Source organism: Cryptomeria japonica, chromosome 11, assembly GCF_030272615.1.
Source record: "Cryptomeria japonica chromosome 11, Sugi_1.0, whole genome shotgun sequence".
Taxonomy (NCBI): domain Eukaryota; kingdom Viridiplantae; phylum Streptophyta; class Pinopsida; order Cupressales; family Cupressaceae; genus Cryptomeria; species Cryptomeria japonica.
Window position 1 is genome coordinate 532248418 of NC_081415.1, and position 72089 is coordinate 532320506.

General features: G+C 33.9%; 2 protein-coding genes and 1 pseudogene across 2 annotated transcripts; 2 read left to right on the forward strand and 1 right to left on the reverse strand.

Annotated features, from left to right (window-relative positions):
- The first annotated feature begins 29189 nt into the window (after positions 1-29189).
- Positions 29190-38748, forward strand: LOC131860295 (L-type lectin-domain containing receptor kinase V.9-like). Its single transcript, XM_059214688.1, has 2 exons — positions 29190-29418; positions 38222-38748. The coding sequence occupies exons 1-2, from the start codon at positions 29190-29192 to the stop codon at positions 38746-38748; spliced, it is 756 nt and encodes a 251-aa protein (XP_059070671.1).
- A 138-nt stretch (positions 38749-38886) lies between these two features.
- Positions 38887-39796, forward strand: LOC131860296 (L-type lectin-domain containing receptor kinase IX.1-like; annotated as a pseudogene).
- An 8138-nt stretch (positions 39797-47934) lies between these two features.
- On the reverse strand, positions 47935-48837 carry LOC131066435 (dirigent protein 16-like). Its single transcript, XM_058001190.2, has one exon. It carries the CDS (start codon positions 48835-48837, stop codon positions 47935-47937), a length of 903 nt encoding a protein of 300 aa, XP_057857173.2.
- Between the last annotated feature and the right edge of the window lie 23252 nt (positions 48838-72089).

Below are 72089 nucleotides of genomic sequence, written 5' to 3' on the forward strand. Positions count from 1 at the left end.
GACAACTGCAATAATAATAATAAATACCAAATGCCTTCACAAGGCTAACATGTCATTCAAACTTGGTCTCTCACATGACCACAAAACTCCCTTATGAACCCCTAAGGATTTCAAGCCAAATACACCCCTTATGACCCCTAAATATAAAAAATAAATACAACAAGGATCCCAGATCCTTGTTTCTCCCTCTCTTCCCAGAAGACAAACTCTACACCCTAAGACTATCACAAACCCTTCACCCCAAGACTAATCTTCCCTTGCAAGTGTTGGCATTGTGTTGTCATTGATGTCAACCGGTATGGAATGACCACTGGTAGATGAGATGTATGTGCAACACTACTATGAAGGAGTATAGGATGTGATACCTTGGATATCACCTTGTGTTGCAGAACACCGGTAAGGTAAGGAAGATGACCTTAGGAGTCACCTGCACACAAGTTAATGCCTGGCTTGTGTGATGAGATAGAGAGGTGTTTGAGCGGTTGTTTATGATGAAGAGGCATAATGTTATCTGAATCACATCCACACCAAAAGAGAAGATTGAACAGGTCATTGGTATGTTGTGAGGTTGTAGAATAGTAGGTTTCCCACCGGATGAATATGTAGTCATCATGAGAAGCAATGACTGACAGTGTATGTGCTCACACCGGTTCACATATGCCTATTTGAAGATATGCTTCACAAATAGGGAACTCACATGAGCAGATGACAAGGTGTTCATCCACCAAGTAAGTGGAGCTTATCCCCTATATGCATTAAGTGAATTCTAGTTTGGTGGGATAAGAGTAAATAGGTAAAGGCAAGAACTTGAAGGATCACTCTAGATCCACCGATAAATTGAGGGAATGCCTTAAGTGCATGAGATCAGGGTTATGCACTAGATCAATAGAGAAGGCATGCTAAGATGCTGATACAACAAAAGAGTGATGTGTTTGTCATTTAGACAAACTAGCTGAGCAGATGTAGTCAGAGGAGAATGGTCTGACTGATAAAGGAGACTAGTGAAGGATGACGACAAGCATCATCAAGAGTGATAACCGATATGTAAATCTCACTAGTAATATGAGCAAGGTGCAGAATGTAGATATGATAAGGTTACCCATATAGTGTGTGATACCAGTGAGGTTAACAAATCAGCAAGAAAGAGGAACCGGTTGAGTGGCTGGTCAGTGATCTCATTTGAACCAACATGAAGTGTCAAGCTGGCAGTTAGTCGATATGGATGCCACATGGAGTCAACGTGGTGAACATGCATGTGGATAAAGATGGAATGTACATCGATAGGGTTGTTGCAAGGTTGGTCGACTTTAATGAGAAGTCACTCAAATCATGGGACATGTTGCAGAACTATTACAGGGGTTTGAGGCTCGAGGTCTAGAAGACAACTACGAGTCAGCTAAGAGTGATTGAGAAGATCGAGGTGATGGAGGAAACAATACGACAATTCTTTCGTAATTGACCAAGGGATCAACTATTAGGGTAAAAAGCAATTTTCCATAGATGAAAGGCGTGATCTAGGAGATGCGAAAATGACAAAGTTGTGCAATTGGATTTTAGAAAGATCAGATCATGCAAGATCTGATTGGATTTGTTTTGCCTTGAGGATGGTGAGGAAACCCTAACCGCCTGGATTTTGAATTGGTTTTCGGAGGGAAAACCTGGCTATAAGTGTGGGGACCAAAGAGAATGTTTGATGCTATTGAATAGAAGAATATTGTGTAATTGTGAAGTTGAAGACTTCTGCAAGTAAGAGAAAATCAGTTAAGTGCTCAATGAGCATCTGTGAAGAGAGTGGGAGTGAGAGAGAACCTAGTTGAAGCATTCAACTAGTTGGAGAGAAGAACCAGCAGTATTCATACCAGCAGAACAGTGCTGAAGGAGACTATAGAGAAGATAGACAGAGAACCAGTAGAGAGTTGAATCTATGAAGAGAAGAGCAGTGAGGAGGAGATACAGTGAGAGAAATTCAGAAGAGATATAAATTGGTAGGGCTTACTAGCAGAGTAGGGGCAAGTGAAGAGTAGCAGAGAAGTGAGTCAATGAAGCAGAGAAGGTATCTCACCGACATAGTAAGATATGTATAATGCTTGCAAGAATAACTTGTAACAAGATAACTACTTATATATTTGATTTTTATATTGTGAACATTGAGTTGTAGCTTCGTGCAAGGGTTGTAGCTTCTTGGGTTGGTGCCCTAAAGTTAGGGGTTGGTGCTCCTTTGGGTTATAGCCCATAAATCAGGTAGGGATTGGTGCTCCTTGGGTTGGTGCCCTAAACTTTGTAACTATGTTTTATTGTGAGGTTGGATTGGAGCAATAGACTCCAACAACATTTCTCATCAAGGTTTTTCCTATCTTGGGTTTTCCTCGTATATGCTGGTGTTAAGTGATGTCCCTTTGTGAGTGTGTTTGCATTTAAGATAGTTTCCTCCATAACCGGTAAGTCTACATTGAGTTAAATCTATCAACTGGTATGCTCACATAGGATTGCAAAAGGGAAAGAGAATTGAGAACCACCAATTCACCTCCTGCCCCTCTCAGTGGTCCATTGTGTCTAACAGCAAGGGTGATTTTGGTCTTGACTCCCATACACAATATCAAAGAAAGCCAAATAAAACAACTAACAATTCAACAAAGTTCATAAAATCAAAGGTTCAAAAGAATACACTCATTCACATATATTTTCAACTAGATTTTTACATAAAGAAAAACATGCAAGTGCAACTAAATTCTAAGGGTGACAATGCACCAACCTTCAAGTCTTGCTATGGATTATGTGTTGAAGAAGAGCTTCCAATTCCCCAAACCAAGCCCAAAAGAATGCAGCAACAAGTCTCCTCACTTAGACGAATTTCCTTCTCTCAATGCAAAATTCCTACAAAATTCTTAGTCTCCAAGATTGGAGAGTGGGTGATAAAAATTCTAAGTCTGAATTCTTCTCCTAAGTAGACTCTCTCCTCACACTTTCCAATTTCCTTGGAAGGGGATGGTGAGAGCTCATAGGTTGGTCTTCCCAACCTTCTTACAAGGTTTCTAAAAGAGGAAACTAAAAAGGTAAGTGTAAGGTGGGGAAGTGCATCCAACACAAGAATGGAAGGTTGTCTAACCAAGACACTATTGGCAAATGCACACTCCAATGAGATATTGTAGGTAATTGAAGGTATTGTCATTAATGGAAACCTTACAATCATATGACACCGACACTGATAGACTCTACACTGGCATACAGATCACCGGCACCGAAAAGGAAGATTACCGACACCGAAAAGGAAGATTACCGGCACCTTGGCTGACAGGAATTTTGTGTAACTATATTTTGTATTTAATTGTAAAATATTTTGTAAGCCAACTTGATGGATTGTAATATAAATCATATAAGTATGAGATCATTGTTGAACACTTAAATAATTATTATTAAGGAAGGATTTATGCAGACCTAATATGCGAATTGTAAGGCAGATATTGGATAAGGGTTTGTGAATATTGCAGAGCTTAAACCGGTACTGAATCTGGCATTGGAGATGCCGATATAAAGCAGTACAAGATATTGGATTTGTATAATCCATTTTTGCAAGTTAGTGTGACTTCTTTTGTAACTGAGCAGTGAGCTCTAGGCACTTGGCCTTCCTACATGTGCAGGCCCCTATTGTAAACAGTAATATTCCCTTATTGGCCAGTAAGTGAATATTGTGGGTCACAAATCCCACCGAGATTTTTCCCACATCGAGTTTCCTCGTTAAAATTACTGTGTTACGATGTGTCTCTTATTTTTTGGTTATTGTTCTTATTTACTGCATTATTTTTGGTTTACCAGTACATAGTTTTGATATGCTTTTCATGTTATAATTCAAGTAAATGCTTATACCGGTCAGATACTAATTCAGCCTCCCCTCTCAGTATCTTTGTGAATCCTAACAATTGGTATCAGAGCCTGGTCCTCTATTTTCAAAAGCCTAACAGCTTGAGGAAAATCTTGACATCGGTAGAGATGGAAAACTTAATAAAGCAATTGGAAACAACTCTTTCAGACTATGATGCAAAAAAAGTGAAAAATATCAAACTTGAAGATGATCTGAAGGCTACACAGGAGATCATTCAAGGACTTCAAGAAAATCTCACTATTGGAAGGAATAAGAGAAGAGAACTTTGTGAAAAGATGTAGAATGATGATGATGAAAAGGAAACTCTTAATGATCTGGTGAACAAACTGAGACAAGAAAACAATACAATGAAGAATGAGATGCAAGATATAACTATGAGATTTCGTAAAGAGATTGAAGATAGAAAGAAGAATGAAGATGACTTGGTTAAAAGACTAAATGATGCTAGAAATGAAAACACAAGACTCAATCATGAAAATTATATGTTGAAGACAGATTTGATGCATACACAAAATGACACAAATGAACTCATGAGACAAAAAGGAATCTTGGAAAGTAAACTAGCTACTGCAAATCAACACAAGGAGAAATTCAAGAAAAGTTCAGAAGAACTTAATGACATGCTGAAGAACTAGAAACCTAATGGAGATACAAATGGCCTTGGCTTTGAAATTGGTGAAAGCTCCAGTACTACAAACAATCATGATCATAGTAAACCAGTAAGACAACCTAATGCTTACAAATTTAATGGGAAATTCTTTAACTGTAACAAGTATGGTCATAGAGAAAATTAGTGTAGATCTAGAAACTATCAAAACACCAACACACCCACCAATCAATGTTCTAAATGCAACAAAGTTGGTCATAATTCAGAAAATTGTAGAATGAATGTAAGATGTTATGTTTGTGGAAGATTTGGACACTTATCTAATCAATGCAGAACATAAACCGGCATTGGATATGGAAAAGCTATTCAGAAAAACAATGTGACTTTTTATTCTTGTAACAAGATTGGACATATTGCAAAATTTTGTAGAAGTAAGGCATCACCGGCAAACAACAAAAGTCCTAGCTTGAATGGTAATGAAAAGGTTGAAGAGGTAAAGCAAGAATTCTCAAAGCAATGGATTAGAAAATCAGATCAGAATGTTGATAGGAATACTCCTCCATCAGTAGAACAAAGTATCACTCCATCGATAGGAGACTCTTCATCTAACTGAAGGAAAATACTTTGAGGGTTTGGCAACAAATTGAAAAACATGCTATTATACCCTCGGTTGATGGACAAAAGTTGAATTACTTTCTTACTGGCAGATGAGTTAAGTTGTGACTTAACCAGCAAACATTAAATGTGGTAGTTGGAGGAAATAACATTATAAAGCAAGTGTAGCATTCAAATCTTCGAGAGCGCGAAAATTCCGGAGCGAAGGCATCCTTAGCAAAAAAGTGAAGCAGTTCATCCAAACACTCATCCTTAAGGAAGATTGAAGTATTTATAACTATGGCTTCCTCATCCACACCTGAATTTATTGAAAACCCTACTGTGATTGAAGTTATCAAGTGCCTTAGACCCGTATTCAAACTTGTTCCTGAAATAGCGAAGAAGGATGATACCATAGGTGCATTCTCAAAAATACCTAAGGAAGTAGTTTTTGCAGAGGATCCTAGAATATACATACATTATCATATAGAGGAATTAGGAGATGATGAAATCAAGAACATGTATAGGACTGTTATCTATGATGTAAATGGTAATGTCAAACCGAAACACAAGGTAATAGAAACCCTAGGTTTTATGGATATTCTTAGCATTCCTAATTTTCCTAAAGATGTGATAAGAATAGTCCTAAGAAGATTCCATGGCGAATTCTTTTGGTTGGATTCCATCCATAAGATCACCAAGGAAGCAGTTAGGGCAGTAACAGGGTTACCTTCCACCGGTAGCAGGCCTGACAGAACTAAAAGAGTCTCAAATGATATTGTGATGGACCTAACTAGCGCAACATTTGGAAAAAGGTCTTTAAGGGTAAATGATGTTAAGGACATCAATGTCAGATTTGTCAATATGATTCTAGGCTATAAGGCTACACATGCAAATAGGTTAAACTCAATATCTAGCCTATGTATAAAAAGTGCATATGACATGGTTAATGATAATGCTAGAATAGATGTGTGTGAATGGCTCAAAGATGAATTAATAAACAATCTAAAGAAGATCAAAGGAGATAAGAAAGGAACCTTTAGATTCAGAAATGTGCTTGTATGCTTGATGTTGTACATTAATAAGCAAGTACCCGACATTGGTAGGAAAGACTTTGGCTTTGATATACTGGTAGGAAAGCAACTATTGTATTTATTAAATAACATGGGAGAAGATAGAGAGAGAAATATAAATGAACATTTTCAAGCACTAAAGGCTCAAATGAAGGCTAGAATAAGGTTGTCACGGGCAATAGTAGACAAGTATCAAAAGAAAATATGTTTTGTAATTAAGAAAGATGAAATATGGATGGAGGCAGTTATCCCTAGGACTATCTGGGTAACTGAAATGGGATATGAAACAGATAACATCATTGAAACTTATGCAAAAACCCTCCTTAAAGCACCAAAGGAACCCTCTGAGGAAATCTTTGGCAATACAGAAACAATTGAGAGTGGAATCCAGTCTAAGAAAAGACTTAAGAAAGTTGAACAAACGGTGAGAAAAGGCACTAAACAAACTAAAGCAATTAAGGAAGATGTATTGAAGCAAACTGGTATCAAGGAAAGTGAGTTGGAAGGACCTCAACCAGAAACTCATCTTTCACCGGTTGCAACTTCTTCTGATAGTGAGATACCAGTGGTATTCAAAAGGGTAGAAAGGAAAAGAAAACCCTCACCAGCACCCTCCCCTACACCCAAGAAAACAAGACAAAAGCAATAGGCAGTTAGGCCTCCAGCTAAGAAGCTGACTCCAAAGAAGAAGAAGGTAAAACAAGATATTACTCCACTGGAAAAACTCCTAAATGAAATAACAAAGGATGGAAAGCTGAAAAACATTAGCAAGCTATATAACACACTTTCCACTGATGACAAAGAAAGCGTAGAAAATAGTGTAATTCTACACTTGGATATATACAAGAAATTTTTGTTGGAGATTTTTGATGAGATACCCAATGATTTATATAGGAGACTAGAAGCTAGAAGGGTAGCTATTGTTGAGTTGGACAAGAAGATAAAAATTGAAAAATTACTTGCAGTGCATCCAGTAAACTCACCTGATGAGATAGACCAATTAATCAGTGAGGCTAACTGGATAGTATTTTCAACCACTCACCAGCATGTAGCACTGATGGTAGGCAGAGTGAATGAAGTTTCTAAAGAAACAACAGATTCATGGGATATATTCTTTGTTGAAAAAGAGAAACAAGAAGAACTCAAAATACCCAAGACCATCAGGGTATACTAAAAAGACAAGGATAAGGGGAAAGGAAAGATAGGTGGACCTCCAAGCCTAAAAATAAATGATAACTTGTCCCCACCTCCTTCTGATACTCCACCAACACATACTACTGACAAACAACCGACAACTGAGAGTATGGAGACTCCTCAAGAGGATACAAATCCTGGGTCAAAAATATTGTATTCATGAATATAGAAACCCAAGAGGTGAATATTATGGTAGATAAAGAAACCACTGAGGATAAGAAGAAAAATATGGCTACTAAGCCACCAGTTGTAGATGTTGAGATTAATGTTAGTACAAAAACTGAGAAACCGGCAATGCGTACTGAAACCTCATCAAAAAAATCGACAGTTGAGAGCACAGGGAAACCCACTCAAGCACAGACCAAGAAACAGGTTGATACACAGGTTCAAATAGAAACAGCGCCATCGGCAACAACTGAAAAGCCAAAAACTTTGCTAGCATAAATGCAAACACAAACTGACCTACCAGAGGTCAAAACAAGCAAAGTTATTACTACAACTGGCAGCAGGGAGATTGTGAAATCAATTGGGCAGACATCTGGTACTTCAATGGCAGAATTTTGGCCTACAAACATGACAAAGGTCTTACTGGACTCAATACAGAAAATCATAGAGTGCAATGCACAAGCCTATAAGGCTATTGATGACACAGTTCCTATTCTTAAATTGATAGCACCCAAGTGCATTGTGGATAATAAAGATTCTTTATGTCAACTACACACATTGTCTAAATACATCACCGACAATATTTTGATAGTTGATCAAATAAATGAGGAGACATTTAAGGAGAAAATGAATAAAGAGAAAGAGAAATTATTTGATGAAACAATAAAGAAGTGCATGAGACACATTGGTACCCTTTTACCGGCACTAAACAAAACAATAAAGGAGTTTAAGGAACTCTATAGAGATACATGCAAGACAAACATTTTGATAACAGATATAGACACGGAAATCAGTAAGGTACAAAAGGAGATTGACAATATAGCTGACAACCTCATTGGTTCATCTGAACCACTATCAGCTATAGAGCAAGAGATATACAGTTTTGAGGAAAAACTTGAGAAATTGGAAAAAGAGAAAGAAAAAATAAAAGGAAAGGCAAAAGATCCTAAATGCAAACTCAGTCCCAAATTGGACTACCTCATCTCTTTGAGAAAAGATATCTCAGAGGCACTTGTTCAAGGACTGAAGACACTGGAGGAACAAATGCATCACCTCACGGGTGTTATTCAAAGGACAGAGGCCGCATTGAAAGACAGTGAAAAGTTCACTGAGAGCCTAAATTTTGTACTAGCAGACTTATTCCAGATTGTAACCCACCAGTTACAAGGATCTAGGCAGGAACCACACTCCACTGACAGTGAAAGACAAGGTTTTTCATTGATGTCAAAGGGGGAGTAGTTGAGATGAGAAAAATGACTAGAAGAAGGACATCATCTTCTCAGGGGGAGCACTCAATTTTGAAGCAGCATTTTGAGCACACAGTTTTGGTAAGGCAATTTTGGCAAATCATTTTTGGATATACAGTTTTGATTTTTCTCATGAGTGTTTCCATCAATGCCAAAGGGGGAGATTGTTGGCAAATGAACACTCCAATGAGATATTGTAGGTGATTGAAGGTATTGTCATTGATGGCAACCTTACAATCATATGACACTGGCACCAACAAACTCTACACCGACATACAGATCACCGGCACCGAAAAGGAAGATTACCGACACCCTGGTCGACAGGAATTTTGTGTAATTATATTTTTAATTTAATTGTAAAATATTTTGAAAGCCGACTTGGCGGGTTGTAATATGACTCATATAAGTATGAGATCATTGTAGAACACTTAAATAATAATTATTAAGGAAGGATTTATGCAGACCTGATATGCGAATTGTACTTGGCAGATATTGGATAAGGGTTTATGAATATTGCAGAGCTTAAATCGGTACTGAATCTGGCATAGGAGATGCTGATCTAAAGCAGTACAAGATATTGGATTTGTATAATCCATTTTTGTAAGTCAGTCTGACTTCTTTCATAACTGAGCAGTGAGCTCTAGGCACTTGGCCTTCCTCCATGTGCAGGCTCCTATTGTAAACAGTAATATTCCCTTATTGGCCAGTAAGCGAATATTGTGGGTCACAAATCCCACCGAGGTTTTTCCCACACTAGGTTTCCTTGTTAAAATTACTAGGTTATGGTGTCTCTTATGTTATGGTTATTGTTCTTATTTACTGCATTATTTTTGGTTTATCGGTACACAATTTTGATATACTTTTCATGTTATAATTCAAGTAAATTCTTATACCGGTCAGATACTGATTCACGCCCCCCCCCCCCTCTCAGTATCTTTGGGAATCCTAATAGACACAATCTTCTAGAAGTTGATTTTCGTCCATCAAGAAAAGATCACTTTTGAAGTGACTTGACAATCACATGTGAGTGGTTATAAGCTCTAAAAGGTCCCTTAACCATAGGTATATCAAGTAGGCCTCCAAAGATGACTTAACTACAACTATAAGAGTTAGTTTGACCCCCAAAAAAATCCACCTAAAGTTTACCTATGGGTCAAACTTGATTTGACCATTCCAAGGGCTCCCTAACCAAGTTGTCTTTTGGGAACACTAAATGGGATTCAATGAAAATACATTGGTTTTCACATTTTCCTCTCAAAGAAATGTCACATGATAACTCACAACACATTACAAGTGTCAAGTGACACCATAAAATACAACATATCAACATACACTTGGACATGTCCTTTTCAAGGTAAAATTAAATTAAATTAAATAAATTGAACACACACACACACATGCATTCACTTATACAAAATAAACACTTTACAAATGAGGTATTGTCTCTCCAAATAGAAAAACCTTGGCTTCACAATTGTACATAGTTTTGGCTCTAGTTCTCCCATATATTTCCATGGTCGCATGGATTAATATCCTGCACATCTCAATCCACACATCAGTAGGTCCAAAACAATATGCATACATATATGAAAGAAAACACTTTAAAACATATAGCGTCCAATTTCACATCATATCATGGTTTGATCTCTTAATCAAGAACAACAAGGATAGAATCAAATTTCCTTTCCTAACAATCCATGTGTAACCATTTACTAAAGTTCAACATCATTGAATTCATATAGAGAAATCATCAACTAGGCATGCATACATGATTCATCATAACATCAAAATAAGTACTGAAATTAAACATAATATGGGATATATCATATCCAATGTTATCAAATCATCTATCAAATAGTCTCAAAACCAATAGTGCATCAAAGTAATGTATCGAATGATTTGTCCATAGTGAAAATTAAAGAAGTGCTATAAAGGGCTCGGGGTAGGGCCTCACAGTGAGGTATTTCATTTGCATTTAAATCTTTTGAAGACAATATGTAAGTGTTTTGCATTTATTTATTTAATTCTTAACACTAGCTTTTATATTTTATAGTTGCTTTAACTACAATAGATTTTTCCATAGTTGCACCAAAATGAGATGAGATAAATTCATTTGCATTCAAATCTTTAGAAGATTTACGTTTTTTATTTTATTCTTAACACTAGCTTTAATGAAGTGTATGAATTCTTTTTCTAGGTAAGCACTACTAGTTTTAACACAAAATCTAATTAAAAGTTATAAAAACTAAAGTAGTTTTCAAGGTCTATAATTAAGTCTCCATTTTGACATAGTTAGGTAGAATGATGGAAAAATGTATGGAATTTGTCTTTTCACCTCTAATTTACATATTTTTCCTACATGCATAATATGCGGATCAAAAAATTAGTAGGTCTAAAACACCAATATTTTGAGATTTCATTTTTGATTATTGTTTTAGATCTACTTTTTTCTAATTGTGAATAGATTGATGTAGCTGATGTACAAATGACTCTATTCATTTTTCTTCATCACACATTTTGATTTTATGAGAAAATTTGTGAAAAATCTTCAAGTAATTTTCTTGCCATGGTTCATGTGATCTTAATGCAGAGTGTAATAACCCACTTAACTTAACCCAAAATTTTGAATGAATTTTTTTTATATATAAATATTGATTTCTTATTCTTACTTATTCTTAATTGTGTTTGATTCAATCACATACTGAGGTACATCTATCCAAATGGGATAGGTATCCATCCAACTGGGATGGGCATCTAACCCTTCGTGTTACGCATCTAACCATACAGGTTAGGCATCCATCCATATAGAACTAGGCATCTAACCATATAGGTTAGGCATCTATCCATACGGGACAAGAGGTTTCATCTATCCAATTTGGGATAGGCATCTACCCAAATGGGGTGAGCATCTATTCATAAGAATAGGATATGCTTTAGCCAAAGACTTTAGACTCACCGGGACCATCCGGGTCCTGAGCCACTCTCTAAAGACTACACTCTCCTACTAGGAATACACCGAGGTTTCCGTATTTAGGAGTATATAAAAATTATTATATAACAATCTTGAGTTCCGCCTCATAATTTGGCCTAAAGCCTCGAGAAGTCAAGCAAATCCATACAAGATTCCTTATGAGTATGCATTGAATTAGTTTTAACCTTTCAATTAGTATTTGTACCATTGATTAAAATACCAAGGAGATTCGAGAACCAACTACTCACCTAAAATTAAATCCTAATCCCCATCCCCAAATTCCTATATACAAGGGACAACTCCATCCCTAGACTACCTACATGCCCATTTCGACACGAGATCAAAGCATAAAGTATGTAGTTCTGGTTTCTAACTATGGTTTAATGTAAACTATTTTGGTTGATATGCAACCCTTTCTAGGGTCAATGTCCAAGATAGTTTCTTTGTAGTTGCTACCCACGATGGTAGCTTTATAGAAAAAAGGCTCAAGGTGGCCCTCTTCTTGTGGCCTAAAACATCTAAGTTCTATTTCCTATCAAATACGCCACCCTTGACCCATTATCATTCATTGAAAATAATCAAGATAAATAAATTCCAAATATCATACTCAACCAAACACTAATGGGGTTTTCTAAGGTTTAACTGAGCGAATGTAAATTCATTTTAAAAATTAATCTTTTTTAGATTATTGATCCATGGGGGATTACCCGCCCCTTGGATTTTAACTTCCAAATAATCCTTATTTCTCTCTGGTGATTTATAGGGATGATGCCACAGACGTCGTTGTTGCAGCTTTATTAGGCATTAAGTGCAGTAGTTCAACACGAGGACATTACTTGTAAGCGTGACCCAGAGGCACCAAAGATACCAAATGCTGCTAGTTTTTTGGTTTCAACTGCTTTTGTTTAGTTTTCTAACTAGGAATTTAACTTTGAATTCATGAATCTTAAATGAAGCAATATACCGATGAAAAAGAAACTATTATATACAAGGAATTATGCTTGAAAATTAAAATCTAAGGTATAAATTTTACGTAATTGAAAAGAACATAAAAAAATAAACTACTTGGGAAAAGTATTTTCTTTGAAGGAAAAATTATGATAATAATTAAAAATCTGAAAACTTAAACTAAATAGATGAAGTACTAATTGTTTGGGAATTATGATACTTGTAAATTATAACTTATGAAAAGATTTGAATTACTCGTAAGATATATTTCTTTTGAATCAAACCATTACTCTCGAAAAAAGAAATCCTAATTCTTGAAAGGGTACTAAATTGCTTAAGGAAAATTAAATGATTAAGTAGAAAGACTTTGAAAATGGATTTAACACTTATTTGTTTCAAGGGAAAAACTATTTAATAATAAGCCTAGAAATAACCACGTTATTGATAAACCAACTAATCATTCCACTTGAAGTAACATAGTTCTATCTTTAATTATTCTCTACAAATGATAACCTTACTTTAAATAAGAGTCCTAATACTTGAGAGGTACTAAATTTCTTGAAAGAAAATTAAATGATTAAATAGCAAGATTTTGGAAAAGTATTTCAAAATAACCACATTACTTTTAACTACCAAAATTTGGAAAAAGGTTAGAAGAGAGTCTAATTGCTTGCCAATTAACCAATATAAATAAAGCTCCTAAATAATTCTAATCAATATATTTCTAATTGCTTTTGAACGAATGCTAAATTATCTTTTGCAAGACTATAAGGAGACAACTATCTATTCCTTTCACGTGAAGTAACATTAACTTTATCTCATCAATTTCAAAATCTTAGAAGTGAGCTAAGGCTTTACTCCAATCTAATTCTCTAAGTGATAATAAGATAGTTTCCTTGAAACCCATTTTAAGGTATGAATTCAATAACAAATTATGACTCGTTCCATCTTCAAAGCTAATTTTCCTTAGACATTCACTAAATTTTAAGATTCATATCTTGTAAAAAGATTACAATTTTTGTTCTATTTGCATTTGCTAAAAACTATTTTGATTTCAATAAAATTTCTTTACATCCTAATTAATATTAATATTCTTCTAATATAGATAACACCATTTAGATTGTATGAAGATTTAACTATGAAATTTACCTCTAAGTTTAAATGTTAATTAAATTTATCTATACTAATTACTTGCAATGTGAATGAAACTTCTTCTGTTAGAAGGTAAATGTTTTTAACTATTAATAGTTTTGACTATTCAAATGTCTTGTATAGTCTAAATCTTAAAATCTAACTTTACATAAAGAACAATCTAATATTCAACTTTTGAATTAGTTCATATTACTTGAAGTGAATAAAAAGGTAATTACGTATCTAAACACATTTACTTGGGAGGTAAATATCTTCATCCTTAATACTTTACACTAATTGAAATTTATTGAATATCCTGAGGGGATCTATTCACTACTAGAATTATTTGAGGTTAACATAGTAATACTTGGTGAAAGATCCCATGTATTGAAATAATTTCATTTATTTTAGCTTGTACAAAAGCTTTTCCAAGGTGCTTTATGAATGCAATATCATTTTCCCATTCATTTGTTTTCATAATTTAAACCATTTTATCTAATAAGGAGATTTAACTATTATCCTAAAAAAAAAACATTTCAAGGTTGTGGATCTCTTAATGTTTGTTTATCCATCTCAATTTCATATGTTATTTGTCCACTAGCTTCTTACAATTTTTTAACCATTTAAAAACCAATTTTAAATGGATCTCTTGATGTTTGGTTATCCATCCCAATTTCATCTGTTATTTGTCCACTAGCTTCTTACAATTTTTTAACCATTTGAAAATTAATTATAAACTATATTGTAAATAAAACAATTTTTAATTAATAACTCCAAAATACAAATGAATTATTTTTAAAATATAATTAATTTTAATTATTCTTAAATAAAAAAAAACTATTTATTTTAATAATCACAATTTAGTAACATAAATAAATTATATTTAATTAAATGAAAAGGACTTTTTAAAGGACTTGCATTAAAAATTTGTTTGGTTGGGGGAGGACTCAAACCCCAAACCACCAATCAACTATTTTGCATTTCCACCAATAAGCCATGTAAGCTATTTGCTATGCATGCACGCTAGTTTCTATTTAAAGAGCAAATCAATGCGGCTATGTTTGTTGCTAAACCTTTACCACCCATTTTGAAATTTAAACTACTTTATTTAATATATTTTTTTTAATTTTTTAATTTTTTAAATTGAATTTAAATTTAATTAAGTAATTATTTTTTTTTTAATATAATAATTCATTTCATATTAATATTATTATTTTTAAGTAAATTTATTTAATTTAATTTGCATTAGTTTTTCTGAAATTTTCTTTATTTTCAAGTGGCATTTGTAAAATAGTCCATGTACATTGTCTGAATCTAAACATTATTTCGTTTACATGTCTGTATCCACATAAGGATAGATGGCTTTAGAAATTTCCATTACCATTTGAAATTTGCAAGGTTGATTTGCCAACTATTTTGAGCACCTATTGCCAATCTATTTTTGCTATTGTCCAATATTGATACATTAGTTTTGAAATTTGTAATAATAATATCTCTCAAATAGTAATATTTTCATTGTTTTGAAAAAGTATCTCGAATCACTATACTTCTCTATTCAATGTTCCACATTGTTTTTTCTCTTATTCATTTACAAAAATAATTTATTAGATATCTTTGTTTTAATTCATAGTTTTTATTCTACACATATCCTTTTGTTTTGCAGACAACAACAACCCCACTATGCAATATTTTATGTGCCTATATGGATCCTAAACATGGCCACAATTGAACAGACTCACACATTGTTAGAGGCACTCTTTGTAATGGTTTTCAACAAAACCTACTAAAACATCTTTAGTCTAATTGCATATAAACCTATTGAGCTATATAGATTATTCAAGTCTTCATAAATCAATGGGTTCCTTTTCCTTATCCATGTACCTTTGTCATGCTTCCACATTTTGTACTCTTTTGGACATGGTAAATGTTGATCCAATAGTTTTAACATTTATTTAGAGAAAATAGTTATAACCTTTTCTCGCAAAGTGTATGAGGATGTTCATGCATCATTTCTTGAAACAATACCATTCAAGACCAAGAGTGCTTGAGTATTTTACCTATAGGCCATTTCAAACTTTGTTCCAATACTTCCATTTTGAGATCTTCTATTTGTTATTTGTTGTTGTAGGTTTTGTTTTTGCAGGAATGAGCAAGGACATATACATTTATAAGTAGCTAGTGATAATGGTGCACATGTCTATATCTTTCTAATGGTCTTTTATACTTTTTAAAAAAGGCCTGAGGGTCCAATCTTTGAATCTCTATTTTACAAAATGTGATGTTATTATTCTTGTTTCACTTAAACTATAATTATTTCTTAGTTTCATTTTTTATATCTAAACATACTACCCTACACTATTAGGCACTAAATTGAAGATCTTAAAATGTAAAGCCTATTCTGAGTAGTTGAGATGTTTGTTTGGTTGTAATATATTCTTAAGGATGAAATAAATCTATGGCCCAATAATTTATACCAAACTTATATATATATATATATATATATATATATATATATATATATATATATATATATATATATATATATATATATATATATATATATATATATATATATATATATATATATATATATATATATTATTTAAAAAAAAATTAGAGTTAGGCCTAAAGCCCAAAAGTACCCCATGCTTATTAGGGAAATATTGTTAATATCATAGATATTAAATACGATTTTATATAAACAATTAGGACTTGATCATTTTATGATTTTTTAGAAATAGTTAGTTTTGATGTGTAAATCATTGCAATTTATGTGCTTAAATACATCACCTTCCATTGGACAAGCTAATTTCTTATAAATGTTGTTTGCAGATTAGCAGAAAAACAATTCAAGTATACTTAGCCTTGGAACTCATTGATAATTGATATTGAGTATGGAGAGTTGATGCAATACCACACTAGGTATCAACAACATGCTTTCTATTACCTTTTTTGAGATTTAAAACCTGGCTACAATTTACTGTCTAAGTATGAAGATAAAAATTAATGTATTTTATTATTACTATATTCATTTATGTTAAATATTATGACTTCTTTTTTCTATTTCTCTTTTTTTTTATGGTTGCAAATAATACCATCTAAAGTTGATAGAAACATGCTTAACATGGATAGGGGTTTCTATTGAGTTATTTGATTCAATCATGATATATGTCAGTTCTTATTCTTTTGTTCAGTTATGTTCTTTTAACTACAACTAAATATTATGGATCTTTCCAAAGTGTTTCTAAATAGTCCAATCACTACATATAACCATATAATTTACACCTTCTTTGATATTATCGTGTGATAATTGTACTCTTATTTCCTAATGCCATGAAGTATATATATATGTTTCATTCATCAATGTTCTACCATTATGTGTTGGTAGAACATTGATGAAATATAATTAATGTTCTACCAACATTAATTAGGATTAATGTTGGTAGAACATTAATTATAATGTTCTACCAACACATAATGGTAGAACATTGATGAATGAAACATATATATGACTCTAAATATTTAAACCAAAGGTGGATTATTATAGTTAATCCACCTGCGCTAAATATTTAACTTCTCATATTAACTATATGAGACTATATGCGCTAACTCTCCTAATTTAGTATCATCTTATACAATTTGATTTTATGCACCTAAAACATATATATCCACTATCAATTTAAATCAATTTAAATAAATCACATATACATTAAATAGTTCATTTAATGTATAGTCAATCTTGTATAAATTATTATACTCTGTAAACCCATAATGTATATGTTTTAGGTGCATAAAATCAAATTGTATAAGATGATACTAAATTAGGAGAGTTAGCGCATATAGTCTCATATAGTTAATAATTGTGTTGGTGATTGTAATCTAAATAGTAAATAATTCACAACTTTGTTACTAGTAGACCTCATGGAGCATTCCATCATTATTTGATCATTATGTTTCTAGCATTCAATTCAAATGAAAAGGATGATGAGCATGCCATCACTATCTGATCATTCAATTTCTAGCATTCAAATCAAATGAAAAGGAAACAATCTCATCCATGATTATATCATAGTTGAAACAAGATGGTGGAATGTCTAGATGAATTGTCTTCATAACTGAGATTACATTCCAATTATCTAAATACAACCTCCAACATTGCAATCTTTAACAATAGACAGGGACTTTCACTGTATCACAGCTCTTGTATCTTATTCATTTAGACACACATTTTAACACAATTATTTTATATATGTATTAAATTTATTTATCCAACTATTATATTTATATATCTACCAACTTCTATTTAATTTTTTGTCAAAGTGGCTTTAATTATTAAGCTGAAAGGCATTTCTATAACTACAACATACCTGTTTACATATAAACTTGGCAAATTTTAATTGAATAACATCTTCATGGTATTCAAAACTCCTAATAGCGTTACATAAATGAGGAGAGAAAAACTATTTTCTTTCATCCACTGTTGATGCATTATACGTTACATACTTTTCTTGGTTGCAATTGGCTAGCATTACATAAGGAGAGAGACCATAGCATTCCTCACCTCACATCTTCAGCTCTGACCAATGTTGAATTGTTTCCAAAAAAGAATCAATTCACAACTCTAATTTTTGGATTGGATTTTAAAAAAAAAAATGATATTCGATCCATGCTATGCTCATCAATAGGAAGGAATCAAGTGGATTAACAACTCTACAAAAGTCAATTTTAAAGATGTAACTATAATTCATACTCTTGTTTTAAGTTTTGTTGTTCTATACTTACTAAAGTTAGTTGAAATCATGGTAAAACAAGTTCTGTGAATAAGATGTTATTGTTTTATAGTTGAAGTTCTTTGCAGATCGTATGTAATTAATAAAGAACTTATATATGATAGTAAATATTTCATGGCTTCTCCTTCTTTTCTTGGTTACATTTTTATTTTGTATCATGAATTTCTTTTGCTAGATTTTTGGGTTTTGCATGTGGCTTACATGCTCCATCTCTACCGAGGAGGTTATTGTAGTAAACAGGTGAAGGTGGGCAAAGGAATGCAAAGAAAAACAAACACCAATGTGCTACGACAAAAAAAAAAAAAAAATTATTGGCAAAACGGATTCTTGTTTTACTTTACTCAAAAATGATTTACATTAACCTCTTATATAGAGGACAATAGAAGTAACTAGAAAATTTTGGAGATAACTAACTTAGCCGACATAATAATAAAAAAAATTATACATCACAATGAGGATTCTAGAAACATCTACAATATAGTAAAAATTACGTTAATATTTCTGAACCCCCCTTAATTTCTACTATCAACAACTATTTACATCAATATTTACAATGCCCAAAATTTCTTTCAAATACTCAAATTATTCTTTTGTTAATGCCTTTATGAATATATCTGTGAGTTGCTCCTTTGATCTACAATGATGTAGGATGATCTTGAGAAAATAAAACAAAGTTTGATTGCATATCTTTTTTATCTTCTTGAAGCAAGAAGACTAGAACTTTTCAAGAAATTTATGATCAAGAAGATAGAATAGATATGCAATCAAACTTTGCTTGTTTTTCTCAAGATCCTTTGATCTGCAATGATGTAGGATCTTGAGAAAATAAAGCAAAGTTTGATTTCATATCTATTATATCTTCTTGATCATAAATTTCTTGCAAAGTTCTAGTCTTCTTGCTTCTAAGCTTTGGTCTTAATAATGCAAGTGTAGGATTTGATTCATTACTTACTTGAGGACTTGATGATCCTCCTTGCTCAACTTGCCTATGTGAGCCTTCTCCTCAAGTGGAATTCTTGATGGACTTCCTCCTTGTTCATTTGATTTTTCTCCTTGTTCTCCTTGGTTTTTTCCTTGTTCATCATATGGCATTGGTGTTGCACCTGTAATTGTTTTTTCTATATTGCCATCCCAAAATTCTTCTTCTTTGAATACATGTCTATTTACAATGACTTTCTTGGTTATAGGATTAAACAACTTATATGTCTTAGAATTTTCATTATATCTAATAAAAATGCATTTTTCACTCTTATCATCCAACATACTTCTTGTTTCTTTAGGCACATGTGCATATGCAATATAAAAAAAATACTCTAAAATGAGAAACACTATGATGCATACCACTCCATGCCTATTGTGGAATCAAGTCCTTCACAATCTTTGTTAGACTTTTGTTTAAAATATAAACTGCACAAGCAACTACTTTAGCCCAATAATCATTAGGAAGATTCTTTCCTTTCATCATGCTCCTTGCAATCTCCATTATTGTTCGATTATTCCTTTCTACAACACCATTTTGTTGAGGTGTGTAACTTGTAGTAAACTGCTTCTTTATTCCATGATACCTACAATAATCAAAACACTCATTTGACTTGTATTCACCTCCTCTATATGATCTTAATACCTTGATGGATAGGCCACTTTAATTTTCAACCAATGCTTTGAACTCCTTAAACTAACCAAATTTCTCAAATTTATATTTGAGAAAGTAAACCAATGTTTTCCTCCTAAAATCATCAATGTGTTAGAAAAAAATGCTCCCTCCTAATGATGGTGTTTGCATTGGGACATATAAATTTGTATGCATAATTTCTAAAGGTTCCCTTTCTATATATGACATTCCTTTAGGAAAACTTTCTCTATGTTGCTTAGCCAAAATACAACTTTCACATGAATTCATTGGTGCTTCAATGGGGGGTAAACTTGTTACCATTATTTTCCTTTTCAATAAAGAAAATCCTTTAAAATTTAAATGACCATACATCAAATGCCATACCTATGTTTGATCTTGAGTTGTTGCCTTCAAACTTGCTCCAATCTCCTCCATTATTTTACTTTTCATGCGAAGTGGGAACATTCTATTATTTTTCATTTCAACCTTTGCAATCACCATGTTACTTGGTGAAATATTAAATATAGCGAAAACATTAGTCTCAAAAGAAACTCTATAACCCTTTTGAATAAGGTGTCCCACACTCGTGATATTATGCTTCAAAACAGGTACAAAATAAACATCAGAATAGTTTTCTTACCAAGATTTGTTATCACATTAATTGCTCATTTGCCCATGACTTCAACAATGCTATCATTAGCCAATTTCATTTTTGATTTGACTATAGCATCCAAATTATCAAACAAATCTTTATTTTCAGTCATGTGATTATTACACCCACTATCTAGAAACCAAATATTACTTGAAGTTTCTTGAGCTATATCGCATGTAATGAAAAAAGACCCTGAATTACTCTCAAAGAAATTTGCATTTTTCTTTCCCATATGTGCTTGTTTCTTTCGACATTCATTTGCAAAGTGACCATTCTTCTTACAATAATAACATTGCATATTTGATTTCTTATACCTTTGTGATACTTGATTTATCTTGAGCTGAAATTTTGGTTTCTCCTTCCTCCTGGAGTCGGACTCTTTTCTTCTCTTTGAAAATTATTTCTTCCCCTTCCTCAACCTCTTACTCTAAATCTTGGATTTCCTCTTCCTTTGCCTCTACCAAATGTCATTTGTGTTTTAAATGCATGCTCCAATAATGTATTATCATTTTTGTCCAACCTGTCTTCATAATTTTTCAAAGAACCAACTGACCATCCATAGAATATGTATTCAAATCCTTAGGTTCACCAATTACCACAACAATAGCATCAAATTTTCTAGGAAAAAAATTTAATTTTTTTTATACAACCTTTTAATCTATTAGCTCATCACTATTATGAATTATTTGATTAACCAAATCCATAGCATGATATGTGAATTGATCTATTGATTCAAAATATTTCATTTAAACATTTTCAAATTCTCTTCTAAGTGCTTGTAGTTTGGCAATCTTTACCTTACTAGTACCTTGATATGCCATCTCTAGGATGTTTCATGCTTTATTAGTTGTAGTGGCTAGCTTGATCCTTCCACCAAATGAGTCATCCAAAGCTTGTCCAATCATCTACAAAGCCCTTCTATTCTTTTGCCTATTTTCATCAAGCTTTTTCTTATCATATGAACTTAAGAAAGAATCATCTTGTGGTTCAATATAACCATTTATAACTATATCTTTTCACGGGGATCATCCAAAAGTGGAGGATGGTGGAATTTATGGGAGGAGGTGAGCGGTGAGTAGGAAATTCAACTTTCAAATAGGGTGATGGCGGACTTTCTGTGCCTAGTGCTGGTGATCATGCAAGTTCCCAAGCCTCCTAGGGTCCTGTGGGGGAAAAGGCGACAAAAAAATTAGTTGAAGATAAAGATTCCAAAGTAGGGGACCCACATGATATAGGTAAAGTAAAGAAATAGATGGCTCTATTTGGAGTCAAACCTTCGGTGCATTCTGGACTTTGAGAAGTTAAAAATATTTCTTGATCCCGCGACAGGGGTTTTTGCTATATTTGTGCCGGATAAGCTGGTTGATTTCTCTATCTCTGGTCTGGCTATGACTTTGGTTGGGCAATTTGTTGGTGTTAGACCTAACATTGATGTTGTTAGGAACTTTATAAGGAGAAAATGGTTTCTCAAAGGCCAAGTGGATGTGGTGGCTTTGCCTAAGGGTTTTTTTTCCTTTACTTTTAATAATGAAGAAGATTTGAATAAAGTGCTTTGTGAAGGTCCGTGGATGTTCGACAAGTCGAATTTGGCTTTAAAGAAATGGGCTCCTAACTTACCGTTGGATGATTCCTTCTTCGTGTTGGCTCCTATGTGGATGCATCTTCCTGGCCTTCCATTGGAGTTTTGGAATGAGGAGGTTTTTAAAGGGATTGTGGGATCCTTAGGGGAACTCCTGTCGATCGACTCGATGACTGCAACCAAATCTAGGTTGGTTTTTGCTTGTATTTGTGTTAATGTTAATCAAATGACTGATATGCCTCAATCCATTGATATTTTATCTAAACTCAAGAAATGGACCCAAGTGATTGAATATGAATCTCTCCCATTTGTGTTTTTTCATTGTAAAAAGTCAGGTCATTGGGAAAAATCATGTCCTTCCAAGAAGGGTAAGAATAGTAAAACTAATAGTAATCTGAAGCAGAAATGGAAAATGAAAGGGAATAATGATGCTCCACCTTTAGAGTTAATCCCTGAGAAGGAAGTGACTGAGTTGGAAAATGAGAAAAATAAAGTTATGAATAACTACAAGGAAAACTCTGATTGCGCCTGTTCTAATAGTAAAAAAGAAACTAATAAGGATGGAGAGGATGGTACTGAAGACTTGGTTCAAAATATTGAATCTATGGATTTGAAGGTTGATCTTATCATTCAGGGTAATGCTGTTGATTTATCAAGTAATGATGTTTTAACTTCATCTAATAACAAGGAAAACAAGGAAGACTTTAATGAAGCTTAGGACTGTAATATCATGGAAATGGTTCCTTTGTTGTTATTAACCAATGGAAGTCCTAAGAAGACTAGAAATATGAACCTGAACCCCCAATGTAAAACTCCTCTCAGAAGCATGGAGATGGTGGATCTTGAGGGAATTCCTTGGATTTCCGATAATAAAGAAGGCAAGTCAAATAAGGGAGGACCCAATGGAGGCATTTCAACCAGAAGCAAGAATAAGAAGGTTGCATATGGTGGAAATCAAAAAAAAAAATAGGGGAGACCCTCTCTAAAGAATCAGAGGGAACAAGAAAGTTGGAAGAACCGTGCTAATGGAACACTGATTTTCATCGAGTCAGCCTCATCTCTGATTAAATTATGAAGATAATTTTATGGAATATCAAAGGTTTGAACACCCCCCACAAGAAGGATGTTTTGTGTAATATTGTTAGAGATCATAAAGCGGATGTTATTCTTATTTAGGAAACTAAGATGTGTAAGGATAAGTGGAAAAAATTAAAACTTTCAAAAATAATGGTGTGATTGGTACTAGCTCGGAGCATGCCTTAGGAGGCACAACTATCTTTTGGAATTAAAATTCCATGAAAGGTAAGGAAATTGCTTCAGGGGTTAACATGACCTCAGTTTTTCTTGAGTATATTAGGGAAAACTTGGTCTGGGTTATCTCTAATATCTATGCACCTAATACTAAAGCTGGAAGAGATAAATTTTGTAGGAGTTTGGCAGAAGAGAGACAAAGGTTTTCAGATAAAAGATGGATGATTATGGGAGATTTCAATACTCCCTTAAAAGAGGATGAAAATATGGGAGGCCTTCCTTTGTAGTTAGATGGAAGACAAGATCTCATGGACTTTATGAATGATCAAGCTTTGATGGATGTGGATCTCAGAGGGATTAATTATACCTGGACCAATAGAAGAACTAGCCCTGATCTCATTTAAGTTAGGTTAGATAGATCCCTGATCTCCCCTGATTGGCTCTCTAAGTATAATTGTTCTCTAGCGTCTATCATTAAGATTGGTTCTGATCATTATCCTATCTCTTTCACTGCCAATCCTACTTCCTGAAAATGTAATTTTCCGTTTAGATTTTTAAAAGCTTGGTTATCCCACCCCTCTCTGGAAAACTTTGTTTCTGAGTGGTGGAATTAGGAGGTTGAGGGTACTGCTTTATTCAGAGTGGCCAAAAAGCTTATTATTATCAAAACCAAAGTCAAAATCAAGAATAAAAAGACTTTTGGAGATATCTTGAAAATGAAAGCCAATATTAAGATAGATATTAAAGAAGTTCAAGATAAAATTCAAGTGAAAGGACTTTCTGAGGATTAGAGGAATTCTCAAAATAGGTTGCTTTCCAAATACCATGAAATTATCTCTAATGAAGAAACCTTTTGGAGAAAAAGATCAAGAGTGTTATATTTGAAGGAAGATGATAAAAATACCCAGTTTTTCCACGTGACTGCTCTTAAGCATAAGGTGGCCAACAGAATCTCCAGTTTATCTAGTAATATGGGTATTTTGTCGGATGAAGATGAAAATTGAAAGGAAGCTGTGGATTTCTTTAGTAATATTTTGGGTGGTGAGGATTCTCTAGATATCATAAATCAAGACCTTCTTTCTCAAGCTATCACTGCCATTTTCAATGAGGATGACAATAAAAATCTATCTAGGATCCCTTCAAATCAAGAGATCAGAAAGGCAGTTTTTTCCTTTCTTGGAGACAAGTCTCCTAGTCCATACGGATTTCCTATGTTCTTCTTTCAAATTTTTGGAATATTGTGGAGATTGACATCTGTAATGGTGTTAAAGAATTCTTTGGGTCTAGACGACTTCTCAAATAACTCAATGCTACCTTTATTGTCCTCATCCCTAAGATCACTAGAGTTGATTCTCTCAATAAGTTTAGACCTATTAGTCTTTGTAATTCCTTTTACAAGATAATATCTAAGGTGCTCACTTCTAGAATGTTGGATATAATTCCTTGCATAATTTCTACCCAGCAAAATGGTTTTGTCCCTGGTAGATAGATTCTGGATTCCATCATTTCGGTTCATGAGAACATTCATTCTCTAACTATAGCTAAAAAACATGGCTTTTTTTTGAAGCTGGATATGTCCAAGGCCTATGACAGAGTGAATTGGCAATTCCTTTTTTAGAATTATAAAATCTTTTGGGTTTGGGGAAAAGGTGATTCAGCTATGTTCTTAGCTAACTAGTATGACCTCTTGTGCTATTATTATTAAGGGATCTCCCACCAGTTTCTTCAAAAGTTCTAGAGGCCTAAGATAGGGGGATCCTACCTCTCCTATCTTGTTTACTATTTTGGCAGAAAGTTTGGGCAGATTTATTATGAGAAGTGTGGAGGAAGGGAAACTCAAAGGCCTTAAGACTTCCTCATCCAACTTAACCTGTACTCATGAACTATTTGTAGATGACTCTATTACCATGGGAGAAGATACCATAAGAGAAGCTAGAAATATGAAGATTGTCATGGATTCCTATGAAGCTGCTTCTTGGCAAAAAATAAATTGGGATAAGAGTTCTTTGTTCTTCATAAAAACCCCTGTGGATAGAAAAAGAAGGATTGAAAGGATCCTTGGATGTAAAATTGCATAGTTTCTTTCTACTTATTTGGTTCTCCCTCTATGCTTAAAGCCTTCGGAATTTCTGGATGAAGCTGGTTGATAGATTTAATTTCAAACTGGCTAGGTGGAAGGGAGCCCTCCTCAGCCAAATGGGTAAGGTGACTTTGCTTAAGGCTACTCTTCAAAATATTCCTATCTATGCCCTTAGTCTATTTAAGATCCCCAGGAAGTTTGCTAAGGCCATTGAAAGAATACAAAAAAAATTCTTATGGTTGGGAGTGGAAGATAAAAATAGAATCCCCCTTATTGCCTGGAATAATATTTGCACTCCTGAGGCTTTTAGGGGCCTGGGAATAAGGAACATTATGACTATGAACAATGCCCTGTTAGCTAAATGAATTTGGAGAATGAAAGGGGAGGAAGGGGAATGGAATTCTATTTGGAAAAATAAATACCTTCATATGCAACCATTTGATGAAGAATTTATGGATAATCCCTTCCTTGTGGATGGCTCTTCTATGTGGAGTACTGTTCAAATGGCTAAAGTCTGGGTTGCTGCTGGAAGAAAGTGGAAACTGGGTAATGGGAGGATTATCAGATTCTGGGAGGATAGATGGCTAATGGATAAACCGTTGGAGGAAATCCCCATTCTTAATGAATGGAAAGACTAGTTTAAAAGAAGATATGGAGACCTTGTTAGGGACTACTAGAGAAATGGTAAGTGGATTGAGTTTATCTAGGTTTGTCCAGGCCTAAGAGTTTTGGAGACCTTGCTCTCTTCCAAAATATTCATGGAGAATTCTGAGGATTGTATGATTTGGAAGGAAACTTCTGATGGGTGATATTATGTTTCTTTAGCTGTCTCTATATACTACAAAGTTTCGGATGAGATCCCTCTATGGGCGAAAGTGTGGATGAAGAATTTGACTCCCAAAATTAATATCTTCTTTTGGATCTTTATCCAAAATAAGGTGCTAACCCTTGACAATCTCCATAAGCATGTATTTGTTTTTCCTAATAGGTGCTCTCTTTGCTACAGGGAGGAGTCTGCCTACCATATCCTCTACCAATGCACTTTCAGTCAGGATATTTGGAATATAATTTTGAATAAGTGGAAGTTGAGTTGGGTTTTCTCGAACTCACTAGAAGAGTTCTGCCAACAATGGTTTTTCCCTAGCTCTAATTCTAAGAATGTTGAGCTTTGGAAACTTATTCTCCCCATTGTCACCTGGAACATCTGGAAGGAGTGTAACAACAATATTTTTAGGGAAAAAAGTGTGAACCCTGAAGTGGTGGTGGATAAAATTTATAGAGGGATCCATGATTTCTTATATGGCATTGATACTGGATTATCTGCTAAGGAAGATTTTAATGAAAGATGGAACCTTTCCAATAGCATAAATAGCAAGGATAAAGGTAGAGATGGTATTTTCTGGAGCTTTCCTCCCCAGGGATGCATCAAGGCCAATTTTGATGGGGAATCTAAGGGAAATCCTGGCAATGCTAGATATGGGGGTATTGTCAGGAATTTTGTTGGAGGTTGTCTTGTGGCTATTTCTGGTCCTTTGGGTAACCAAATGACCCCTGAAGCTTTGGTTGCCCTTAATACTCAGATTATTGATAAAAATATCAATCATGACAAATTATGGTTGGAGGAGATTCTCTTAATATTATTAAATGCCGAAAGGGTGAAGCTGAGGCTTCGTGGTCTATCGAAAATATCATTTTTAAGGCCAGAGAAATTATTACTAGTTTTAAATATGTTATTATTGATCATGCCTTTAGGGAAAAGAATGTCATCATAGACGGTCTTGCTAATCTTGGCATTATATCCGAAAAACAAAGTATATTAAATGGTGAAGATAATATTGATTTCAATATTAAAGACCTCATTAGAAAGGACAAAGTTATGGGGAAACAAAGATTGCATTTTAATCATGGTTATATTGATGATTAAACATCAAAACTTAAAAAAGGAGATGATAGCTTGTCAGAAGGGCAGAGTTTTAAATAAGAATATTAAAAATTCGCATGCTTTGTGGGTACTTATTTTCAAGTGTCCGAGTGTCATCTGGAAGCTCGGTTCGAATTTGCTGAAGCAAAAAAATTGCAGAACGAATTCAAGATTGAGAGCTGACCTTAGAAGAGAGGAACCCGATAACCTTTCTAGATGGCGGGAGATGCCCAAGGTCTGGACGAAGTTGGAGAAGGGTTTTATGACACTGTTCATGGAAAAAATGGTGGATTATGACAAAAGCAGAGTTAACTTGGCGGTTACTAGAGTGATTGAAAAATGGAAAAATGGCACTTTCAAAATCCATGGTGTCAAATTCAAGCTGGACGCGGACCTCATCTCTGCAGTCACAGGTATGACCCATACTAGCCTCAATTTCTTTAGGGACCTGAAAGTCTCCAATAATGTTGTGAAGCTCTTTCTGCACAAAGATAAGGAGAGACATAAATTAGGCAAAGCGTCTGGGGGGTATTATGAAGTGTATAACATTAAAAAATTTGGGGGTTTTGTGCTTAATGCCATTATGGAGTATATCACTATGGAGGGCCCCTTCACTAGGGTCCATACCTATCACTTTGTGCTTTTGAACCACTTTAGGCATGAGAAAAGGGTGTCTCTTCCTTATTACCTTTTCAGGTCCATGTCGTGCTCATTGAACAAGCATAGTAAGAACCCCTCTTCTCCTGTGCTACATTATGGTCTTATTTTGCTCATTTATCAGCATTGTAAGATTTTGGCGATTCAGGAAAACAAAATGTTGTTGGTGTCCCCGGGAAAAGGCAAGAGGAAAAGTGAGGATTCTAGGCCCAACAAGGAAGAGAAAAAATAGAGTAAAAAGGCTAAAAAAGGCTCTGCGGAGAAAAATGTGGAGGACATAGATTTGAGCCCTAAACATAAGGATGTGGAGGTTGATCTTGAGTATTCAGGAAAAGAAGGTAGTGATATGGAGACTGGTGATACTGACAGGGTAGAAAGCTAGAAAGATGAGGAAGTGGGGGAAGAGGAAGGAGGAGAAGAGGGAGATTCCGATCGGAAAAGCTCAGTCAAGGAAACATCCAGAATGGACAGTGGTAATGAAAAAGAAAACTAGGAAGAGGATGAGGGTAATAAGGAGGAACATACCCATAGTGTGAGCCCTAGTGATCTCAACAACCAGCCTATGGAGGAGCTGGATAACTAGAAAAAAAAGTAGGACAAGGAAATGGAAATAGAGCTAAACAAGGATAAGGAGGATACGAGCATGGAAAAGGATAGAGCTGGTGATGAGATGAATACTAGTATGCTTATCTTGGATAAGCTTAAGAACTAAACTGATGCTCATCTAGGTTTCGATAGATGGGTTTATGAAAGAATTAATAAAATGGAAAAAAGGCTAAACATCAGGAAGAGTAGGGACAGAAAGGTGAAAGCAACCTAGAGAAATGGAAAAAGGAAATGGACGAAAAGTTGGAGAAGCTGGAAGTTCAGATCAGGAAGCCGGAGGAAGGGAAGGCGGCCATGAAGAACTTCTTGATTTTGATTCTAGAGATCCTCAACTCTACAACCAGGAACATGGAGGAAATAGGCAAATACCTTGATGGTGCTAGCCCTACCAAGTCTATTATGAACTTTTATGGTGAAGAGGCTGCTACTGAGGCTGGGAATGTGGATAGTGCTCTTGTAGGTGCAACTAAAAGGACCAGAGCGACCTTGAAAAAGGCTACCTCGGCTTTGTCAAAGGAAATCCCAATTCTCATGGAGAATATCAAAGAAATGCAAGGGATTAGCGAGAAATTGGCTAATGCCCTGAAAAAACATAATGTAATTTGTCTTTTTTCTATTTTTGCTGCTTGTTGCTAGTAGTGTTGGAATTTTGTGATGGCTTTTGTCCAGTACTTTGCTGGGTTTTTCACTGTGTGTCCAGTTTAGTTTCTTAATGCTTTTATCTTTTATGGTTCCTTTGTAAATGGTTTTAGGCTCCCTTCAAAACTTGAATTTTCCGTAATCAAAAACTCATATTAAAGCAAATGTGAACTTCATTCTAAAAGGACAATTGTCATAATTCATAATAAAAAGTATTAGGATAGAGGTTGAAAATTACCATATGTCATACTCTGATAAAAATAATACACTTATTTACTTCTCTATCCTCAATAATAATGGTTGTGCTTCTGTAATTACCTTGAATTCACAAACAACATTTTGTACCACTTTCAAATTAATCCAATCTATCTTCAAATCACGATCAAACCAAGATCAAATAATAGATAGAAATCAACCTTATAACCTATTCAATTCTTTAATCATAGTATTTAATGATTATATGCCCTAAAAATATACAAGTTATCATAACACAAATAGTGATCATAATCATTTCAATATGGAAGAGAAATCCTATTAGATGGCACAATCCACTCCTCCAATCTTCTCCTACGATGACAATTTTGTTGGAATTCAATCTTCAAACAATAACTATCCTTGATTTACAGTGTGTGTGCTCTATGAACTTCCTTTTGATAGCGGTTGTGCCTAATAAATTTTGCAATCTCCTCTTTGGAAAATTATTTTAGATAATTAATTTAAAAACAATCTGAAAAACTCAACTCTCTTTCTGAATAAGATTTGAATTTATTACAAAAACAATCCTTTGCTTCCACAGATCTGTAAACCCCTCTATGATCACTGAACTATCTACCAAAGGAAGCAACTTATAATCCTTGAACGATCCTTCCTTCTTTTCAACTGGCAAAAATGATTCAAATAAATCTTCTTTCATACCACATGAAGATGTGTAGAGGTGTACAAAGAAAAAGAAACTCCAATATGCTACAACACACAAAAAAGTAATTTTTATTGGAAAAACTTTATTTTGTTTTACTTTACTAAAAAATGATTTACATTAGCCTCTTATATAGAGGACAATATAAGTTTAGAAGATTTTGGAGATAACTAACTTAGCCAACATAATAATAAAAATAATTATACATCACAATGAGGATTCTAGAAACATCTAGAATATAGTAGAAATTAAGTTTATATTTCTATCAATAGGCTCAGCTCCGAGGGAAGGTATATCATTATAAACTAAAAGGAATTTTTAGAAATCATTTTAAAAGTATACTTTCTCTAGATTGGATTAGAAACATATAATTTAACATAGAAAAAATAGAAGCAAGATCAAAATGCATCCCACATCAAGCAAATGAAGATAATTTTTTATCGAGTTTTGGAGAGTAAAGCTTACAACACACCATATCGTACTACTATTTATAATCAACATAACCATTAAATAGAAGAAGCAGAAAGTGAAATAAACATGGAGGAATATTATTAGAGAAATGTAGTGGAGGGAGAAACATTGTGGATGGATCTATTCGTAGGTAAGAGGGGCAGTAAACTTTAGTACTATCTCATTGACTATGTTGGAAATGGTCTCTATGAGGGCATGACCTTGGGCATTGTGGAATACCCCACTGCCTCCCACCACTGTGACCTCCCTCTTTGGTAATGCAATGTTGTCTTTGCCTCAGAATTCAATGCTACTTTCTTTGTATTTTAACCCTTTAAATTTGGTTGTAAAAGCGAGCAATAGCATCTTGGGATCTTCATCTTCTACAGGACTAAGCAAGTGATAATAATATCCCCCCCCTTTTCCAAGAATGACAGATAAGTGGGGATCTTTGTCTTCTATTGGGTTGTCCTTAATCACAATAACATTAGTCATCAGGATACCCAAGGTCCCTCCTAGAGGATTCATGGGATTTAGACTACCATTAATAATATTTGTGTTGGGAAAAGAGTTCTAGGTATGTGCAGGATCATGAGGGGCCAAAAGTGGCGATATTCTTACTAAAGTTCTTATTGATGGCTGATTGAAAAATATCCATAGCTTTCAAACAATATCACATTTTTTGAATCCAAAAAATGCACCACATTCTATGCTTCGTATACTATAGGATTAAAAAATTAAAAAATTGAATTTCATAAAGTTTTGACCAAGTTATGGCTGTGAGACATACAAGAATTTTATATTTTTAAAAAGTTGCAGTAAAAAAACATAATTAATTATTTATTTTAAAGAAAAATACAAATAAATATCTTACATCTGGACACGAGTCTTCTACTTAAATCTAAAATTTTATTAAAAATTATTAAGATCCGACTGTGATTAGGGTGGTCAAACATACATTTTTTTGTCAAATAGATTTATTTGCTTGAAAAACAAAGCTAGTAGCTTAGAAACTACATTCAATTTGCTACAAATTTTATTCTTAGATATTTTTGAAATAATGTTGGTAACTTATTCAAAAGTTTATGTCAATTTTCCTAGATTTTTTTCTGGTTGTCATTGCCACTTAATGGCCTTTTTGGCCCACCATGATCTTGCACATACCCTTCTAAAGGCCTAAGCTAGGACCATTAATGCCAAGGGAAGGAATGAGTGAGCATATGTCCTACACTCCTCCATTTACATTATTCGGTGGAATAGTTGATTCCACTCCAAGAGGATTTTGAGGATTTAGCCCATCGTTAATAATATTTGTGTTGGGAAAGGATTTTTGAAAGCCTAATCTAGGAGCATTAATTCCAAGGCTAGGAATGAGTGAGCCTATGCCTTGCACTCCTCCGTTGGTGGAAGAGATGGTCACTTGGTCAAAGAAAGGAGAATTGTTGATGGCTCCACTTTGAATGGTCAATGGGAGAGGACTGTTACCATTCCCACTAGCTCATACAACAACCCAAGTATTTCTTGATAGGAACTGTAGTAAATTGTTTACATTTCCCATGCAAATTATTTTATTTTATGACTCTTGCATTTCTATTTTTTTCACCAATCTAAATATTCCTTATATTTGTTTGTGCTTTCAAAATCATTCATCTTTATATCATGTTATGCCTAGATTAGTTAGGGGCAAGGTCATCTTCTCAGTTTGGGAGTAATTTGTGTAATTTTAGTATAATTTTGATATTTTTCATCAATTAGTTGCTATTTGAATTTAAGATACTTTTATGATTTATTATTAAGATATTAGTTAAAGCTATTTTATTAAATTTTTTCAAAATTTTCAAGTTAGAATTTAGAATGATTTATTTTTGTATTATTAAATTCTTATATTTCAGTTATATCAAAATCTAAAAATTATATTTAAAATGTGTTTAAATTATATTTGTAACTAGGAAAATAGGGGAAAGCATCAAAGCAATTAAATTAGCCAACCACAAAGCTAAAATGTTATGAAATAGATCCTAATACATTCAATAGATGTATGGAAATTAAACACTTAAAATTGATGGAAAAATGATGGTAAAACTGACAATGTAAGGATACTCAAAGTGTGATTGAAAGTGAAGAATAAAGGAGTCCAATTTATAGAAAAAATGGGGATTGACTGGATGGCCAAGATTGATCTGAGACTAAAAATAATCAACATACAAGATTAAGTGCACAATAGAGTTGTCATTCACGGAAGGATGAAGATAGAAGATGAGAAGATATTATGAAAATAAATAATAAAATATTTAACTATCTTCTCATAAATATCAAATTAGCAAGTTGAAAAGAAACAAGAAAATTCTAATAATTAAAAAGTATTAAATACCTTCATTCAAAAAAATAAAATAGAAGAATTAAAAATAAATTAAATATCCTCTCACAAAAAGTAGATTTTTGAAGATGCATACCTCATTTTTGAATTTAAAATTAAGATTAATGAGATATTGCCAAAAAGATTGATTTTTGAAAATCAAGGAAAAATATTAGTTTCCAAATCTGGAAATTAGGAGGATTTTATGAAAAGATTTAATAATTAAAAATATTAAATATTTCCATATAAGAGGATAAAATAGAAGAATAAAAAATTAAGAAAATAAGGAAATAAAGATGAATGAATAAATAAAATTTATTAATTATACTTATTTGGAGGAAGATAAATATGATGAATTAATAAAAATGATTTATTAATTTATTGCTCATATTTATGAATTAGTTAATTAAATACAATGAATTTATTTAATTAATGGACAAAGGGGACAAATAAATAAATTATGAAATTTATTTATTTAGGACTTAGAAGAATTGTTAGTAAAAGGGGGGTTTAATTAATTAAGTAAACCTAAGAGGCACTATGTGCATGATATGTTAAAAAAATAGGAGATAAAGGTGTTGATCATTTTTTAGTGTCTACAATATTTTTATGATAAATATTTTTAAATAATGCTTGTAATGATTATTTTAAATATTTGTACAAATTTACAAACTATATATATATATATATATATGATAAACTTATAAGGCACTGAGAGGGGGGTATGAATCAGTGCAAGCAAAAACAATATGAATCTATTCACCAACTAAAACAAATTAAAACTTAACGAGCATAAGAGGAATATCACCACATAAGCTAATGCCCAATAAAACAAATTTCACATAACACAAGAGATTTATACGGGGAAACCCAAAAGGGAAGAACTACGGTGGGAGTTAACACCCACAAGATTCACTATTTGTAGAATAGAAAACTTGACCGGTTAAGGTCTTACAAATATGCCTTGTTAGGAGCAGACCCAATTAGGAGTCACCTAGTTAAGGGATTTTCTATGATGATCCCCATTAGAAGATTTGATCTATTAGGATCAACCCCACGAGAGGATTTAAGACTCTGATATAGAGCTACCCTGCTAGGGGATTTACAAATTAAGGCCTATTAGGACCTACCCTGTTAGGGGATTTTACTGCTACAAACTTTTAGGAAAACAACAGTCAAATGATCTTCATGTAACACCTATGTGTCTGATAAGATCTTCTTTAGATCCTTAAAACTTTAACTACCCATCAATATAGAACTTCACTAATCACTGCACAATCAAATTCACATCCTTTGCTAATGATCTCACACTCTTACATACACACACGGACTTGATACCTCATCACACTTTTTATAAACATCTCTTAGTCGGCTACAACCTTGGAACAATTTCCTAGGTTCAATGAATCTATACATTTTTACATTACATGTCTTACTTATGTCGGCCACCGACATGAGAAATAAACAACTAGACAAAACATGTATTGTTTTATTGATTTAACACTACCAGTTAAGAGTTCATCAAAATGCCTACTCTATCATACCTAAAAAATTTTGCCAACTTGTCCCATTACTCGATCCACAATCCATTATTTGATTCTCTATTCCAACATATTTTTTCACAATAATTTCTTAGCCCACATAGGGTACAAGGATGTAAATCCCAACATTTGTATTTCATATGTCCTTTCATATTACAATGTGAACACTGCACACTTTGCATGCTCTACATTCTTTCTGTTGATTTGGTTAAACGTAGAACACCTGTATCATTACCTATCATATACCCTATACCTTCATATTTGGGCCTCATTATTGGCTCAATTGGATCCTTCATTCCTTGTTCATTTTTACCCAACCATCTTCCTTTATAACCAATTTTCTCCATTATTTTCCAACTAACATTATCTTAAAAACAACCTTTGTCATCACAAATCACACTTGGAGATTTACCATCCTCAACTGAAAAAAAATTAGCTACATCATCCATATCAAATGAATACTAATCACTTGTATCACATGCGGCATCACACACCGAAGATTTTGACATTAGATTCTTTTCTATTTTTTTTCAACAATTGTAAGAGTTCTTCCAAATCTTCATTCTTCTTTTATACTTCATCAAACAACTTTATTTTTTCCTTAAATTCTCTATTTTCTTTTATATTAATATCATTTTAACTTAATTTCTCATAAATATCTTTTCTCAATTGCTTTGTAGTTTCTATCAATTCTAAATTATACTTTTTGACTTTCAACAATTCTTCCTTCAATAGATCCTTCTCACATATTAAACTTAAATTTTATTTCTTTACTTTTTTCCTATCTTGCCCATTCATAAATGGTTGAAACTTTACCTGATGCTATTGCTTGTATAATTGATAGTTATTCCTCTTTGCTCAGATCTGCCTTTCTTCAACTTTCTTCAACTAAAGCTTCTCCTTGTCTTCTACACATAGCTTCCTTTTATTTTTGCAATCAACACTTAATACACATGATACATTCTTGCATGCTTCTTTACATCAATTGATCTCAATTTACTATAATTATTTCTTTCATCCAAACTGCAAATTTCATTCAATGATCTTCTTTGACGATGCCATCAAAAATATTCTTTAGGAGTGCTCTCAAAATAAACACATGCAACAAACAAGATCAAGAAAGAATGCACCAAAAATCTTGAAGTCTATGTTTTGATTCTCCTTCAACTCATGCAAATCGGCCTTCTATCATTGATTATTTCTCTAATGAATTCGTACCACTCTTTCTCTCATTTCGAGCAGAGCTACAACCTTAAATCCATAGCTCATCCTTATTGCACACTGATTACAATCCAAGATTGACCATTTGTTACCTTGCACACTAATTACCTCTTTTTTTCTCAACAGCTATACTCTTCTCTTAACAATGATATCAAATACAATCCTTTCTAAGAATGGCAATGTTCTCCTTAGTCTCTTAGTTCAACCTCGCTCTAATACCACTTGTGGGAGGTGGATGGAGCAAAAACACTCACAAATTTAACAATTTCAATCACACAAAGATTATCACAGAAAATAATAAACACAAAAATTAATATTTACACATAGAGGTTATATTGTGTTGCAGCACCCAAAACATATTTTTATTGCTTGCAAAAATCAAATTACATCTGCCTCTTTTATAGAGGATTTCAGAAAATTCTAGAATGAAAAATATTGTATATAACAGTCAGTTTTGCATGACTGATGGAAATAACAAATTGTTTGAATGATTGGCTAACTGCTAGGTTGAATGGTGGAATTAAAGGCTCACTGTTGGAGCTGTAAAGAGCACTTGCATGGTGGACTTAGAAGTTGACGGTTTAAATGCAGCATGCATGCTTGCGGAGTAACTAGAGATGGAACTTGGTTGGCTTTGCATATTAATCCTTTTCATGCATATACTACTGCATGGTCGGTGCATGATCTTTCTTGCATGCAGAAGAAATTATCGATACTTCCAATAGGTTTTATGTGAATGATGAGGTAATTCCCCTCCAAATATGTAATGTATTTTTATATAAATTTGAGCTAGATAGTTATACCAATAAGAGTAATATCTCATGCTATCTATGTTCAATCATGACCTAACTTTATAAATTATAGTTAAATTTGTAAAGAAATCAAGTGCCTTTAGGTGTCTTCCAATACCATGTAGTAGTAGTTAGATAATACAAGTTAAATATTGTTTACTAATTAGAAGAGAGTTTATGCATGTGTTAAATATATATCAATTAGAAACATGCATATTTTCTAAGTTCTAAATGATGTTATTATAATAAAATAGGGCAATGTGCAGCAACAACTACATTTCTTATTAGAGTAAACAAATCTGAAGAAAATCAATGGTCTAAGTTACCATGCAACGGATTTGATAAAGTACATAATTGTTTGGAATTATTCAAAATCTAATTTAAAAAGACAAATGTAATCCAATTCATGTTGAATACTCCACAAAACACATCAATTACCTTAGAAAAGTACAATAGCCAATTACACTTAGAATGATTTCTAATTAAAAAGATAGTCTAAAGAAAGAAAAAAATAACCTTTTTATTCTTACTTTTCTAATAATTGTTTTTCCTTAAATATTAAGAAATATGAAATTGAAAAAGATTATTAATTACAATATTATTTTTTCTTATAAAAAAATTCTTAAATGTAATATTAGACAAATAAAAAAAATACTAAATTTCTACCGTCTATAATATTATATTATATTGAATATTTCTAGATGTAATTAAATGATACTTCTAATATCAGCGCAATATATGACAATCAGATTGAACAAATAGATGAAAAAAATATGTCGGTAAAAAAATCATATTGAAACCAACAAAATGAAATTAAAAATTCAAGGGCATGTATGTTCGGCCACCTCAAAGCCAACGTAGAAAAGAATGAAAAACATTAAAAATAGCTCAATAAGATGAAAATGGACGTGAAACTTCGGAAAGACCGGTAAACAGACAACTAAATAATAGGAAATTTAGATATTGTGGGATTTCATGTTCTCCATAGGAAATAACGGCAAGGGAAAACATTACCGGCCTGCGACACATTTATTGCAATAAGAGGGCATCTTCTAAGCATTGCATATCACAATATGGCAAATTTCTTTTCATTCTTCTTCTTCTTTTTCTTATTCTCTGGCACTCTCCAATTGCGAGCAGATGCTCACCCTCTCTGGAGTGAATATTTCTAGATACATAATTAAATGATACTTCTAATATCAGCAATATGACAATCAGATTGAAATGGTGCTGTATGGAAACGCTAAACACTGTCTCATTACGGAGCATCACATCCATTTATTTTACTGCAAGCACAGAATGCGGGTGGGTAACTTATAACGAATGGATTCCCTTATGAATTAACTCAGGCTCTTCTCACGCTCTCGCCAATTTCACTTCCCACTTTCACTTCATTATCTCTGACATAAATGGCAGACCGTCCGGGGGTGGACTGACCTTTTTCATGGCTCCTTTTGACTGGGAGCCGACTGTAGATCCCAGTTGTCAATCGCTTGGTCTCTTTAATCAGACATATGACGAAAATATCTCCAATCAAATTGTCGCTGTGGAGTTTGATACGTTCCAGAATTTTCCCTTCGATATGGACGACAACCATGTGGGAATCGATGTCAATAGCGTTGTTTCCAAGATGAACACATCTGTGAGCCCGCGTTTTCTCAATAATGGCCTCCCATGGGACGCATGGGTGGATTATGATGGCGTAGCTAAGAAGCTTCAACTATATCTTGTGTCTTCAGACGACCCTGCCGTTTCTTTTGGAAAGCCCACAACACCAATCTTGTCGTATGATATAGACCTCAGTCAGTTTCTTCCTCAGAACATCACCATTGGCTTCTCTGCTTCTCCTGAGTTAGATTTCATGGAGTCTCACTAGATCTTTAATTGGGAGTTTTCTTATCAATATTCATGGGAAATCAACGCACAGCCAAAAAATCCAGTGCACCAGACAAATAAGAGAAGAAATGCTATTCCGCTGTTTGTTACAGTTTGAGTGGCAGTGGGTGTGACATCAATGGTCGGTTTGATACTGCTCTTGGCCCGGCGGCGACATGGTAACACCAACAAATTGAAAAGCAGAGAGCTAGACAAACACTGTGCTCAAGGCCCTCGTAAGTTCTCCTACGCTGTCCTCCGCGCTGCGACGAAGAACTTCAGCAACGATCGAACGCTTGGAAAAGGAGGCTTCGGACAAGTCTACAAAGGCATCTTGTCTGCTTCAAAAGAGACTGTGGCAGTGAAAAGAATATCTCATGGCGCCAAAAAAGGGCAACAGAAATATATCTCAGAAGTGAATATATTATCTAAGCTAAGGCACCGGAACCTTGTGCAGCTCCATGGATGGTGTCATGAGAAGGGTCGCCTGCTTCTTGTCTACGAATTTCTACCGAATGGAAGTCTGAACATATATTTATTTGGGGAGCAGAAGAAAGGTGATTTGAATTGGGATAAAAGATATAGCATTACATCTGACATAGCCTCTGCCCTTTTGTATCTCCATGAAGAATGGGATGAGAGTGTTATGAACAGAGATGTTGGATGGAGAATTCACAGCAAAGCTAGGAGATTTTGGCCTGGCAAGAATGGTGGAAGGTGGGCGTGCAGTCTCTGACACAACAGTGGTGGCAGGCAAATTTGGATATATTGCATTTGAATATGTGGTTACCAAAAAGGTAAGCTTAGAATCAGACATCTTTAGCTTTGGAGCAGTGTGTCTAGAAATTGCATGCGGGAGGAAGGTTATCGACTGGACCCTGGATGACCATCATTGGAGATTAGTCGAATGGGTTTGGGACTTGTATGGAAAGGGAAAGATTTTGGAAGCCGCAGATTCAAAGCTGGGTAGAAATTTCAACGGTGAGGAGATGGAAAGGGTGCTGTTAGTGGGTTGTTGTGCTCTCACCCGGATCCGAAAGCCAGACTGAGCACAAGATAGGTGGTCGATATCCTGAAATTGAAAGCTCCACTCCCTCCTCTTCCTCCGACTTATCCAGAAACTGTGTACACTACCTCTCATGGTCCTGTCTTTGCTTTATCATCCACGTCTGATGGAACATTTTGTACTGCGGAGAGCACCTCCAAAATTGAGAGTACCTAAACAATATTTATATCCCATTTAATAATCATGCTCATCACAATTTGCCAAGGATGCAATTTGTGGTCTTCGTATCTATTATAAGTAGAAGCTGCAAGGGATATGCCCATAAGAAATTGGAGGAAAAATATAAATAAATTCAATATTGCATGATGAAGTATACAAAAGTATACATCTATACACATGTAACATTGTACATTATTTTTAATACAGTTAGTTTCTTTTGAACAAGTGGCATCTAGTTTGGATCAATAAATATTACATAAGAGTGTCTTTCTATTGGCAAGTCCTTTTCTAAAGTCACAATTCAATGCATTGAAACACCTTAGAAATCCTTAATTTTAAATTTTAAGTTACATAATGAGATATATTAAAGTATAGATATATATAGATTTATCAATGTATAAAATAATTTGGTACAACTTTTTTGCTGGATATCTTCATTAGTTTGAAACAATTGGATTGCTTTGAATAATTAGCAACAAATTTGGACCATCAAAGCAACATAAGACTTTCAATAAAACTACAACAATCAAAGGTGTTCCTACATCATAAGTTTAATTATTCCCTTTAATCTTTAGACATAACATTCATCTCATCGTCTTTATAATTATATTTATAAAATCAAATCAAATTTCAACTTTTTTGGGGGAAAGCTAAGAATAATTCTAATTCCAAACTCGATTATATTCAATACACTCTACAAGAATGTTATTCTTCATCTAATAGCCAATTTTATTCTTGGTTGTGGACTAGGAATAAGATTAACTTGATATAAAGATACTCCAATTGGAATTGATATGTTTTAAGATAATGATTTTTCATTATATAATCTAAAAATTAATAGAAGCAACAGAAAATGACGTTGGGTACATATCAATTTATTAGCTGATTTTAAGAAAGAGATATCATATGTTATGAGGAGAAATGTTACGGGTTTGAAAATACCTAAATATTCAATTCTTAATATGCATCTAGATATTAAAGTTAAGAAAAAAGGCTATGTACAATTAGTTGAATTCTTAAATTAAGACAAGGAAAACACATGAATCATGGTGTGTTCTTAATATTCTAATATCAGCGTTCGTTTAGTGGTATTCCTATATGTCACCCACCCAAGTTGGGAGAAATTTTACATTCATAATAGTGTATATCTATTAACTGATATAAGCCTCATTTCACCAGCATAATTTGTTATTGTTATTAACAATAGCAAGACATATGATAACCAAACTTATTCCAAACAATAGGTAAGGATAGTTTCCTTATGATTATATGAATTTCATCTTGTGAAAGGCACAATGCTCTTTTAATAAATTTTAATTCAATCAAAAACTCCCCCAACTCAAGATTTTGCAATGCTTATTTTGAAATATTTTGTTTGAATTGAAATAATTTTACTCACATATGATACCTTCATAATAGAAATCTACAATAGTTCTACTATTCTAAGGATGAATTATGAAGTACAATCTAAATTTCTAATAAATAAAATTCATGCAATCAAATCGAAAAATTACAATTTAATAAATACCTTATCAAAATTATAAGAAAAATAATCTTCCTTCAAATGACCAACAGATAGTACCAGAAAATAGTTAAACATTTATGAAAGCCATTCTTAGAAATCAATGACCTAGAAAATCATTACCCTTAAATTAGGGATCCCTAAAAATCTGTATCCTAAATTAAAGATCCCACTTATCTTCTAGTGGTTTTTCTTGATATACCCTTTCTAGCACACCTACCATGATAAGTGGTGCAGCAGCACCTAAGAGATCAACAAACCAAATGAAGCCAATGAAGATAATGAAGACATTAGGAGATGAGAGGATGATGAACAAGATCAATTATTCCATATTAAAGCCTATTATGGCTTTTGGCAATTCAAAATGTATCAAGTTGGATAAAATTGTCAAAGTTGCAAATTTGTCCTAAAGGACCCAAAATTTGAATGTAATAGGGTTAGATGAGTTTTTATGTTTTGAATAAATGTAATAAGGCCTGAAAGGTCCAAAAATGTCAATTAGGAGTGTCAATTTATTGCTAAGATGAATAATGTAATATTTGAAATTCAAAATGCAATGGCTTGTTAGTAAAATGGTGGGAATTAGTTTTTAGGGAGTTTTAACCCAAACTAATCCTCAAAACCAACTGGAAATGGTTGGGGAAGTTATTATAAGGCTATATAAACCTTTTTCAATGCCTTGCACAGACATGGGAACTTGTGTATAGACTGGAGCAGCAAAAAGGCAATAAAATTCATATTTTCAAGCAATTTTAAGGAGTTTTTGGTATCATTTTGTTCATTCTTTGATTGAAAATGTCATTGTGATTCATTGAAGGACATATTTACATATTAGTTTCCTTTATTGAATTCTTGGTCGAGGGTTTTGTATCAAACTCCATTAATTTGCTGACTGCCCTAACAATTTGTGAGGTTTTCTTTCAAGTTTTGATAGGATTAACATGAAAATCATCATTCCATGAGTGTTTCAGGCCTAATACTCATGGAATGATCTGTTTCTAACATGTATCAATAGTTTTTACATGAATACATGCATAAAATGAATGGTTTGTAGGTGATCACCATGAGAAGTTGCAAGATTTTATGAGGAAGTTGGTGGCTAAGGAGTAGCAGCAGGAGATCCGTCCATTGGAGGTGGTATTTTTATGATTGCTGTAGTTTTATTATGCCAATGAAAAGGTGAATCAATCATCAATTGGTCAAAGAAGTGATTGGAGTGTGGATTTTGGTAAGATCTCACTTTTTGAGTGTGTATTTTCCACATAACTATAAAAGTTTGAATCCTTGTGAAACCCCCACCACCTTCTGCATCAATAAGCTAATGCATTTACTATCATTACACTACACAAATATGATCCTCAATTGAAAGATTTAGAATACATACAAAAATTTATCTACTAACAAACAAAATATAATCCATTTTTAAGTACATAAAAAATCTTGGTAATTATTTTAAGAGAAAGGTTATCGTTTCTTACTAATCTTAAAGAAAAGATCTGGCAACTATACAAAATCCCATATATCTTAGCATTGTCCTTGCATTACTATTGTAACAAAGGTAAAAATCTTGTAGTCCCTACATTCTTGAACTATGTTGCTTTCAACAACTTAAGTAATGGGTGACGATGAGGACGAGCTTCCTATATTGTTTCAAACAAACAATTATCAAAAGATTTCAAATTTATTCAATCTTATGATTATTTTGCCGGATTTGAATTGAGGTCGATTGTATAGGCTTTACGACATGGTTTTTAATGGCTTTGCCATATTTGTTAAACTCAATGTCTTCAAGGATAGGAAAAGCTTGTATATCTTCTTCTCCATATTCAGAAACCACTGGAGATACACTGACATTTTTAAGAGGCATGCTTATGTTGCAAAATCAGGAGACAGACTTAAAATACATTGGTACAGTAAATTGTAAAAGCCCAATGACATAAAGATTGTTGGATGGGAAAGGAAATGGAAAGATCCTATTGATGAGAATACATAGATGGAGATAGTCAGAGATGAGGCTCACTGCAAACTTATGCTATATGATGGGCTTTATGCAGTGACAGAATTGGAAAGGCATGCTTATGTTGTCTGGTCATAAGGTTAGCTTTTTGGGTGCGTCGAGTTAAGTACCACAAGTGTGTAACAAACAAAATATTATCACATAATTGTTTTGAGCTTTGGTTTTAAGCATCTATATGTCTTTTGTATGAAAATGCAGTTAATCAGTCCTAGGGGAAATCAACTAGGAAATTAAACAGAAGCATGCGCGGTTTGGAAAAGGTGTTTTTATATTATATTAAATTAATTTTTGATTAGTTACGATTAATTAAAAGTGTGATAGGCTTGTACCATTACATAATCATTAAAAAGTGGGATAGGCAAAAATAAATACCTTAGGTCAATATTGTGCAAGGGTAATTGGAGTTGTGGATTCCAAGAAGTGATTTAAGTTCCCATAATTGAATCTTTTGAAAAAATAGTAGATATTATCCTCATAAGTAATTGATTAATGGAATAGAAAATAGATATTATCCTCATAAGGAATTGTATAATAGAACAGAAAATAGATATTATCCTCATTTAGGAAACTAAGATGATAGACTCTTTGTTTGCTCATTTTGTTAAGAATATTTGGCTAGGTGTTGACTTTGGTAGTCCAATTGATGAGGCTTAAAGACGAATAGCTACTTTTTGGAACCCCTCAAGAGTTAAAGGGGTTGAAATTTACAAATGTAGGAAGAGTTTGGTTGTTACCTTTGGGGATCTCAAAACCTCTACCATCTTAAATCTTGTTAGAATCTATGCTCCTAATGCAAAGCCTACTAGACACAACTTCTAGATCCCTCAATGAATTTAATGATCGAAAAAATATTGGAGAAAAGGATACTTGGAAGAGATTTTAATTCTCCCCTTTCTCCTTCAAAGAAATTAGGAAGCTTGGAGGTGCATTTTTTTGACAACATGGAGGATCTCTCAAAATTCATTTCTAATTTTAGTTTACTAGATGTTGATCTTAAAGGATTACAATTTACAAGGTCAAAAAGGAGACAAGGGAACAATCATATTCAAGTTGATCTTGACAAATTCTTAATCCCCATTAGCAGGAATATTCTATCAAATATCACCTTGATTGGGGTTCCTAGAATTTGTTTGGGCCACAATTCTATTCTATTAAACTGAACGGATGAGGCTCCCAAAGGTCCTTTCCCTTCTAGAAATGATTTCATTTAATTTTGGTGGTGGTGGCTTCGGATGATATTTCTATTTTTAATTTAAGTTTATTCAAAGTGTCAGCATTATTGTTGATTGTATCAACAAAAGGATGTTGATGCATGATTTACTATTTTAAATAGCATTAACAATTATTATAGAGTTATCTTTAATTTTTATTTGGTGGATATTATCTATTTTATAAATCTCTTTTCTCAGAAAGAAAACTTGACTTCTAGTCTTACGGTTAATATGATTTTATTATATTTTTTAAAGGACATACTAATTGGCTCATCGTGTTCCTATCTAATTGGATAGTCAATACTTTCTATTCATATAAGCCTTTCCATACTCTATCCAAAATCAATTTTGTTCATTCATGAGAGTGATTCCATTTGAAATATTCTCACAAGTTTAAAAATTAGCTTTCCCATCTTCATAAGCAAAAATCTTATAAACTCAAAATTAGAAAAACTTTAATACCTACATAAAAAATTATGAAAAATTTATAATTTTAAATTAATCAATTCCAAGTTTAGCAATATATTATGTTTAAATATATTTCTAAGTTATTTAAAAAGATAATATAACAATAGAAGTATATTTCATTTTTCTTCTAGTCTAAGTTCTAGGTGGTTCTACCAGTATAAGATTTTGAGGGGCATTTCAAAATGTGTGGGTCATTTGTCATTTCCTCTCTATTTTAGCTAATGTAGAAGTTGGTTTCCCCATATTGTTCAAGGGTTCCTTGTTCTCTCATTCCTTTATTGTGTTATTTATAGTTGAAGGTGTCTTTGTTTATTGGTTTCATTGGTTAACCCATTCTTTGACTTTTTTCTCCTCTATTCAAAGTGTATATGGTTTAAGGTTTCAAGGTCCTTTGGAAAACCCTCTACAGAATTAAGATTCTATTAAGGGTTGTGTTCTGTGTGTCCTCCTCTTTAACGCTTTGATCCTTTGCTAGCCTTTGGCTTTGTTTTAGATTTTGGTCATCTCATTGCTTGTGAGATCCCTAGTAATTCATTTTTTATGTTGATTTATCTCTTTAGTGTGTGTGCATATAGCTTCTTCGATACACCTTCAATGAAAATGCTCCATTATTTTTCAAAGCATCTTGATTTATCAACTAATTATGGACTTTTTATGGGATCTTCTAAAATATAAGAGCTCATTGTGTATTCCCACTACTCCTCGCATATTCTACATAAATGTTTTCCTGATTTTCATAGTTGGAAGAATTTTTGGTAAATATATTATGCCACCATCTCAAGTGATAGAATATATTAAAGAGAGAGAAAAAGTATATGAAGGAATAGGTCATAAAATAAACCATCTTTTGGCATAGAATGAATCTCAAAAATTCCACCCTAACCTTCCCCATCTATTCTTGAAATTGTTCTAAACAACCACCCATTTTTGGCCTTCCCTTGAAAAGAGCTTTCTTAAAATGATAACAAAGGGAACATTGGAAATGGAATTTCACAATGAATTCCCTCTCTTCCCCACCTTCTCCATTTATTCCTAAATTTGTGGTAAACTACCACCTATTTTTGGCATTTCCTCAAAAAAGATCTTTCTTAACACAAGAAAATAAAGGGACCATTAGAAATGGAATTTCACAATGAATTCTAAGATATTGTTTTCTCGACATATTGGTAAGAAATGGTAATAAAAACTAATCATGCTCCAAAACTGTACAAGGGCCCAAATTATGAAAATATATCTAACAATTGTTGACAAAGGAGGTGAAACTTGTAGAAGATCCACTAAATCCCATTAGAGATTCATGAAAAGGGACAAGGTGTCCATTGTTTCCAATGGATGGAAGGATGCTAAAATTGGTCCTTGATCAATGTGATTACTTATTTTGATAAAAGATAATATACTGTGAAATTGTCCACTAGCATGTATACTTAACAACCTTTATAATTCCATCTAAAGTGTCAATTGAACATATCTCATTAGTATAATACATACCATGTTGGGAATACTCCAATCTCTAAGAATAGTTAAAAAATACAACGTAGATAACATATTAGAAAATACACCACCAACTACATTTCCCATTTCCTATTTTTGTGACTCATGATTCCAATCATACCTAAGGAAAAGTAAATTTATTTTGATACAATTCATATCCATCACACATTTACCATATATATGATGATGTCCTTACTCCTTCAAGGCATAATTGATAGGAAAAAAATCATCATACCTACAGAAATTTTATTCCAAAATTTAGATCATCATGCCTTAAATCTCCATAAGTTTCCACTTTTGTATTCTAATAATATAGAGAGAGAGAAAGTTTTATTTATCTATCCATTACATTTGTCTATCTAGTTATTATATTTTTATATCTATCTACTTTTATTTAATCATTTAGATCACTTGAATTTGTTTGTTATACCACTTTTAAACAAGTAGTTTGTTACTTCTAAATTTCAAAATTAAAGTATTAAAGATTCAAATTTAGTCAACTAGTTTACTTACTTTAAAGCTATTAAATACATGTTTAATACAATTTGATACTATGTTATGAATATTTAAATACATTCAATGCATTTGATCTATATATCAAATGTTTATCTTCTAATCAAATATTCTAAAGCACTTAACTAATCAATTGAAATACATTTCAATTTCGTAGGATAAAAAGTAAAAAATCTATATAATGTTCTTGCTTCTTATCTTCAATCTTTTTCAATTTTACTTAAGAAACACATTATCTTTATGTTTGATATCAAATATATTCTAGAATGTCATCTATTAAATAAAAATATTCAATTATTAAATTAAATACCATCCTCTTATTAATTTTTAAAAAACAAATATCAATTTGCCATTCTCAACTATATTTTGTAACTCCATGTTGATTTTGTGCATTTATTTAATCAGCTTATCTCAGAGGAAACCTCATTTTCCATAAAACTAAAAGGGAAAAGCAATTGCATTTTTTGAAAATCATTTTGAATGTACACTTTCTTTAGGTTGGATTAGAAACATATGATTTAGCAAATTAGCATAGCACAAATAGAAGGGAGATCAAAATCCATCTCACATCAACCAAATGAAGATATTTTTTTGTCGAGTCTTGTAGAGTGAAACTTACAACACACATAGGACGTACTGCTATTGACAATGAACATAGCCATTAAATAGAAGAAGATAAGCATGATATGAAAGAAACATGCAGGAACGGAGTAGGAGAATTAACTTAGTGGAGGATGACTTCATTCGTAGGTAAGAGTAGCGGTGAGCTTGACCACTGTCTCATCGACTGTGTGAGAAACAGTCTCCATGAGAGCATGGCCTTGAGCATTGTGGAACACACCACTGCCTCCCACCACTGTGATCTCCCTTTGTGGTAATGCAATGTTGTCTTTGCCTAAGAATTCAATGCTGCTACCTTTGTATTCAGAACCTTCAAATCTGGTAGTGAAGGCGAGCAACAGTGTCTCAGGATCTTCGTCTTCAGCAGGGCTGGGCAAGTGAAAATAATATCCCTCTCCCTTTCCAAGCACAGCAGAGGAGTGGAGATCAGGCCCTTCTGTTAGGGTGTCCTCAATCACAATCACATTAGTTAGCGGGATACCCGAGGCCCCTCCAACAAGATTCTGGGGATTTAGACCACCATTAATTATATTTGTGTTGGGAAAAGAGTTCTGAAGGCCCGAACCAGGTGCATTAAAGCCAAGGCCAGGAATGAGTGAACCTATGCCCTGGACTCCACTGTTAGGGATGAGGCCGAGGCCAGTGGTGGAAGAGATGGGCAGTTGGCCAAAGAATGGAGAATTGTTGATGGCTCCACTTGGAATGGTTAATGGGAGAGGACCATTCCCATTCCCATTCTGATTCCCAATGCCATTGAAGTTGATGTTATTTCCAAGCTGGTTTGGCAGGCCAGAGATTGCATTGCCAGTGCCTTGAAGTCCTCCAAGTCCAAGTCCAGGCTTGGCAGTGGGGTTGGGTCCTTCCGTTATATGATGCATGAAGAAGGTAATGGTCTTTGGACTTGAAGACCCTTCCTCTTCTTCTTTTGGGCTATCTGTCAATAATTTTCTATTTGCACTCACATAGCTACCCCACACAAAGAGAAGCATCAGAAAAAGAAGCTCTTTAGTCCTCGCTGCCATTCTCTTCTCCAAATTAAGATTTCTTTCTCCAAATTGATGGATATGAATGCGTACATAGAGTCTGTATATGTACAGGTGCCATAGGTCCACCATCCAATTACTTAGATATTAGTTTACCTGCTTTCCAATAGACAATGGAAATTCCCGCCTCAGCTTTCATCATCGCTCCACTGGTCCACGTAGAGGGTTAGTTTTTATTTGCAGGGTGACATCATTTTTTTTAATATGGTTTTGGTTGCCTGACACATTATCTTCCCTTCACCTGATCGCTGCAAACCTAATTTCCCATTTTATCCTCTACATATTGATTCCTCCCATCAGCTCATACCACGGCCCAAGTATTATATGATAGGAATAATAATGATCGTGACCTTTTGCATGCAAATTATTTTGAGTTGACGACTCTTAGCCTCTGAAAATCGTTCATCTTTAAATGATATTTTACCCATTTTAGGTTGTTAGGGGTAGGCTCATCCTTCTAATTCGGGAGTAAATTTAGTTTAATTTTGATATTATCTTACTTCATGGATTAGTTGCGATATACACATAAGATATTTTTGTGCGAATTTGGGATGTTTTATTATTAATCTATCAATTGAATCTGTTTAGAAGATTTTTAATGAAAATTTAAAGTTATTTAAAATTTCAGTATGGTTTTTTTTTTAATATTAAATTCTTACTTTCTTTTGATTATATCAAAACTTAACAGAATTATATATTAAATTATTTACTTAAATCGTATATTTATGATAAATATTTTTAAATAATGAGTATTTTAATCTTGATGCACCATCATTAGCACACATGTACACACAAGCACACAAATTTTTTATTTTGATTATAATTATCATAATATAAATGTGATTAAAAAAAAAATTGTAAGAACCACATTAGATAATATCACATTTTAAAAGAACATAAGTTCTTTGAAAATATTGGATGGAACAACAATCTTACAATGTTTTTAAGAAAGCTAATGGAAAGAAGATAATTTAATATATAGAAAAAGCTACATTACCAATGAATTTATACTAAACGTTAGAAAGCTAATATATAACAAATGGGCTTACTACTAGATGTTGCTATAGTTATAAAATTATGGCAAAAGCTACATTACCAACATATTTATACCAAAATTAGGCAGGGTGATTTTGTAAGAATTTTCAATGTAATTTTATAATAAGATATAGTCAATGACATTTAAAATGTTGGCATCTTGTAATAGTTTGGTAATATTTTCTAAGAGGTGGAGCTTAAATGGTTAGAGTATTGATTTCTCATTGTGGAGACCCAAGTTCATATCCTAAAGGGACATCTAATGTGGAATTCTAAATTGTTTCGCAATCTTCCATAATTGGGTTTCAATGTGTAGGTGGTTTCTAAATAAATGAATTAATATTAGTCTCATGGTTGTGCTTCCAAGAGCTTTCATTTCATACTCATAAATGATCAACAATATATAAAAATATTTCGGTGGTAGTCTTATGTAGAATAGTGTTCTTGTCACTAGTTTTCCTACTTGATTAAAAAGAAAAACCTTTGACCATCTATGTTGCATAAGGCTACAAGTTGGCTAAGTTACCATTATTCCCTTAAGTTAATAATTTTATTGGAACATTGTAGCTAACTTATGTCTTGTGCAATGTTTTTATGCATAAAATTCAGCCAAGGTGGTATAATTAGGTACCCAAGTTGGCCTTAGTGGCATCCACGACGTAAATAGGGTATACATATGAGGAGCTGAGTTTTATTTGATTATTATATTGTGAAATTTTTCTGCTAATGTAACTTACTAGGGCCTAGATCTCACATTTTGTAAAAACTTCTAAGAAATTTGCTAACTTGTAGCCTTGAGAGAAAAAAAAATTATGGAAACATCAATTTTATAATAAGTCCTACAAATATTCTCCAAATAACATTAAATTTGGATTATAGTAGCTTCAATTTAGACCAAAGTTTTATTTTTCATAAATAAGAAAAAAATTCCAATTTGAGAGAGAATGTGCTTCACAATTTGACCTCTTGAGAGTTTTGATTCTTTATTTTCACTCTTCAATTATCTTGATATTATGAGCTAATGTCACTTGTAATGAAATAACTTACATAAGAAATGAGCTTAATAGGAAATATGTTGTAACTACATGAGAATAATAAGGCACTTTGATGGGGAAAACCTCTAAAAGTATCTAAAACAAAAATTTAAAAAAAAAATGAGTAATTTATTGTGAAGACTATTTTGGTCTCACTATGGTGAGGCCTGCAACAAGAGGAAAATAAGAATTTTTCACACCTAATAAATCTCCAATTAGTGATGACATGGGAATTGAGAAGAGTGGTCCTGGAGATAATAAATTTATGAGCATGAAAACAACCAATGGAATCAAGGATGAAACCAAAAAAACAAAGAAATAAAACATTTTAAAGATGAAAAATAGAAATAGGAAGGCTTAAAGTGAAGGTTGACCAAATATTTTTTAGACAAGGTTCTAGATGTTCCCAACACATGGATCCTCAAAACAAAAGTTTCATCTTTAACCTTTAGTGGGAAACGGGGTCCATAGAGGATTTGTAGCCAAGGCTCTAGATGTTCCCAACACATGGATCCTCACAAAAAAAGTTTCATCTTTAACCTCTAGTAGGAAAAGGGATCCATAGAGGATTTTTTCTAGGAGCAAGAGAAACTAGTTCATTTTTTCAATGGCTACAAGGGGGAGGGGGTTCACAAGCCTTGAGGTTTGTTGAGCTAGTACATAATCAAATATTTCACTTTAAAAGGTCATCTTGGTGCCATTCATGTAGTTACCCTTTTCCTCTATTGATGATTATAAGGCATACAAAGTTAATTATCTTTCCCTACAATATGGTAACCTCTACATAAGCCTCCTTTATCAATAGGGGCATTACTCTCCTATATCAATTTTTTACTTACAATATTTATAAATTAAATTTGCATAGAACTCCTCATACACTAATTTATCCCAACACTAATACCAAAGATTCCATTGGTAATGAAGTTTCCTAGAGATCCCATTCTCCTACCAAGAAAACCCTTATAATTTGTAGTGGTCTTGAATTTTCTTCCCCATTGAATTCCCTTAGAAAAAAAAAAGTGGATTCAAACCCACCATCATTTCTTAAAAAAGGAACCCCCAAACTAAGAAGGATGAAAAAGGGAAGGGCTTGGCTAAGAGGTTGAGAATCATGTTTAAAGAAGCTAATATCAATATAAGAATTCCTCTGGAAGTGCACTCTCATTTGAGGCTAGTTTGGAAGTGAAAGAAGAATTAAAGGAGAAAACACAAAGCATGAGAAAAATCTAGAAAATAAAAAAGGTAGGCCAAAAAAGAGGAAGGATATGGAGAAGGAAGGAGATGAGGGGAATATAGGGATAATCAAAATCAAAGAAAGAAGAGGAGATAAACAAAAATTATGGCGGATATTATCCAAGATAAAAATATATGCAAAGAAAAGGTTGTTAAAGATATGGTAACTAGAACTTTGGAAGTGAACCTATATTCTGATAAATAAAGTGAAGGAGAATATTTTGACCCCACCTACAAAATCCTTATAGACCTATATCCTAAAGATATCGTTGACTCCTACAATAATCATATTTAGAAGGATGCTTTAGAAACCAAATTAATTTCCATCGTCCTAAAATATATCTTGTCCTCAAAAACTTCAAAGAGCATAAAAAAAATTAGGAAAAATGATGAGGATATTGATGACTACTAGAAGGAGATGAAAATCAAAGCAAAGGAGAAAAGAAATTTATTATATATCAAATTTTCTTGATTTGAGGACTCTTTTATTAGGTTGCTTACTATAAGTAAAGACCTATTGGAATCCTCTATGATTTATATGCGTTATCTGTAGGATGATCAAAACATGAAAATGTGTGAGGTAGAGGAGAAGAGGCACTAAGGAAACAACAAGTTGAAGAAAAATTGTGAGGAAAAATAGTACAACAAGGGAATTATGTTGGAAAAGTGGAATGAATGATTAAACCTAGTTATGGATGAGTAGAACACACTCATGAGCCTCCACAATATGAAGTCTAATTAGTCCATTGTGTCTTTTATTTCTTTTTTTAAGATGTGACCTATTACTATATTGTTTTGGGGTTGTGTCGGTGCATCAATTGGTTATGTATTTGAAATTCTCTATTTTGTCATTATAACTTTAGATGTGGGACCCTTTTCTCACCCTGTCTAATCAAAAAATAAAAGTTAGGAAGAAGATGATTTTCTTATGGGGTATGATTCTTTTAGGTTTGAATTAACTTTTTATAGGATCATCACCAAAATAATTATATGTCTAGACACTTCGTAGCTTAGATAGATATACTCAATTTTCATGGCAAAAATACAACCAATCGGCCTACCAAACGGAACAATTATTTGATCTCCATCATGTCTCATATCAATAAAAGGTTGCAATAGTATCTTCATACATGGGACCATACTAATATATTTGGTATTATTAGCTAAATAAAGATAAGAAAAAAAGGGGATGTGTTGTCACATTGATGGTTTATTTGTTAGGTAATTATCATTAACAAGTTTGGTATTTTTTTCTAATAAAATCTCCTTAGGGAGGATGAGGTGATTTATGAGTATAATGGTTGGTGTATTTATCCAAATTAATCCTCTCTCTCATGTGTGGATGTGAATCAACTCTTACTCCTTGATGACAAATCAAGATATTCATACCATTTTTTTAGTAGGATTTTGTTTGTGATTGGATCTCATCCAAATACTTTGTCATATGTGGAGCAAAAACAATTTAGTGGGGTTTTGCTTGTGATTGGGCTATCATCTAAATAATTAGTCACATATATGGATAAAAAAACACAAGTCACATTTAAAGTAAAGATCCCAAATAAGAATTGGTAGAGGCATTACTTGTAATTTTAATTCATAAGTTCAAGTATTCTTCAAATTGCTCTATTATTCAAATTGTTCCACCTTTATCATGCAAAAATTTTCTAACTTCCAAAGATATCCATCTATGATAGAATCTTCATTTGATAAATAGGTTCTAGTACCCAAAATTTATTAGCATTGATGCCTTAAGGGATGACATGGAAAACCCATCTTATTGGATCCCTTTAGGTTACTAGAGGATGTGGCTTGCCAATGAGTTATAAATGTTACTAAACCTAAATATTCAACTTGCATTTGTTAACATGTTGGGGTTAGTACTCAAATGAGTCATTAAAAATTAAAAGCAATAACTACCCTCCTTTTCATTCAAACAATCAAATAATTGTAATCGTTTATATTTTTATCAACTCTTCACGCATCCACATCTTCTTTTTTTAATTGCGCCTCCTTTAGGTTACTTGAGCATGTGGCTTGCCAATGAGTTATCTACTAATTTGACATGTTAATAAACCTAAATGTGTGACATTTCATTAATAATTAGAGGCAATAAGTACCCTCCTTTTCATTCAAACATTTAAACAATTGTAATCTTTTACTTATATTTTGTCATCTCTTCAGGCATACACATCTTAATTTATATCTTGTACTTTATGGATTCAATTAAATACATGTCATTACTAATTCAATTATACACTTTGTATGTGCAAGCACCTACATATTTACATGTATGCATTTAGTGGATAATATCGCATCACTAACAAACAAGTTTGATATAATATTGTAAAACATGTGATAGTGATACTATCATTGAGCCATTTATTATTTGATATAGCTTTCAAAACTAACCTTTTAATAAAATGTAAAAAATGTATACATAATAAACCAAACCCTATTTTCTTCATATCTCTAGCCTTTGTTGTAAATTCCATAAAATATTGCAATCTAAATAGCTTGAAAGCTTGAAATGAAATTTTGAACCTCGGCTTAAAATGAAATTTTGAACTTCAAAGCTTGATACAAAAATTTGGACTTCAATAAAATTGTCCACACTAGTGAATTTGTTGGGTGAAGAGATTTTTTGAATGGCCAAATAGTGGTCAATACAAGGTGCCTAACTAATGGTCTCTAATTAACAATAGTGGTTAATACAAGGTGTCCAATTATTGGTCTCTAATTGACAACATGCACATATAGTTTCATTTAATCATATAAATAGTCTAGAGTACATAATTCAATCATCCCCCAGCACCCATTAGTGTATGATTTGACAAATAATAAGTAACCCATTGTCCACATAACCTTATTGATATCAAAATTTAATTGTATGTTCAACATAAAGACTAACTGCTCCATCCATATGATTGATTTCTTATACTACCTTAAGGTTGGCACCCCAAAATAAATGTGTATGCACAACAAAGAAATAGTTAGCAATGCCTTAGAGAAAGGTGCACACTTGTTATAATATATATGATTGCTTGCTTGCTTCTCACAGTTTAAAATTGTTTTTTTTTGGTCAATAAAGGCAGAGCCGGAAAATTTAGTATGAAAGAGAAAGTTTTGTAGGCACCTAAAAATGTCTCATTAATCATGTACTAATTATTCGTCTAAATTAGTTAAATATTTTTTTAAGTATTTAATTAAGTTAATTAATCTTATTCTTCCATTTATTCGTATTTCTTTGTCATCTTACTAATTATTTCAATTTCAATTATGTCATCATTTAATCATTTAAACCATTTTCTAATATTAATTAAATATTTATTATTTAATTAATTATGATTTTTAATTCCTCAATTTAAATAATCTTCATTATTTAAATAAATTCCATTTTTAATTTCTATCTTTAATCATTTAATCATTAACCCTAGATTCTAAATATTAATTAAATATTTATTATTTAATTAATTGTGATTTTAATAACTCAATTTAAATAATCTTTATTATTTAAATAAATTCCATTTTCAATTTCTATCTTTAATCATTTAATCATTAACCCTTTTCTAAATATTAATTAAATATTAATTATTTAATTAATAATGATTTTAATCCTTTAATTTAAATAATCTTTATTATTTAAGTAAACTCAATTTCTAAATAATTAAATAATTTCTTTAAATTATTTAATTAACTAATTTATTTCTTCTAATTCTAATTCCAAATTCCCAAATTCTAATTTCATTTAATTTCTAATTTCAAATACATGTGCATGATTTCAAAAATCAAATTGAAAATCAAAGTCAAGTTCTAAATATATTCAAATAACAAAATTGAATTTAAAATAAATTCAATATTTGAATTAAATCTCATGCAAAGATCAAATTGAAAATCAAAGTTAAAGTGCAAGCACATGCTAAATTAATTAATTCAATCAATTAATTAATTAAATCATTATCTTTTCAATCTCCATTCTCAACAATCACGAACTTCGAATCTTGATGTCATTTGCAAGTTGCCAACGCGATATCTGAGAGTCGCCATACCACAAAGAAGAGAAGAACAATGGAAACTACATGCGATCATGGAATAGGTGTTAGGATAACCAGTGAACAACTAAGAGGGGGGGTGAATCAGTTGTTAACAGATTATAAATTTTAATCCACAATACAACCTTAAACAAATCAAGTACCAGTAAAGCATATACAGATGCCGGTAGGAACAGATATCGGTAAACAATACAACTTAACAATTAACTAGATAATCAATGCAAACTAACCATACCACATAACACCATGATTTGTACATGGAAAACCCGGAAAGGGAAAAAACACGGTGGGAAGCCTACCCACAGTCAGATAATACTTCTATAGAAAGTATGTGTTACAATGAGGGGCCTGCACTTGCAGGAAGGCACACTGCCTAGAGCGTACTGCTCATTATAAAAGAGACTCGCTGACTATAGATAGGATACAACCAACTCAAGATAAATGGACAACAATCCAATAGAGTTAACTACTATAAATGGCATATACCATGCCTCATTACAGTCCCGGTTAAGCTCAGTGTCGAAGGACTAAATCCTCTTCTGAATCCAATTCGATCACTAATGATCGACCAACTCCTCTGCCTGAATGATATTATAATATTTGCACATTGCATTCCTTGGCCATGACCTTTCCAATAACCATGATTATTTACACAGAGTTTCTACCTCTTATTTATACAAACCCTAAGGCCTAAATTGATTAGGTCAGCCACCTAAAGATATTACAATAAGATCATTACATAATTCCATATTACAATGATATGCCATGTCAGCTTAAGACCAAAACAATAATAGCAAATACATAAATCATCTCAAGTTATCCTGGTAACATGTGGAGTACACGTTAGCATGATACCAGTCCATAACCTAAATAGGTACCAAACCTATTCTGGGTCCACCACGCCAAATCAATGTCTTCAAGCATTTGAAGCATGATCAAAGAACATCTTTAGCATCTTGAAATCCATGAAGAAGTTGCACCAACACCAACTATGCATCCTGTCATGATTCCTCAATGAAAGCTCTTCCAGTAAAGCCTTAAACCAGTGTTGGTAAGGGTTTACCAAAGTGTATGATAGCATCCGATTACCAAGCCATTACCAACTAACCGAAACATGCTCATGGAGCATATAAATATACTTCACTAATCCAAACATGTCTGAAGTGTCCAACAGATAGTCTCTTTTGTCGGTAACACTAGATCTTCTACCAGTAACCAAAACTTGTATGTCGGTAACCAACCATAATAGCTAGTGTTGACATCAATGAGAAAACATCAATGCAACAAATAATCAATTCATCCATAATGCCAACAATAGGAAGTTTGAATTGATATATTATATTCCCATTGCTTTGATTGCATTATTACATTGAGTTTTGTTTAAATTATATTAGGATAGGGATTCATGATTTCCCTCTGATTTCTGATTGATTGCATGATGAATATGAATTTAAAAGATAGGTACATAGTTTGCAAGATCCAATACCTATACCTGCAGGCATACAGAAAAATTCCAAATTAGAGTGTTGTTGATTCACATCAGGTTCACCAAGTTTCATAATACAAAAAAATTTAGCATGAGTTGATCCTTCCAGTCCAGAGAAAGGACTAAATTCTGATAGGTAACCTTTATCCTCTCTCAAAATCTCAATACAGTTCAACTTAAACATAACAAAACTTAAGTATCTACTACCATCCACTTATATTTTGCAAGTTTTATGAAAGCTATACAGAAATTCGAATCAAAAAATGACCAAAAAACACATCTTTATTTTCCACACACAGGATCAATCCCTCGAAGCATGACCCTGACCTCTGCAATGACCATGGCCACCAACATGACCCCTATCTCGGCCACGTCCACGCCCGTTACCACCCTCATTGCCATTCTACGGATCTGTTGGATCTTCTCCGCTTGAGTGGGGAGAGTCATTGTTTTCTATTGCAGTAAGAAATCCATTCAGGATGGAAAAATATTTGAACACAATCTCCTTGTCTAGGTCTTGAGTTCTATCTGTTAATACTCTCCATTTTAGATAATCAACCGCCATAGCTACAATTAGCTTCTGCCTCATCAAGGTTGGCCCCATAAGGTCAAGTAGAAAAGGATAGAAAGTAATAATGTCACCGGGCTCATTCAGTGCATCAAGATCCCCGGCCTCGAAATTCCAAAGCCAAGCAGGGCATATTTCATGACTCTATCTAATCTCCCTATTAATTCAGGCTTAAATAATTCAGACACAAGCACTCTAGTCTCGGCTTTCAAGAAACCAACATCAAGAAGGGGGCCAAAAATCTTGATGAAATCTATGTATTGTCCCTATAATACTCCCTTCTATCCAAATGACTCTTCCCAAGAATCATTTTTGTAGCTAATATAACCAGAGGGTTTACAGTGCGGAGGATACGCTTTAATCTCAAGTTTGTGATTTATTTGAAGTTGCACTAATGCATGGGGCTTGTCAAGGATATCAGAGTGTCCACTCCAAAACATACAACCAAGTCTAGAACTTTTTCGATGATGAACCTTAAGGAGCCTGCCATTGCCAAATCTGAAGTGAAGACCATCCTTCCAGTCCAGAGAGGAGACTAAAATCTAGAATTTTAGGGAAACATATTAGGAAAGAAGTTAGGAAAAAATAAGGATGGTGGACATGATAAAAGAAGAATTAAATGAGTCATCCTCATTCATGAAGGCATCCATCACCCTCAAAATGAGTTTGTCATTATAATGAAAAGCATGCTCTTGATATGATTTTTCTGTCAGATGCAAGAAAGGCATTAACTCACATTCCCACTTTAATCACCTTCCAAGGAAAGTGGTGCAAGAGAACCTCATTACTAAGATGATAAGAAAAATAAAAGCTAAATGACACACATGATAATGTGACCTTTAAATCTATGTAATAAGGTAGTCTTGTTTGTTTGATGTTTGATTTGTTTGTAATAAACCCCACCATGTTACCCAATGACATGGATTTGGCAAATTGATAAGCCACCATGGGCATATGGGCTTGGGGGTATTTGGTTGAGTATTTTCTATGTGTTTATGTGTTGGAGATGTCTGAGGAAGGTTTAGGACATGTTGAAACATCTCTAGGTAGGCAGATTTAACATATGTCAAAAGTTGCTAAACTTGACAACTTTTGGTTGCAAATAGCAACTTCCTTCCAATGGTCACCTTGGTTCAAAAGGTGGTTGATAACCATTGAGGAAGGTATAAAATTTCATCCCAAATCACACTAATACATTTGGGGTCAAATTCCGATGGAGGTTTCCGACGGACAAGGAGCATTGTGTGAAAATTTGATTTTTTTTTTTTAAAATGCCCGTGTTCGTCGGAATTCCGATGACCTCGAGCATTTTATTAAAAAAAAAAAAACACAATGCATTTTCATTTTGAAAGCAAACTGAAGCAAGCGGCGACCGTCTTGCCTCCCTGCCCCCCCCCCCCCCGCCGGAGCGATCTCTACACAAGCAAGGTAAGGTTTTTTTTGCAATGAAAGGAACTCTTTGTTTTTCAATGAAGGGCAACTAATTTTTTTTTGCAATCAAGGGCAACTGGTTTTTTTTTGTGAATTAATCCATTTTGTGCATATCTTGGGATCTTAAAATTCCATGAAATGACATCTCTTTGAGGTATTCGGTCATATAGTTCACATGTCGTGTGTATGCTACCCCATTTTGCGATTTTTGTTATTGGAGCATTTGCAACTAACTTCTGACAAAAAACCCCCTTCGATTATGCTTTAATGGATGTCCATACCTCGTTCCAAAGCTCCTATTTTGGCACACGCAGGGAGGATGCTGGCAAATGTTGCATTGAGATAAACATGACTGTATTTCATGAGGATTTGAACTCAGAGCATTGGCACTATCACTTATGGCTATATTAGCTTTTTAAGACACTTTCATAGTGCACTTCACCTGTCCTAATAATGGACTATCATGAGATTCTTAAGAATGGAAATACTCCAAACATTCATGCCCTCTATGTTGTCATTGTGGTTTTCAATCATTGTGACTACATGCTTTTCAAGGACCAAGTAGTGTTCTTTTTTCATTGTTCTACTATGCTTCTCAAGCTGCACCAACATAGTTTTATTTAATGGCTTTGTTTTGATAGTGATTTCTCCATGGCTTCCACTATCTTTTTCTTGGCACATTCAATGCATTGTCATCTATCACTACTATTTATTGTCCTTTTTACCTTTATTAAGGTTGATCTCATACATGTCATTCACTTTGTCTATGAGTATATCTCAACCAATTCACTATTGTAAGTAGAAATAAAAGATTAGTCTCATCTCTTTTACTATTTTAGACCTTCATAGTAATCTTTGCAATATATCATTTCCTTCCAATTATATGGAATAATGATTTTCTTTTTATGGAATGTGATGAAGGCTTGAGTGTGTCTTCTTGAACTCACTTATTATCAGCTCCTCTATGATTATCTTAGATCTTTGTGGCTAAGAATTGTTCTTGATGAACTTATGCTCTTTATTGATTTCTTTTACTACCATTATATTATCCTGAAAAAGGCTTGTTCAATGCTCCCTTAGCATGCATGTGCTCTCTTTGTATTGATCTAGGGCTACTCATTAATGTATCTATGGATTTCCCTTATTCACTATGTTGTGACAGTCATTTGCAGATTTGGGACCTTTAAAAGGAAACAAATCAGAAACATTAAAGATAGGAGATATTTCCAACCCCAGAGGCAACTCAATTTCATAGTCATTTTGCCCAAACTTGTGCACAACCTTGCAAGGACCAATATTTTTTATCAAAAACTTGGTAGGATTTCCCTTTGGAAGTATCTCCTTCTTTAGATGTGTCGTGACCAAATCTCCAACCTTGAAATGAACATCTCTCCTTTTTACATCATCCTTCTCCTTATATTTTGTTGCACTTTGTTGAAGAGTATCTCTCACCTTGTCATGAACTTCTTTCATGGTTGTAGAAAATTCTTCCCCTAATGCACTCTTCTTGTCCAAACCACTTAGATCTCTAAGATCCAAAATTCCTCTTGGATGAAAGCCATAAACCACTTCAAAAGAACTTTTACCTATACTCCTATTGAGGGAGTCATTGTAAGAAAACTCCACTTGACTTATCACCATGTCCCGTGCTTGTCCATGTTTGGTAAGACACCTTAGCAAATTTCCCAATGATCTATTGACCACCTCAATTTGGCCATCAATCTGAGGATGGTATGTTGAACTGAAAGACAAGTTTGTTCCAAGCTTCTTCGACAAGGTCCTCCAAAAATGACCTACAAACTTAGAATCTCTATCAGTGATAATATTGAGTGGTAAGCCATGAATCCTTATAAATTCCTTAAAGAAAAAACCTACTACATGTGAGGCATCATTAGTACATTTACATGGAAATAAATGTGTCATCTTAATGAATCTATTTACCACTACAAAGATACTATCAAAACCTCTTTGGGTCTTAGGAAGACCCAACCCAAAATCCATGCTTACACTTTCCCAAGGCCGGGTAGGGATTGGAAGAGGCTGATAGAGACCTGCATTAGTGGAATTTCCTTTGGCTCTTTGACATATTCCACAACCCTCAACAAACCTTCTAACATCTGCTTGAAGTTTAGGCCAAAAGTAGTACCTTTTCACTTGCTCCAATGTCTTGTCTAGGCCAAAATGACCCCCCAAACTACCACTATACTTATCCTTCATGATATTCTCCCTCATGGAACATTTAGGCACACACAATTGACTACCCTTAAACAAAAAACCATTCTGCAACAAATAATCAGAAAACTCAGTATGATAAGCATTTGAAGATTTTTGACAAACTTCATATACCTCCTTGAAATCAAGATCCTCCTTGTATAAATCTTTGAGAGCATCAATCCCCATGATTTGTAACTAAACTTCTTGTACTATTAGATCCCTCCTACTAAGAGAATCAACCACCTTGTTGTCTTGTCCTTTGTTGTGTTTGATTGTAAATGTGTAGGCTTGTAGGTACTGAACCCACTTCATGTGCATATGATTGAGTTTATCCCGCCCTTTCAAGAAACTCAAAGCATGATTGTTAGTCCAAACAACAAATTATTTAGGCAATAAATAATGTCTACATTTATTTATATCCTACACCATATCATACAATTCTAAATCATAACAGGAGTACTTCTTCTTAGCATCATTAAGCTTCTCTAAAAAGAAAGCTATCAACCTTCCCTCTTTACTAAGGATTGCCCCTATTTCTTGGAAACTTGCATCACATTCTATTGTTAAAATCTTGTTAAAATTAGGAATGGTAAGGATGGGTTGTTGAGCCACCCTTTTCTCTAAGTACTCAAACCCTTTATCTGCTTCATTAGTCCATACAAACTTACACTTCACACCACCCTTAATAGTATCAATCATAGGATCACATATTTGACTTAAATTCTTAATGAACTTTCAATAAAAACTTGCAAGACCATGGAAACTTATCACCTCAACTACTGTCAGTGGAGTAGGCCCGTTAAATATAGCATCAAGTTTGGAAGGATCCATCTTCAAACTGCCTTTGGAGATCACAAACCCAAGGTGCATCAATTCTTCTTTCATGAAGTCATATTTTTCCAAGTTAATCATTAATTTCTCCTCATGTAACCTTCTCAAGGCCATGTTTAAATGATTCAAATGTTCTTCCTTGGACCTGCTAAAAACAAGAATGTCATCAAGATATACAACAACAAATTTGCCAATGAAATCCTTCAAAACTTCATTCATCAAATGCATGAATGTACTAGGTGCATTGGATAGCCCAAAAGGCATCACCAACCACTCATATAATCCCTTATTGGTTTTAAAGGTTGTCTTCCACTCATCTCCTTCCCTGATTCTTATTTAGTGGTAACCACTTTTCAAATCAATCTTGGAAAACCAGCATGCTCCTCCTAGACAATCAAGAAATTCTTCAATTCTTGGCATGGGAAATTGGTATCTTACGATGATCTTATTAATTTCCCTTGATCCTGTACAAATTCTCCACTGTCCTCCTTTCTTAGGTTCCAAAACAGCAGGCACCACACAAGGGCTTAAACTCTCTCTAATCACCCCTTTGTCCAATAATTCTTGTACTTGTCTAGTAATCTCTTCATTTTGTGATGGTGTCATCTTATAGGATGCTTTATTTGGAAATATAGCACCAGGAATAAAGTCTATTTGATTACTTATGTCTCTAATAAGAGGTAAGGAATTGGGTATCTCCTTAACTAATATGCCCTTATACCTATCCAACAAATGACTAGCCTCCTTTGGAACTTCCTTCACCTTTATATCCCCTTTGTCCTCACTCTCTTTAGGCTTCAAAATCAAAGCAAATCCATGGTTATCACACTCCTTCAAGGTCTACACAAACTTTTTCCCATTTTTTTAAGATGACACTAGACCCTACTTTCTTATCAGGACCTTCATCTGGTAGAGGTTTCATTCTATATCTTACCCCATTTTTGGTTATAAGGAAGGAATTCTTCTTCCCATCATGTTGTGCATTCACATCATACTACCATGGATGTCCCAAGAACAAATAACATGCATACATGGGTATTACATCACACAAAATTATATCCTTTTTCTCCCCTGTTTGGAGATCTACCCATGCTTTCTCATCAACCAACACTTGTTTCCCCTTACTTAACCAAGACACTTTGTAAGGGTTAGCATGTGGTATCTTCTTGAGTTTCAACTTATCTACCATTTCAATATAAACCAAATTTTTAGTTGAATTGGAATCAAAAATTAACTTGCATACTTTACCATGTGTCAAACAAGTGGTCTTGAACAAGGTCTTCCTTTGAGGGGGTTTATTTACTTGTGGCACTTTCAACAAGGTCCTTCTCATCATTATATTTTCACCATGTATTGGATCAACGTCTTTGATTAGGTTGTTAACACTTTGGCAATCTTCCTCTTGGATCAATTGGTTTCTTCTCTCTCCTTCATGAGATCTTGAGGCCTTCTCTAGACACTTGCTCATAGTGTGTCCTACTTGGTTATAGTTAAAGCATCTTCCAGTGAAGACACTAGGACCTCTCCCTGAACCACCAAACCTACCCCTTCCATTGGGTCTCCTCCCTCTAAATCGTCCTCTAGAACCTGAGTCTCCACTTTTCTCTTGCTCGTTAGACTCACCTTGGGTTTTTTGGGACTGTCCTCTTCCCCCAAAATTTCCTTTTCCTTTGAATTTCTTGCCTCTTGTTCCCCTATTATGTTTCTCACCTTTTATTTTCAACTTTTCTTCATCCCTTAGTGTCATTTAGAAGCACTCTTCCAAGGTTATAGGAGTCATAAGACTCATCTCATCTTGAATGGAGAATTTGAGTCCATTCAAATACCTTGAAACCTTCTCCTTTTCACCTTCTTGGTGTCCTCATCTCAAACTCAACTTGTGAAACTCCTCTGTGTAGGAGGCCACATCCAAATGCTTTTGTTTTAGATTTTGGATCTTCCTATAAATTTGAACTTCATAATCAACAAGCATGAATTTGTCTTTGATTTTAGACATCATTTTGTCCCATGAGTTTATCATTTTATTTCTCATCTTTACTCTTTCTCCTTGAGTGCAGTTCCACCATACCAAAGCAACACATTTGAGTTTGGTTTTGGAAAACTTCACCATCTTGTCTTCAGCCACTTCCTTGTACTCAAAGTAGTTATTCAATGCATCTATCCACTCCAAAAGTCCTTCAACATCCATCTTCCCAATATAGGTAGGAAGCTCCATCTTGGCCTCTGAAGACTCTTTCCCTATTGTCTTTAAGGCTTTAAGGAATGGATTTTAATCAGCAGGCATCTCTTGTTCTCTCTTTTGGGGTTCTTCTTCCTCAACCTCTTTCTCTTCTTCTTCCTCTTCTTCAGATTCTTCATCTAGCCTTTTCCCTTTCTTCCATGCCTTCAACTCCTTTTTGAGAGCTTTTCTGATTCCTTCCTCTATCTCGGACTTGATCTTCTCATCCACTTCTTGAAATCTCTTAACCAGCTCAGTGGTCATTCCTTCTGGATAAATGATACCAACCTCTCCTTAACTCTCATATGCTGACATACACTAGACTTCTTTCAACCAATTAACATGAACCTTATGGCTCTGATACCAATATGATGCAAAGCCCTGATGACCAGGGTTACTTACATACCCTAACACAACCAATTTGACTCTCCAACCCAAGGACACAACTTGTAAACCCTTGAAAAAATTGTAACAACTCATATCGAGACTACAAGCCCTCCCATGCTTCACTGAGACTCTACCAACCCAACACCATTCATGGAGATACAATTTCTCACATCTAGTTGCATCTTAATACTCACCACTCTATTGGACCAACTAAGACCAATTGAGATCTGACACACCCACTATTGAAGAGACAATGTGGACCCTACAAGACATCTTTTTCAATCCTTTGAATGTCAATCACAACACCAACAACTTTACCTTGGAACCACAATGCATTTGATTGGTTTTGCCAATGCAAGTCACCTACTTCTTGTAGCCCTACCTTGAGACTATTTGGGGAATAACTCTGCAAACTTCCAAACAACAACATAAAATTTTGACACTTTTGAATACCCTTTTAGGATATCTAAAACATCATCAAGACTCAGATCTTGAACAGACATAGAACCACCAAAACCCTTACTCTCACAATTAGGCCTAAAAGTGGAATTAGGCCACTTTTACAAAACAAGTATGTGAAAGACACTTGACACAACTCTTCCAATGCATTAATAAAGTCTTCCCACACATAAATACACTAAATCCACCATTTTTTTGGGTCCACCAATCTCTTTATTGCCTCTACATCAACTTTTGCAGTCAAATCGGACTAGTCACATAGAGATGCCTACCCTAAGGTTTGATCTTAAAATTCACCAACTCCACAGCCCACTCAGAAAATTCCAAAATGTTAGAATAAATTTTCTCCCATACCATTTCTCAAAATTTGAGCCAATTTGGCTGGAGGAAGGTGGGGTTATGGAGACATTTATTGAAAAGCCCTAGTTTTGTGTGTTATCCAGATCACGTGCTAGTAAAATGTAGATATCTTCCTTGTTTTAAAATATATGATGCTCAAAACAAATCCAAAATGACACTAGAAAACCTCCCTATCATAATCACCTTGGTACAGAACACATTGAATCCATATAGAGACGTACAATGCAGATTTTCAGAAAATTTAGGGAAATTTCAGAGTTTTTTATTGCAAATGATCACCTCCAATACATACAATCAACAACAAAACCTTCTTCTTGACCTCCAAGGCTTTAAGAAGGCCCAAAAACACCTTCCCAACTGATAGCAAATAACATTTAAATTATTTAGCCATTGGGAAAGGTTTAAACACAAATTGACAACTTTTGACAACAAAAGTTGTCATACAACTTTGACAATTTTGGCCATTTAGCCATCCACCTACCAAAAAAAATTGAGGAGAACATCATGACATAATTAAATGCTCCTAAGAAGGTCACATATCATGGAAATACAACAAGATATGCCAAAGAGTCCCTTGGAGTCATCTTGCCACTCAGGCCCTCAAGGTGACTTGGCTTACAAAATGAATGTAATACACAAAATCATTTATATGATTGACCTTCAAGACATCACACAAACATGAAACAACATGTCAAAACATTTCAATCCATCACCTTTAGCAAATGGAAATGGATTTTGGGTGCCTAAGGGTGAATTTGTTTTTTATTGGAAAATAATACATTGGGCAGCTTTTGGAGTGAGGGGTTTTTCTCATGAAAGGGTTTTCCCCACGTAAATCACTGTGTTATGGTTTGAATGTTATTATATCTATTTCTGGTTTTTGTAACTATTGTGATGATCTATAAAAAAAAAAAATTCATTACCCTCATCTCAAGGTTAGTGTAGGAATTCATTTTGCTACTTAACTTCCTTACACTCCTCTCAAGAGTGCCTATGTGGGTCTAGCTACCAAGGCTTCCACTAGAGTTTTGGAGAGACAACATTCTTCACTAAATCTCATTGCTTCTTGGAAAACCTATGGGTTTGGCTTTGCAACCTCAAAATAGAAAGGTCTAAGATTATGCTTGAAGCAACCAAGATCAAATAGACCAAAAGATATCATAATGACAGAGAGATAAAATATGACAAGAATAAATTGTATTCCTATTAAGATGCAAAAGAGATCAATTGGATCATCAATAATTACATACAATGTAGATGAGCTTGCTTATAAAAGCAAGGCTAAGAGACAAGAGAGAACACACAATGATGACATGAGGCTCAATAAGATGCAAGGGTAGGTAGGGGTAGGTAGGAGAAATAGTAAAATATTCCACATGAGGTGGATCATCAACCAAAGGTGGAATGTAAGAACAAGATCACACTATAAAAGGTGGAAATTCTCTTACATACACACACCCAATGTATGCACATATCCCTAAGTGTCTCATATGCAAACTACAATGTTATGCATGTACCTAAGTAAACTTAAGTAAAGTGTAATTATATCCAAGATGAATAAATAAATACACCAACATCCCCCCGTAAGTGAAACTTAGGGGAATTCACTTAAGTCTACAATGCAACTAAGCAATGCAAGATGGGTCCTAGCTACAAGGCCATGTTAGGTACCCATATACAAATGCAAATGCAATCTCCCATAAAGTGGGGAAAGAGAGAAAAACCCAATGGGAAAAAACCCTCCCCTAAAAGAGAGATGAAAACTATACAAAATAACTCTCAATGAAGTATGTGAAGGACAAAACCCCATGTGAGGAAAAAGTCCCCCCCATATGAGAGAAGAGAAGCCAAGTATCCCCCCCTTAATGTAGAATCTACATCAATGGTAGAAGCTTGAAATTTAATGAATAAACTGCTCCATAAATGTCGAACAACATTCCTCCCCTTGGGAAGAAACAAAACCAAAGGTGCATCCATGAAGTCTCCCCAATCATGAAGGAAAGATGTAGGAAAAAAACTCATAATGTATGAAGTCTCTAAAAAACTACTCAAGTGTCCCCATGTCGATGCTGAAAGTTACCCCCTCCAAAGGTGGTGTACCGATCCACATTGCTGAAAAAGGCACTCCAAGATCAAGTGGAGAAGAATGTAGAGCATGATCCAAAGACTTGCAGGTCTCCTCTAAGGATAAAGAGAGCTCCTCCAACTATTGTACATAAGAATCCACAATCATGTCAATCTAAAAAGAATGATCATGTAGAGAATGAACAAGAGGGTTAGATTTTTCCCTCACAACAATCGAAAAGGAACATCTTCTTCAAAGAGAAGATGAATATCATCAATGATGTCTCCCAAGTTTGCAATGTAGGATTCCACAAACAAACTTGCAATGTCTATCAAGTGGTCATACCAATGAAGTGAAGTTGGACAACAAGATATATCTTGTTGCACTAAATCATAAGAAGGCAAAACTGTCAGATCATATGCATCATCATGTTCAATAGGAGATGTGATGTCAAGAGGAGGAGATGAAATACAAGTCTCAAGAACTAGGTCACATGTGAGAATCCCCAAGTTCAAGTACCCAAAGTTCTCCTCAAAATGTAAATCATCACAAGAAATGTGATCATCATATGTAAAATCATCCTCATCAAGAGGAACAAAATCCAAAAAAGAATATAACCAATATGCATGATCCACCACCGTAGTCGCAATGATAGATCTACTCTCCAAGTCTCTAATGATAACTGAATTAGGTGTAAACTCCACAGTTTTCTTTGTTTCCCTATGTGTGATTTGATAGATGGAAATAATATTGTTTTTCAAATGGGGTACACACAACACATCATTTAAGGAGTTATCCCTAATGGAAATAGATCCTTTCCCAATCATATCCATGTATGTATGATTGCCCATCAAAAGCTACGGCATGGTGCAAGGCTCAAATGAAGAGAACATAAATTATGAAGATGCCATATGATGAGAAGCCCCTGAATCTAAAAGCCATCTCCTTGAATTGTGACTTGTAGTAGCACAAAGAGCTTGTCCTTTTCTTATCCCAAAAGAGTAAATCTTCCCATTTATTGCTGCCATAAATGCTTTCCCTTTCCCCTTTGATTGTGAGGAAGTGGAGGGTGATGAATCCTCCTTCTTGTAGGCATTAGGAAAATCAATGTTGTTATTTTTTAGGATATGGAGGATCTTATCAATATTCTTAGAATGGAAATGACACTCCTCATGACCAACCTTTTTACAATAAGCACAAGTTGGTATCTTCTTCTTTGGTGAATTTTCCTTATTGGAAGAGGATGAATCTCCTTGTTGTGGAGAAGGTGGTTCTTTGTCCTTAGGCTTGGATTTCCCTTTCTTCTTGTTTGAGTTGTTCTTTCCTTGATTTCCTTTATTCCCTTGAGTTTCCACATATGATTGAGACTTAGAATTATTAAGGATTCCCATGCTTATCAACTTAGTTTGTTCCATCATCAACATGTCAATGAAAGCATCAAATTTAGGCACTGTGTAGCTTGAACGCATTATCATCCTATGGGTTTGGAAACTAGAAACAAATGTTGCATATTCTTGTGGATGATTGCCCATCAAATTCAAGATCAATTGAGTATCCTTCTTATCAATGCCACAATCCTTGAGTTGTGCCCTCAACTCTTTTTCCTTAGTGACATAATCTTGTATTGTATCAAAGTTCTTGGGATCTAACATGGTGAGATCACTATCAATTTGATATCCCCTAATCTCATCAACTTGACCATACAAGTCTTGAAACTTTTGCTAAGCATCCTTAATTGTAGTACATTTCTCAATATGAAAGATGAGATATTTTGATACATACTTTCTTAAGGTACCAATTGGCATGATGTTCTTAGTGAGCCAATCCAAGTGACCATTGGGATCAGCAGGAGCAACAATAGTTCCATCAATGTAATGAGTTAACCATTTTTCCATTAGTTTACTCCATGCATCAATATTCCAAGTACCATAATTATGTAGAGTAAATAGAGGAAAATTAGGAGAACCCATAGCAGCAAAATGAAAGAACATAATAGAATAAGAGAATAAAAGACACCCCCCCAAATTCACTCAATCAAAGTACCCCTCCCCCCCCCCAAAAAAAATGATGATTTTGGCACTTTATATGTAGTGTGTGTATAATATGCCACTTGAAAACAATGGAAAGGTAGACTTCTAATTTGTTTTATAACTTCCCCAATAGGCTTAGAACTATAATGCAAATGACCAAAAGTGTAGATCTATGCAGCACAAGTGTCAAATTGGCCAAAAAAATCTATATGTTGGAAGTATAATTTTCACTCAAAATCACTACAAACTGATAGAATATTATGTAAGTAGACAAAAAATCATGCAGTTTCAAAAAAAATAGCACCTAAAAAGGAGTTTGTATGAGCCTAAACGGAGTCCTGGAAGTTGTAGAAACGGGGATTAGATAGGTATAGTCACCAAAATTGAATTTTCTAAAGAAAAAAAATGTCCAGCCAAATCATAAAATAACACCACCATGTGAAAGTACACAAAAAATTAGCCCAAATCAAAAAAAAAATTGCACTCAAATAGGAGCTAAAATGAGAAAGATATGGACCTTCAAAGTTGGGCCAAAAATCAAAAATACTCAACAGAGAGGGGCTGGATTTTTTTTTTTAAATGATGACGTCAACAAACTGCAGACTTAAATTTGATGACCACATGACCATCAAAAAAAATTCACCTCCTTTCCTGATTGAATGTCTATAGAATATGGACTTGCTGACATGGGTCAGCTGAATGATAACATGTGGTGTTCGTACGATGAGGTGTCCGTAAGAAAATTCTGTGTGGCATTGTCATGGAAAGAAAAGTTGGTAGTATGGTCTGGTGATGTGTCTACTTTCTATGGATTGTATGACAGGTTGTCCTAGCATCAACTGGGTGTTGATGCGGGTCCTGTTGGGATGATGACTCGGTGAGAGGTGTCATTGTGAAGGCGAATAGGAAACTACCATGTGGCATATATTTTTTTCATTGGTGTCATGTGGATCCCAAATGGCGATGTGAGTAGGTGCCAACCAATTCAACCAGCTACTGTCACATGGTGAGGGAGGGGTCGTCAGGGGCTAAAGTCCAATGACGATGGGCTGGTGGGTGCCAGAAGTGAATCAATGGTGGGGAGAAACCGATGGCAGCAAGGCTGAAAAAATAGGCAGCCGACAGAGAACGTCGACAAGGGTGGATTTCGGAGAAGCTTGTTAGAGGGTTGGTTGAGAGTAAAAGCATGGTGGCCCTCGAAAAATAGTTGAAAGGTGATGGCTGGAACGGAAAAACCGGGCGTCACAAGGAATGGAGATGGGGGCCGGTATAATACGGTCCCTACAAAATAATTAAGGTTGTGGTATGGTTTGGGGGGCTTAAACCCCCCTTAAAAAAAAAATTTAAAATTATTTTTAAATAATATAAAGCTTTTACAAAATAAATTAAAAAAACTGTGAAATAATAATATGGAATTCATTTAATTTTTCCTTCAATGCCCGAAATTGATTTTCTCTAAAATAGGTCGAATTTATACTCAAAATTTATGGAAATGGTGACTTGGATGCAATGGTGAGGCTGGATTTGGTCTAGGATGCCTCGACAAGATGCTCCTCCTCAAATCTACCTCTTGACCTCCTTAAAAAACACAATAAAATCTCTCCAAAGGCTATACAATGGTACTCCAACCGCTCTGATACCATGTGAGATTATAGTTGAAGAAACCAATATCAAAGAGACCAAAAGATTGCACAATGACAAGAGAGATAAAATATGACAAGAATAAATTGTATTCCTATCAAGATGCAAAAGAGATCAACTGGATCATCAAGAATTACATACAATGAAGATGAGCCTCCTTATAAAGGCAAGGCTAAGAGACAACAGATCA

Coding starts and splice junctions, on each gene's coding strand:
- LOC131860295 (XM_059214688.1), top strand. CDS start 29,190: ATGGACGAAAAGTTGGAGAAGCTGGAAGTTCAGATCAGGAAGCCGGAG. Junction 29,419..38,221: donor TGTGGATAGTGCTCTTGTAG/GTGCAACTAAAA, acceptor GAATTAACTCAG/GCTCTTCTCACGCTCTCGCC.
- LOC131066435 (XM_058001190.2), bottom strand. CDS start 48,837: ATGGCAGCGAGGACTAAAGAGCTTCTTTTTCTGATGCTTCTCTTTGTG.